We start from the raw sequence: 72,089 nt of genomic DNA, 5'->3' as shown, positions 1-72,089 counted from the left end.
GTTCAAGTTAGGCGTGATTTAAATATTATGAACTTGAGCTCAACCTAAGACCAGCCTTGAGCCTAAAATTGTAATCAAGCTCGAGCCCAAGAATTTTAATTGAGTTCGAGCTCGAACTCGAGCCCAAGAATTTTAACTGGGTTCGAGCTTGAGCTCGAGCCCAACATATATTTAAAACTTAGCATAACATACATATAAAATAAACTGTACATAAAATTATGTATAAATTTTAGAGAAAATTGGGCATCATCTTTGTACATAAACCCTACATAAAATTGTCTACATACTCTGCATAAAATTGTTCATAAGCACCCCATAATAATATGCATAAACTTTATTCAATAATCAAACACGAAATTTTAAATGAAATATCAATATCAAATTTACATTCTTGGACCTGTCAAATTTCCAAGCTCGTCTATCACACCTCCAACAAGGTCCAATAGATTGACTATTCTCTGCAACCATGATGATTCCCATATTTCCTTAAATAACAAAATGCATGAAAATCCATCTAAAAATGATAACAATGAATTAAATGTTCAAAAAACACAATCGACACTTGATGGGGTGGTGTTCAAGTTTCACTCGGGTTCTACATTCAAAAGAAAATGTTTAAATAACTCAATGGCTTCAATACATTTAGCCACAAAGCTTTATTACCTAAAGAATCTGAGAACTTGAATCTAGTTAACAGAAAACCTTGAGGATTCAAGTGATCTTTCTAATGTTCTTCCACTATAACATTGGATAACAATCATCTACTACTACACCACTGGAAATTCTTCTATAGGCAAGGAACAAGATTTCATTTCTTTCAAATGTTAGGATTTTATTTTGTTGTTAATACTATTTTTATGTTTTATTTAATTTTTTTGAAAGGTTGGATGGGGGGTGGATCCCCGGTGGGACAAACCAAAATAATTGCCATCCCTCAGGACTCAGTTGACGGCCAAATCCACATCCTAGAAAGATATCCAAGTCACAATACCATTTCCACAACCTTATTGTTCAGCAAGACTACTGAAAGAAATTATCATGCCACTAAAACAATGGTTTCACAGATCTCACCTTCTCAACATGGTGAAGGTGCTCTAAAGAAGTCTACAAGCTCTGAGCATCCATTGGGCTGACTGGATTCCAACGTGCACCAAACTGATTTGGCATCATTGTATTGCTTTATTAAACTAACCTGAAAACAAGATTTCAAAATAAAAATTAACACATAGAGAAAGGTGCATAGCTGAAATATTCGTAAATGTTACTGTTGCTCTTAAAAACATAATAGTTTAGCCATGTGGTGATCTAAGACATAGTTACAATGAGATTAATGGTGAATCTGAAAACACAAAAGTTAGAAAGAAATCAATAAAAAAAAGTTTAGAAGATGAACATATAATATGTTATTAAAAGATTATACATAGATCAATGAACTGAAGTAAAGTCACATAATACCATGACAGTGACAACCAACCATAAAATAAAATAAAACATTACAAAGAATTGCAGAAAGTGTAACATTAATTTTTTACTATATACCCATATGCGATAGTAAAGCTGAATCAGAGATCCAACTCTACTGTTATTATTGTATTTTAGAACTCAACTAATAAAGAGTAATGCAACAATCTTTATCCATAGATACAAAAATTCAAAAACTCACTAAAATATTTGTAACAGAAATTCAGTCATTCTATTGTCTTGAGAGAACCCCTTAATAGAAGAACGGAGAAGATGGGTAAAAGTGCCATTCTTCTCGTGCCCATACATGTACTCCACATTCAAGCTACCTTGTTTGTTTAGGCAGGGGATGAGAAATGTTATTAATGGGTCAGAAGTAAGAAGTCCTATAGGGCCGAATGATCCAGAGCATACTAGTTAGTTGTATTAAATAACACATCTCAGTATGATATAACCAAGTCACAATACCATTTCCACAAACTAACTGTTCAGCAAGTCTACTGAAAGAAATTATCATACCATTAGAACAATGGTTTCACAGATCTCACCTTCTCAACATGATGAAGGCGCTTTAGAGAAGTCTTCTAGCTCTGCCCATCCATTGGGCTGACTGGATTCCTATGTGCACCAAACTGATTTGACATCCCTGTATTGTTTTATAAAACTTCGCCTGAAAACAAGATTTCAAAATCAAAATTCATAAAAGCTAACACAAAGAAAGGTGCATATGAGAAATATTTATAAATGTTACTGTTGTTCTTCAAAACATAACACTTTAGTCATGTGGTGATCTGATACACTGTTACAAAGAGATTAATGGTGAATCTGAAAGCACAAAACTTGGAAATAAATCAATAAAAGAAAGTTTAGAAGATGAGCATATAATATGTTATTAAAAGATTATTCATAGATCAATATACTGAAGTACAGTCATATAATCCCATGACAATGACAACCAACCTGAAAATAAAATAGACCGTTACAAAGAATTGCAGAAAAGTTGACCATTGTTGAAAAAAATTAGGTGTAACTTTAATTTTTACTGTATAGTGACATACCCTTATGAGAACTCAGCTAATAAATAGTTATGCAACAATCTTTATCCATAGATACAAAAATGCAAAAACTCAAACGTATGTAATCGAAATTCATTCATTCTAATGTCTTGAGAGCACCTCTTGATAGAAGAATGAAGAAGATGGGTAAAAGTGCTAGTCTTCTCAGACCCATACATGTACTCCACATTCAAGCTACCATGCTTGTTTAGGCAGGGGATGCAAAATGTTATTAATGGGTCAGAAGTCAGAAGTCCTACAGATTAAGGGGCCGAATGATCAAAAGCATACTAGTTAGTTGTATTAAACTTTCTTTCTATACTAATAAAGCTTTTTTTTTCAAATGCATGCAAATAACACTTTCACCATTAAAACAATGGTACTGGATAGGAAAAGACCTCCTACATTTAATATGTCACGATAAGTCTAACTTCAACATGGTTTTAGAGCAAATCCAAACTCTTTCTTGTTTCTGTTATGTGGACCACAAGTAAGTCTTCTACATCTAGGTCTGCATGGTCTGTTTAGGCTTGGATATGAGGGAGTATAAGTTTGTTTTCATTTCCTCTTCAAACAAACTTGTTCAACTTCAAACTCTCCAAGATCAAAGGACTCTAGTTTTGGTATTGTTTGATTGAGAAATGCTAAGTAAAATGAACTCTGAGAAGCACCTCACGCTCTTGCTTCTGCATTCAGAAGTTATTCCAAGAGAAGAGATACATAAGTTATTTGTCATTTTACCCTGAATACATACTGGCATATTTGGTATTATTTTTCTCAATTTTAACAGTTAACTACTAACCTGTACCACCATTGATACTCTGTCCTATTTTCCAAGTCATGTGACTCTTCCAAAATCTGCACCAAAAAACAGAGAACAAGAAATCTGTATCAAAACAAGAAAAAAAAACTTTTTTTTCAGAAGAAAAATAAAAGACCTCTTGCAACATCAAAGAGAACAAGACGAGAATCCAGATATGTGTAAGCCATACAAATCTGACCAATACAATCCCACATAAAATACAAACTACTAAACAACGAACCCAAATTAATACTCAATTAAGCTGAAAGTATCTCACTTAGAAAAACGGGTTCAAACACTTAATAGGAGATGTTCGCCATCTTATGTTCTTGACACTGTGATACACCCCAATAACCAGAATAAAGAGTTTCAAGCCAAAAAGAAATAAATCACGAACCTTCACTTCTGAAATCAAAATAAATAACCTCCTCGAATAGACGGTGATTCCTCGATAGCTCGGCAAACCCAATCTCGCGTAGACGATAACCTTCCAATCACGCCAAACTACTCCGATAAGCGATAACCTCAAAACTGGAAACTCCAAAATTGAAATCCCAATCGAACTCCACTAAAATCAGCAAGATAACCGCTGGTATTCGAGAGACCAGGACTCTCCCTGAGCACAGCTCTGTAGATGAAACGACGCCCTTTCCTCTCCCTTCGCGCCCCCTAAATTCCCTTCCCGAAACCACTTAGCCTTCTCAAATTCCCAAAATGCCCCGGACCCATTAATAACCCTCTAATTATCCTTCTATTTACTCCTAGAGTAGGTAATACTAATGTGGGTCTATCATTACCCCCCGCCCAAACTTTCACCTTGTCCTCAAGGTGAAAAACAAGAAACTGGAGCTTCATTGCCTCAAATTCCTCCCAATTGGCTTCAAACTCGGGTAGGTCCTTCCATTGCACCAAAACCTCCATTCGTTGCGGCCCATTTTTGTCCACTCTGTGTATATTCAAAATTGCAGCAGGTTCAACCAACATCTCTAATTCAGCATTCAATTGTGGAGGATGAAACGAAGAAGAATGTGATATTCCTTTTGCTCAACGAAGTTGGAAGACATGAAACACCTGATGCACGGAGGACTCTGGTGGATGTTGCAGTTTGTAAGCAACGCTTGCAACACGTTACACCACCTCAAATGGTCCATAAAAATGTGTTGCCAACTTCTCACTGGGCCGAGTGGCCAAGGAACGTTGTCGATAGGGTCTGAGTTTTACAAACACGCAAACCCCCACGCGAAACTCTTCATCCCTCCTTTTAAGATCAGTTGTGGCCTTCATTCTCTGCTGAGCCCGCAGTAATTGCATCTTCAAATCATCTAGATACGCATCTCTTTCCTCAAAAATCTGCTCGACTTCAGAAACTGTAGTTGTCCCGGACTTGTAGTGCAATAAGGACGGAGGGTCACGTCAGTATAAGACTCGGAATGGAGTGGTACCCGTAGAAGAATGGAAGTTGGTGTTATACCAATATTCCGCCCAAGACAACCATTTCGCCAGTAACTTGAAGATGAAAGAGTTCCTGCCAGAAATGACTCATAAACACTTTGTCCCGATCCGAAATATAGACTTGGGGACCCCATGCAATCGAACCACCTGTTTCACAAATAAATCAGCCACAGTTTTGGCTGTAAATGGATGTCGTAGTACAAAAAAGTGAGCATACTTGCTCAAACTATCCACCACTTCCATAATAGTATCCACGCCCTCTGACTTGGGCAACCCTTCAATAAAGTCCATGGTCAAATCCTCCCAAACCCTCTCAGGCAAATCAATAGGCTGAAGAAGACCAGCTGGGGACCTTGCCAAGTGTTTGTTCTTTTGGCAGATCTCACAATTTTGCACGAATTCTGTCACTTTTTTCTTCATACCCGGCCAATATAAGTCCGTAGCCATTCTTCTATAGGTTTTAACCTCTCCTGAATGGCCCCCAAAAGGTGTGCAGTGGTATTCACGCAATAATGTTGGAATTAAAGAGGAAGTCGCAGACAAAACCAACTTGTCATTGTAAAAGAGCTGCCCATGGTCAGCTTGAAACCTGGCTACCTTGTCACCAGCTGCCAATCGGGTAATAACTTGTTGTAATTGATCAGTTAAGGGTCGCGCAATATCTCCATAATCCGAAACAAATTTCCGATAGTATCCTGTAAGACCAAGGAAACCCCGTAGATCCCTAAGTGTGGTCGGTGCGGGCCAATCAAGCATAGCCTGGATTTTACTCAGATCAACTGACACCCCCTCTAGAAATGATATGTCCCAAGTATTCTATCTGTTCTCTTCCATAAGAACACTTTGCAGAATTAGCATACAACCTGTGTTCTCTTAACTTCTCCAAAACGGCAACTAAATGATCACAGTGAGCACTCCAACTTGGACTATATATCAAAATATCATCGAAGAATACCAATACAAATCGCCGGAGAAAGGGTTTGAATACCTCATTCATAAGGGATTGAAATGTAGCCAGTGCATTGGTAAGTCCAAAAGGAATGACCAAGAATTCATAGTGGCCTTCATGAGTCCGGAAAGTTGTCTTGTGCACATCAACTGCTTTCATTCGGATTTGGTGGTATCCCGACTTGAAGTCTGGCTTCGAAAAAACTTGGGGGCTCCTTGAAGCTCATCTCACAACTCATCGATCACTGGAATAGGAAACTTATCCGAAATAATCTCCTTGTTAAGGGCTCGATAGTCCACACAAAATCTCCAACTTCCATTTTTCTTCTTGACTAATAGCACAGGGCTTGAAAAAGGGCTAGTGCTAGGCTGTATGATTCCAGCAGCCAACATTTCTCCCACCAACCTTTCTATTTCATCTTTTTGTATTTGGGGTTACCGATATGGGCGAACACTCGCCGGTGAAGCTCCCTCCTTCAAAGTTATGGTATGCTCCTTTGCCCTTTGTGGTGGTAACTCTTGGGACATGGCAAAAACATCCCCGAACTCTTGTCATAACTTTTTCACCATTGCTGTCGTATCCTCCCTCGGTGGTGACGCTGCCACTGTGGTACTACCCAACTCCACAAGAACCCCATGTCCCTCATGCTTGATAGTTCGCATCATCACCTTAAGTGAACCAAAGTTTTGTGCAAGGAGGGATCTCCCTGTAACACCACCATCTCATTACCCAATCTGAACTTCATAACATGTGTTCTCCAGTTCGTATATGTGCATCCCAAGGTTTCCAACCATTGTACCCCTAAAATCACATCGATGCTTCCCAATTCCAAAGGCAAAAAATCCTCCACTATCTCTATTCCTTGAAGAGTTAATCGAACCCCCTTACAAATTCCTTCCCTAGGCAGTGTCGCACCTGTACCCAATTGAACGCCATACTTTGCTATTGGAGATAAAGGCAAGTGTAGTTTCTTGACCACTGTGGTGGAAATAAAATTATGGGTCGCTCCTCCATCAATAAGTACGACGGCTGGTTGTTCTCCGATGCTTCCCGCAATCTTTATAGTCTTCGGAAGTGTTAATCCCACTACTGAATTCAACGACACCTCCACTATTTGAGCAGCCGCGCTAACCTCGTCTTCCTGCTGTTCACACTGGCCATCGTCGCTATCCTTCATAACTTCCTCCAGTTCTTGTAAAATCAGCACTTGTAGATCCTTGTTTTTACATCTGTGCCCAACTGAGAATTTTTCATCACAACAATTACACAAACTCCGCTCTCTCTGGTATTGGATTTCGGTTTCTGTGAGTTTCCTGAATGACGTCCTCTTCTCCACCCCATGTTTCGTCGATTCTGCCATGGACGTGGTCCTCCCATTACCCCCAACTATGGTTCCCGCTGGTTTTGGAGTACCCAGCCCAAACCGAGTCTGCTTAATAACTTTATTTTTTTCTTCCAAGTTTTGGGCCAACTCCATGGTCCGTCCCAACCCATTTGGCTCCAACACCCTCACCTCGGCCCGAACTTCGGGCTTAAACCCATTAACAAAGTTGGACTCCAACACCTTTTCTGGAATGTCTACCAATGTGTACGCCAAATCCTCAAATCGCCTTCTGTAATCTCTCACGGAGGTCTCCTGCTTCAACGACAAAAATTTCTCATAAGGAGATCCGTCTTCGGAACTTCGGAATCGTTTTAGCAATTAGGACTGAAATTCTTCCCAATTCATGATCTCTCTCCTGTTTTTTTGAAGAAGCGATCTCTCTCCTGTTATTTTCATACTTGAACCATTTTAATGCCTCCCCTTCAAGACATACTATTGCGGCTTCTAGTTTTTCATAGTGAGATACCCGGTTCAGCGAGAAATAGCGTTCAGCTCTGTAAATCCAGTCATCTGGGTCTTCTCCCTAAAAAATCGGCAACTCAACTTTTTGGGTTGCACTTCATATCGGCTCTGCCTATTCCGATCAGCCTCGCCACTGATTCTTCCATGTCCGATACCTCTCTGGATCGAGTTATCGCCCACTGCCGAGTCCAGCCCCTGTCTCGCCATCCTACTCTGCGCATTCAGATTTCGGTTGAGCTCCTCTTGGGTACGTAGGAGTTGCTCAACACGCCCAATCAGCGCCGTCAACCCTTGTTCCATGGCTGAAATCTTCCGGACTTCTTCCTTCATCGAGCTCACCTCCTCCCTTACTGCGCTAACAATTCCTTCCACCGAATCCACCCTCGAATCCATTCTGGTAGTAGCCATGAGGATATATTTTTTTACTCTTTTTCTTCTTCTCCAATCGTCGAAGTCGAAACTCCCCTCGACTCCCGGCAGACGACGCTTCCGATGTCCTTACTGCCAAAATCGTAACAGAACCCACCTTCTTCGAGCAGACGACGCTCCTGAAGCCTTTGATATCTTCCAATTCAGTAAGCCAAAGCCTTGAATGCAACCGAAATTGAAAAACGGAAATTCCTTTTCACTGCCGAGCTCCAGATGCAAACCCAGCCAATGCTCTGATACCAAATGATACACCCTGATAACCAGAATAAAGAGTTTCAAGCCAAAAAGAAATAAATCACGAACCTTTGCTGCTGAAATCAAAATAAATAACCCCCTCGAATAGACGGTGATTCCTCGATAACTCGGCAAACCCAGCCTCGCGCAGACGATAACCTTCCGACCACGCCAAACTACTCTGATAAGCGATAACCTCAAAAACGGAAACTCCGAAATCGAAATCCCAATCGAACTCCACTAAAATCAGCAAGATAACCACTGGTATTCGAGAGACCAGGACTCTCCCTGAGCACAACTTTGTAGACGAAACGATGCCCCTTGCTCTCCCTGGGCTCCCCCTCTAAATTCCCTCCCGAAACCACTTGGCCTTCTCAAATTCCCTAAATGCCCCTGACCCATTAATCTCACTCTAATTATCCTTCTGTTTACTCCTTCTAGAGTAGGTAATACTAATGTGGGGTCTACCACACTGGAATAATTGGCAATCATCAGTAAATTCAACAATTGACCAATAGTTGAACCGAACAATCATCGGTAAATGCTTACTTGAGAGAACAATGGTGGAATGAATGGAAGTGTGTGATATGCAGAGGCTGGAATAAAACAAAGATGTTTTGCAAAGGACGATTAAAGTTTTAATACAGAAAAGAGATGTGTTCAACTAAAATATCTATGAGATAAAAGAAAGTAGACTAAGGAGTTTTTCGACTCTCTCGATTTGTTATAGAAGACAGGTTAAGGAGTCGTGGAGAGTGGACGGGAGAGGAGGAGAGACCGAGAGGCGAGAGTGGCGATTATCCCGATTTCCCCAAAGCTGAAGAGTAAAGATCGAAGAGGCGAAGAGTGAAAACAACTCCGTAGGCCCGACGGTTCGCGAGCTAGCATTTGGTCGAGCTCTACTCGTGTAACTAAACAAACATAGCCCAGAACTTGAAGGGGATTATCTTCCATTGATTTTTTTTATTTTTTTTAGTTTATCTCCCTTTTCTACCCACTCATGTTTCCTACTTTCCATTGTTAGATTTGAGACTACAAGGTGCTACTCAAGCACAAAGAGGCAAACCGCTGAGAAGAAACAAGCCTGCATTGGTGTCTACCTGTCCTTCACCTTATTTTTCCCACTCCCCCTCCCCATCTATGAAGAGAAAGAGCAACAAGTGACAATGTCCATTGAGAATCCGCACCATCAGCTACAAGATTCTTCTTTTAGCTCACCCATGGAGGGTGTCTTCTTGCTTCTTGCTCTTTCCAAAACTCAAATATTCACAAACCACCCCCTTCTTGTCCTAAAGAATACATTGAGAATGTATATTGCTTCATCAATTTCGTTACTTCTTTCTTTTCCTGGATCCTTCATACATTACCACTTGGAAAACTACAACATCTGTGTTTTCGGATTCTTCTTACATTCTCATGTCAAGTAATTGTAAGCTCACGACAACATGACTCTAACATAGCGTTCTTTTTCCATTGATTCTACTTCTTCAATCTCATCATTCCTTTTGTTTCTTTTCTTTTTCTCTTGTATTTTTTTTTTCTTTGGCAGTTGTTGTTTTCAGATTTTCCATAAACAAACTGCTTGTTCTACTATGAAGTTGAGCTTCTTGTCCTCTTGAAGAAATATTAGTCTGGGACAAAGTTCCCAAGGTCCCATGGTTTCTAAATGCAACTATCCTTTTTTTTTTCTCTGAAATGGTAGGCAATGCTACCATAAGGTGTAATTTCTCTGTTTTGTTTCTGGTGATGAAAAAACCTGGTTTTATGTTGAATCTATCTGCTCATACTTAAATTTTAGGTCTACAATTCTGTTGCAGTTTCCATGGTGATAAGATTATAAGGGACAAAGTGGAGAAGAGAAGCAGGCCAGTAGTGGTGGTTCTTGGTAATATTACTTGGTAAAGTTCATTGAGGTTCATCTCTCCTGATCTAGCTATGCCTCATGAGGTGCAGCTTGTATGATTTTTTACAAGTTCATGATAGCAGAAGAACAATTGAAAAATTACCATCATCAATGAATCAAGGGAAAAAATAAGGATTGAACAAAAGTGAGAAACGCAAAGGCTCAAAACAGTGTTTAATTCCTCATTTCTTCTCCATATACAATTCAAATGTTCTATCCCTAGTGAATCTTCGAGAATAGGTAGTGCTAAGAATGTTCATCTGAGTTCATCTCTCCTGATCTAACTATGCCACATGAGGTGCAACACACACAACTTTTTACTAGTTCATACTACTTTAGAGAATTTCAAGCAAGAGGAAATAATGATCGAAACAGTAAACCAGAATTATAACTTAAGCTTCAAGATAGCACTTGCACTATTGAAAGATTACCGTCAGCAATGAATCGTAGGAAAAAATGGGGAACGAACAAAAATGAGACATGCAAAAGGTTTTAAATCATCTTCTGTATGCATAAATAATTGGCTAAAAAATGGCAAAATTGAGGGAAACTCAATGTCTTTTAAAAGGGAGGCAAATAGAACAAAACTTACTGACAATGTTCTCCAAATTTTCTTCTATCACATTACTTCGTCGTTCATCAAATTTTCCATCTTTGTATCCTTTTCTTTGAGAGCCTTTCTAATAGCTTTGGTTGGTCCATAAAGGTAGCAAAGAACGTTTTCTTGTTCTGTGATGTAACTTAAGCTTGTTCAATGTCTTCCTCGGGTTTCATTTTGTCCTTCTACACAAAGTATGTATACATAATGTCACATTCTTTATATTTGCCTCGAAACTCTGCAATCTCAGCATCCATAACAGTGAGATTTTAGAGTTCCGAGGAAAATGTAAAGAAATCTGCAAAAGTATGTATACATAATGTCAAGTTCTTTACATTTGCCTCGAAACTCTGCAATCCCAGCATCCATAACAGTGAGATTTTAGAGCTCCGAGGAAAATGTAAAGAAATCTGCAATGACACCTTCACTCTCTATCCTTGCTTTTTCCTTTCCCGATTCTTTACACCTCTAACGTTCTCAAAATCTTTTTCTGTGCCCCAGTATGTCCTTAGCTTTGGAATTCCATTCTTCCAACTTAAACAATTCCAATTGCAAAATCTCCTGAACACAATAACGTTTCTGGCTTTGACATGCACCGACAGAAAAAGTAGGACTGCAAGCAGAAATGTAATGCGCATTATTGTCATGTCTAACGTTGACAAAGCAATGAGAAAAAGAGAGACCTGCAAGAAGGAACACTAAAACCCCCATCAGAAATCGGAAGAGCATAAATGAACTTATAAAATACAAAACCTCAAAGGAGAAAAGATAGTCAATGTAAAACTGCAGACTTCTTGCATTTTCATCTAAAATAAAATGATTCCACATCCGACTGCACCTCACCTCAACCAATAGTACGAACAGAAAATCATAGATCCCAGAAAGAATAAGGGTACGAAAAAAAGAAAGAAGAACGTTGTCCTGGAGCGACGATTTTTATAATATTCTACAGAACATTCATATTTTCCATCAACTACAAAAGAACATCTCTCTCAACCACTGAACATTGTAGGTCCACATTTCCAGCGTCTTTTAAGGATATTATCTCACCACAAAAACTCTAATAACATAAATGACCCGTTCGAGAAAAAGAGTCCAGAACCATCTCAACAACGAAATCTCAGAAATCTCCCAGGCTCGCCGTAGACAAGCTAGAGAAATCGATAAATAAATAAAATTAAATAAAATAACCTCAATCTGCAAAATCGATTCACAAAACAAAATAAAAAGCACCTAATTCTATTAATGGCAACAAATGCAATACAAATGATTTAAAAGATTCTCCATACAAAGTTTCCACTGATTCTTGACGCGATTAAAAACAAAAAAAGAATGAAAACGAACGTCCCAATACCAAAGTAAATCAATATGTAGAGATTGAAGAAGTACCGGAGAAAATGGAGCTTGCCAGAAAGAGAGATGGAAGGGCAGAGCCAGACGGTATCTTTGTTAGACGGGCACAGCCGCAGAGTGTGCAATTTCCATTAAATAATGGTTCTGTCAGTGCATGTGTCAAAGCGAGAAACGTTGGGAGGGGTTAGTCATTGAAGTACACGTGAATTTGTCATTGAATTTATGGGGACTCAAACTCTTAACCCTTAAAATAAGTTTTAGTATAAATAAATAATCTAATATAAATAAAAGATTAATTAATAAAAATATCTTTAAACTGAAACTATGTAGGAGACTTGCTTTATATTAATTGTGGACTTCTTTTGCCACCTCATGTGATCACGGTGGGTCTCATATCTTATGGGATTGGGCCCATTTTCTAACACTCTTAGATATATGGGTTTTCCTTGGTTTTATGGGTTTGAACATCTTCTATCACACTTGGGTATGTGGGTCTTCCTTGGTTGTGTGAGTTTGGGCCCATCTTCTAACACTCCCCCAAGAGCTAGCGGTGAGAGAACATTATGAACTCTCAGCTTGCTGCAAATGATGTATACGAACTTCTCGTATAAAATGGCAGTCATTCATATCTTTCAACACTCCCTCTCATGCTGGTGCTCTTTTCCATGAGTCCTAGCTGGCATAAGATAAGTGAGAATAAAATCACTCCAAACCGTATGACATCTCTCCATACTCCAGTCATAACCCATGCTAAATGTGGGGCACACTCCTATCATTCTCAGGTAGTGGCACTCCTATCATTCTCAGGTAGTGGCACTCCTATCATTCTCAGGTAGTGGCACTTCTATCTTTCGTAGGTAGTGGGTCTACACATAGTGCTCAGAAGTATAGTAAAAACTCTTCCATCACCGTGTCTCTCCACAAGACAACGACTCTCAAGTTGTAGGAGTAATAAATGTCAATTAAGTGAGGTAACATATATGTAGTAATAAGGTCAACCCGAGCACCGACTCTCACAGGTAAAAATGGGTGATAAATGTCTGTCATTCACAAGACGATGATAAAAAACGTGATAAGTGGGTCATGCCTGTCATTCACAAGATAGCAATAAAAGACCCACGAGTACATAAAAAAAGTCTCAATGGACTTAAAACACCTAACCATGATGGAGTTAAACTCCCAACCGAAGCAACACGCAAAAAGTTGGCCCAAAGATGTATGTGAGAGTCAAATAAATGATGGTAAGAGTAAGGTTGTCAAATAACCAATAGGTAATAGGTAAACAAGAAGATAAAATGTTGAGGCCACCACTTCTTCAATAATAATATCTCATCTAAAGAGACACAATAGTTGTAGCTGAAATGGGTTGGGCCTATATAACACGAACCAAAATAATAAAAATCCATGTAAAAGGACCCATGAAATAATCCGATGCGAGTATTAGCACCAAATAATATGTTGACCAAGGAATATGTTGTGAATACTTCAAAATAATAATCCAGCTTGAGAAATAGAATCAAGTCGAGCCGAGTCAGGTATCACCAATAATTACCACAATTATTATTGCGAGTCAGGATTTTTGGTCTTCAATTTTCTTTCTTGCAAAAATTTCTTTATAGATGCAAAAGATCTTTGTGGCCCCCCTTTTCTTGAATATTTTTGTTACATTAAAATTACCACAACATATAAAATATCTTTTTCTTGTACTTCTTCTTCTACTTCTCCCCCTCAAGCTGGGAGGTAATGACAATGATCCCAGCTTGAACCAAATAACTTAGATGTAGTAATAACAATAACAATAACATGATAATGAGAATCAAAGGAAGATAAGATGATGGGTCTATAATGTTCTTTATTCAAATTTTCATCAGGATAACCAATGCTGACAATAGATAGCAATAGAGTAGTCCTTTCATAATAATATCTCAGTCAAAGTGATACAATAGCAGTAGCGAAAATGGGCCAATGCCCAAATAACATGTACCAAACTTGCAGTGGTATAGCAATAGATAACTGGTAAATAATAATAAATGTCCTTAAGAGTAATAAGGAGACATGAAATAATTCGGCTTAAATTCGGATTTTTCAATGCAACATGATACCAACATGACCTTTGACTCTTCGAATGCAAATGTATCCTTAAATATAGATCATATTAATATTAAACTTTCTCCTAAAAATAGACTTAAAACCTTTTATCTAATTATAACTTCTCTTCATAAAATATACTTCTATTGAGATATATTATCTGATAGATTTCGGTCTCTATAATATGGCTAAAGTAAGTACTCATTCTCCTTTTGCCTGCACGACCATTGACTTTTCCAAGACTAATATCTCCATATAAAAAACTCAGATCAAGAATTGGTTAAATATTGTGATATATAATTCTCCATATAAAGTCTCGTTCTCGATAGCATATAATATCTCAGAATTTGAAGCTTTTTGTTGTTGTTCGTACCTTTTTTGCAATCTGACCTTTGCTGGTTCAAATATTGATTTCTCTTTGTCGATAACTCCAATTGGAAAAAAAAAATTCATAGAAAGTAGGTTCGAATATCTTTTCGACAATATATAATTTTAAATATAAAAAACTCAGTATAGAGGTAAAAACGTAAAGCAAATAACAGGTATAGGGACAAAATAAATAAATACGAACCTAAACTACTAGAGATAATAAATCAAAAAATGATCACATTACCTCTGCGGGTTGAGCAAGTCAACTCATAGAACCTGCTCTGATACCATGTTGAATTTATGGAAAAGATATATACTTCATTTACTTCTTATAATCAGAGTACATGAACCTCTATTTATAATAAAGGAAAGTAGTAGAGTCCAATTACAATTAAACTACCTTTGTTCCAATTACACCCAAACTCTAACACTTAAAGGTAAGTCCTAGCATAATTAAATAACCCAATATAAATAGAAGATTAACATGACTAAAACATCTTTAAACTGAAACTCCTCTATGAGACCTGTTTCCATAATAATTGTGGTTCTATTAGACTTCTTATGCCACCTCACGTGATCATGGTGGGTCTCATATCTTATGGGTTTGGGCCCATCTTTCAATACTCTTGGATATATGGGCCTTCCTTGGTCTTATGAGTTTGGGCCCATCTTCCAACACACTTGGATATGTGGGTCTTCCTTGGTTGTGTTGGTTTGGGCTCATCTTCCAATAAATTAGGTCGTTAGTGGTGCACCAGCGCTAGCATCATCTGAAAAATGTAGGTAATCGTCTCAGGCTAAAATCGTAGAATCGTGATTCAGCCCAAATTTACGAATCATCCACTTGAAGCCTTGATCAGGGGCATCTTTTCCTCCCCCGACGAATTTTCTCTCTCTCTTCTTTCTCTTGTGTTCTCACTCCCTTCGACTTCTTCATATCTCTTCTCCCTTCATCGTCTGCACATCTCTCCCTGTCTCTCTCGGCCTCCATCTCCCTTCTCCCTCTCGCTCTTCTCTTTTCCCCTAAAATCCTCCAATTTCCTTTGATTCAACCCATTTCAATTTTGATTTTCCCATTTTAGTGTCAATTTCTTCGATTCTACTTCGATTTCCCTTGATTTCTCCATTTGGCTTCGATTTCCACATTAGGTTTCGGTTTTCCCAAAATTTCAGAAGGTAACCCTAAACCCTAATTTTTTTTAGTAATTTATTGTTGTATTTGATCTAATCTTAATTTTTGCGTGCGGTATTTGTATTTATATTTTAGTTTCTACATAATTTTGGGATATAGGGTTAGGGTTTATGGTATTTAGGGTTCAATTTTGTGTTTATGGTTTATGGTTTAGGGTATTTAAAGTTAGGGTTAAGGTAGGGTATAATTTTGGGTTTAGGGTTAGGGTTTAGGGTTTAGGGTATTTAGAGTATGGTTAAGGTAGGATTTATGGTATTTAGGGTTAGAGTTTTTCTTTTTAAAAAAAAGTATGGTCAAGGTAGGGTTAATAGAAGTTAGGGTTTAGGGGTTTAGAGTTTGGGGCTTTTAGGGGGTTTAGTGTAAAAAGTTTAGGGTTTAGGTTTTAGGGTTAAGGGTTTGGGGTTTAGGGGCTAATGGAGTTAGGGTTTAGGGTTAAGGGGCTAAGGTTTAGGGTTTAGGGTTCATGGGGCTATTGGGTGGGTTGAGTCCAGTTTAAACTAGGCTGAATCGCCTACACGGGCATCCATTAGCCAAAGAAACCCGACCCCCATCATTGAAGTGGTATGGTTCGTAGTGACTGTGTGTTCGGTGAATTTGGACTTGATGTGTGTGTTTTTGTATTGTTCTAGTCAGTTGTGATGGAATTAGTTTGATTAATTTGTAAATGTTATAAAATGTTGTTGAATAATTTTGTAGTGGTATGGAATGATCTTGCCATGTGGTGAGGATATTAGGATGGTTCATAAATATCCACCACGTGGTTTTTTTAAGTGGTTATTTGTGTTTCTATTTGTCCCTATTTACTATGACGGGTAAAGGTTGTCTGATAAAGTTTGACTATCTCGGATTTAGATTATAAATGGCTGGAAGAAGACATCAAACTCCTCGATCATATGACATTTGGACCTTTGAGGATGACAACAAAATGTTCGATCTCTTGGTTGAGCAGGTCAATATGGGGAACAAATTGCCCAATGGCATTTGGAAGCATGAGGTATATTTGGATGGTGTCAATAGGTTTAATGAAAACGCATTTAATAAAAAATTGTTGGGCAGCTCAAGAATCGAACAAGATCATGGAAGAAAACTTCCCAAACAGTAACGAGCTATTTCAACACTAGTGGGTTCGATTGGGATGCAACCACACAACAAGTTACTGCATGTTATTTTGAATCGCAAGACTTTATCAAGGTCAGTAAATCATACTGAACTGCAAAACATTTTGAATTTTTTTCGCATTACTAGAACTCTATTGCAAGAGGTCTAAAAGATGTTTCTTTCTAGTAGGAGCATAAAAATGCTAAGAAGTATAAACGTGAAGGGCACCCACTTTACGACAAATTGGTTTTGGTAGTGGGAAACTCAATAGACATGGGGCAGTAAGTCAAACTAGCATAGACATGTGCAATGATGTCAAGTGTGAGTTAGAATATTCAACCTTGGACCCACTCGAGGATGTCGATTTAGGTAGAGATACTCCATCACCATTCCTTCACAGGAATGAGTCGGCACTTGATTAGTCTCGAAGTGGTAACCCGTCAACTTCGACTCTTTGTAGAAAGAGAACTGAAATGTCTGCTGATGAGACTTGCATATTATTTAATGCAATGAAGGAAATCACTGCAGTGTTTAGTGATGCTATCAAACCTAAAGATTGTAATATTGGAAAAAAATTGGTTCGAAACCCTCATGGAAATCTCGGACCTGCTGATACAGTTGAAGTTTCGCGCTCCTGAATGGTTGGATACACAAATTAAGAGGGACATGTTTATGAAGCTAACAGTGGAAGAACAACTCCAGTGGCTTAAATATTGTTCTGGTGAAATATAGTAATGAATTTTAAGTACACTATCTACTTTGGGATGAGTGTTTTGTATTTTAATGATATTTTTTTTAATTATGACTTTGCAAGACTTATCATTGATAAATTATGAATGTCATTATGGTTAAGATTTGGGTTTTCATTATAATCCACAAGATCCGCACAATTTTGAGATGACATAGCGACTTGCATGTGGAATGATCATCGATGGTTGTATCTTATTGCTTTTGAACATGTATTTTACTTTTATGATGTAAATTGTAGATTATTACGGGTAACTCGGTTCATTTTCAAGCAATTTTTTTTAAGTTTTAATTACATATATATATGTTATTAATAATCTATCCTAGGTGATTAATAAAAAATATATTTATTTATTATATTCATTAATTTTATTACTATATTAAATTAGAAATTTAAGACTAGTAATTAAAATATTGTTAAAGAAAGCATTTGATCAATTATTTTGGTTTAGTTATCCCATTTTTATAATTAATCAAACTAATCATTTTTAATTTTGTGAAAATATATTTTTAATTAATGCTACGCAAAAAATCCATCTTTTGTATTTAAAAAATAATTGTTTTTATTTATTCATTATATTTATTTTTTAATTAATTTATTAAATTAGTGTTTTAATAGTCGTAATTATAATATTGTTAAAGTAAACATTTGATCAATTATTTTGGTTTAATTATTTTATTGTTTTAGTAAATTAAAATTATTAATTAATAATACATAAAAAATTATATTGTGTTATTGATAAAATAATATATTTATTTATTTATTATATTTTTATTATTATATTAAATTAGTGATTTTTAATGTTTTAATATTTATTTTTGTTCTTTAAAAATTAATTAATTTATTTATTATATTCACTTATGTTATTTTTTACTTTATTTATTTTTTTAATTTATTATATTCACGAGTTATTACATTATTTCAAAATAAACTGTAATCATTAATTAATATAATATAGTATTTCATTAATTAATTTATTAATATATTTTAATACTACATTAAATCACTTTTTAGTGTAGTAACCATGTTTATTTTGGTTAATTATCCATTTAAGTATAAGTTCAATTTAAGTATAATATAAAAAGTTACTCATTCTCTTGTTTACATCATATTTTTCATTTTGGGGTACTGACACTAGAATCTATTTTCTAGTGCACTTGAACTCATCTACACTAACACCCAAGGAAGAGTTAGTTGAATCAAATCATTGCCTTGAGGGGGGCTTAATCAACTTGAAACAAGAGATGAACTTTAGCCTCAGAATTTCGAGATGACATAGAGACTTGCATGTGGAATGATAAATGATGGTTGTATCTTATTGCTTTTGAACACGTGTCGTTCTTATATACTAAACTTTTAACTTGATGATTTTAATATTGAAGGCACGAACTCGTTATTAGAATAATCTTTCTTAGGTTATTAATAAAGTTGTATTTATTTATTTATTATTTTTATTAAATTTTATTATTATATTAAACTAGATATTTAAGTCTAGTAAATAAAATATAGTTACAATATGCATTTGGTCAATTAATTATTTTTAATTTTGTGAAAATATGTATCCAAAGGAACTTGAATTAATATTAACCGAAAGAGAACTACTTCATTTAGAAGAAGACTTGATAAAAAAACAAAACAATAAAAAAAGAGGAATATCTTTACTATGATCAAGATAGGAATATTAGAATTGGGACTATGCCCTTAGAACCTGAAGAACCTAACCCAAAACACTTTAGGGAAGAAACCACAAGCCTAAAAGACTTTTGGATGCAGAAAGCTCTGTGAGAATGCCCAATAGTAGCTACATAAGGACTCCAACACAAACATGCCGAGATTTCCTTACACTCAACCTGTAGACTTTCCCTATAAAGTAAAACCAAAAGGATAAAGAAGAGAATTAGAAAAACCCATCAAATTTCAAGAGATGGGAAAAGGAAAAATTCTCAATCTATCAGCTCATGATCCTCAAGAATGGACCACAACATTAGATGTCTGGAAAAACCAAGTAGTTTCAGACTATATCTAAAATTTCCAAGCCCATGATCCTGAAGAAATGTATAGATATTTAGAAACCTTTCTAGGTGATAGTATAAAAGCCTTATGGGAAAGTTATAAAAGAGAAAATCAAGAAGAATTTGGAAATCTAATTATGTTAGGATCAAACCCTTATAATTTTGTAAATAAGATTTACCATTTAGTAACAGGAGATAATCCTAATTCAGAATTTATGACTCTCCATAAAGATGCAGTTGTTTACCTAGAACAACTCAGTCTTTAAAATTATAAATATGTTAAAAAATTCTTACATGACTATTTCTACTACACCTATGTTTCAAGTAATGCTTTTAATAAAGACTTAGGCACAAAATTATTTCGTAAACTTCCAGGAGCATTAGGAAATGAAATCCATGGAAAATGACAGATTTTAGAAGGAGATAACCTTGGTCATATATATTCCATTGGACAAAGAACCAAATTCATAATGACAATCTTACAAGAAAAATGTACTCACATCCAAATACAAAGACAACTTAAAGGAAATGATTTTGGTTTTTGAAAAAGATATATACTACTCAAGCCTATGGCCTTAAAGATTCAAATGATAAACCTAGAAAACATAAAAAGACTTTATAAAAAAGGATATTTTATCCGAAGATCAAAAAGTAGAAACCATATTTAAATAGGGATAGACTTGTACGAAGATTTAATCCAAAAAGAACTTACAAAAATAAACTTTCTTGCTATATATGTGGACAACCAGAGCATCTAGCAAATACCTGCCCAAAAAGGCAAATATTTATTCTAGAAGGTCATCTTTAGTAAAAAATGTTCAACAAGACCAAATAGAAGTAGACGAATATATGTCAGATACAGAATCAATCTATAGTATTGTAAGTATAGAAAATGTGCTACAAGAAAAATCATATTCAGATGAGGATTTAATTCAAGATCTTACTATTGAATCCTTATTTGACTTCATGGATGTTAATCTAGAATGCCAACATACTTGGTCCTGGCAAACAGGCCTTGACAGTAACCCTTGCTTAAAATGCAATTGGTACCCTAGTAAAAAGAATAGAGCAAAATGTCACCAATGTTTTATCGAAGCCTGTATTCCATGCTTAAAGATCTTAGGATTCCAACCAGATGATTCTACTATACAAAACAGAATCAATACCACTAAATCAGAAATTCTATCTAGAAATATAGATAACTGTGAAGCTGAAATTAGTCTATTAAAACATAGACTAGATACTTTAGAGCAAGAATCTTATGAAGGCATTACTATAGGCTTAGATGAACCAGAGACCTCCTATGTACATAATCTGTCCGAACCAAACCCCGAAACATCTTATGTCTGTAATCAGAATAAAACCTTTTCTAGCATTATAGTCAGAGCCCAACTTATATTTCCAGATAAATACACTATTACTCTAGATGCCCTAATAGATTCTGGATGTACAAAATGTATAATTCATTAGAGATTAGTCCCTTCTAGATATCATAAGAAAACCACCAAACAAGTCATGAGCCAGCAGGTTGACGGTATCTATAATCCTTATACTACCTACATCGATACCGCCAAAATCCAATTCCTTGTCAACTGCTCTTCTTACTCCAGGCCTTATACTCTTCCTCTCACCTGGATTAGAGATCTTAAGTAAAAAGTAGATTTTATCTTAGGCCTCAATTTCATCCTCCATAACAATGGTTCCCTTACTATCTCTAGAGACTTTCTCCATTTTTCCAAAAATTGCCACACTATTCCTGTTTATACCAGCTATTCCCCTACTGTTATCTCTACTTCTACAACGGAGCGTGGTAGTACCCTTAGCACCTCATGTCCATGCGAAATCCCCAGCAGCTGTAAAAAACTAACCAGCCAGTCCTTAGCACAAGAAGGAAGCCATCTTTATCCTATACTAATAGACATAGAAAACCAAATAGGAAGTACCATTACCAAACTAGATAATCAACTACTTTGTTATGAAGACAACACTGCTCTCTCCATAGATCCTCACCTAAATTTAGCATACCCTACAAACCCAATAGAAGATGATTTAGTAAACGTCCCTATCCAACAAGGACAAGCTTATCAGAATCCCTCCATTACAAACCTTGAAGAAATGTAGGAAGATCTAAAGATTGAAGATGAAGATTTTGAGGATTGGTTAGAACAGGTCTTAGAAGAAGAATTCTCATACTTAGATACGGAGAAATTATACCTAGAAATTATTAATGTAACCCACAAAGATAAAATACATCTTCAACAAATCATAGACAAGCTAGATAAGATAGAATATTTCGGAGAAAACCCTTTGAAACATTGGGACAATAACCATATTCAATTTAGACTAGAATTACTAAATCCCAATTATATACTAAAAACAGCTAATATTGAAGCTACAAATATAGAAAAAGAAGATTTTAAAGAACATATTATAGAACTCTTAAATTTAGGGATAATTAGAAAATCAATCAGCCCACACAGGTCAGCAGCTTTTATTGTAAGAAAGCATAGTGAACAAGTTAGGGGAAAATCCAAAATGGTAATTAACTATAAAAGACTTATTGACAACACAGTAACTGAGAGTTGTAATATTCCTGATAAGTCACAATTAATTAATAAGATTCAAGATAAGAAAATATTTAGTAAGTTTGATTGTAAGTCAGGATTCTGGCAGGTAAAAATGCACCCATATAGTATAGAATAGACTGCTTTCACTTGACCATAAGGACATTTTGAATGGTTAGTAATGCCTTTCGGTTTAAAAAATGCTCCTGCCATTTACAGAGAAAAATGGATAGCATATTCAAAAAATATGATACTTTCGTATTAGTATATATAGACGACATCTTAGTCTTTAGCAAAACAATAGAAGAACACATAGGTCACCTTCAATTAGTCTTAGGAGAATTCATGAAAGAAGGAATTATAATTAATAAAAAGAAAATAGAACTATTCAAAGAATACATAAAATTTCCCGGAGTTAACATTAGCAATGACCAAATAAAACTATAAGACCATATATCCAAGAAAATCTTAGAAATGCCCGATGACTTATCAGACACAAAACAATTACAAAGGTTTTTAGGATTAGTAAATTATGCTAGACCCATTATAAAAGACATTGGTCGTATTATATGACCCTTGTATGCCAAAACTTCTCCTACTGGCCAAAAATTCTTTAACCAAGAGGAAAAAAATTTGGTAAAAAAAGTAAATGAGAAAGTCAATAGTCTATCAAAATTACAAATGCAGCTTGACTCAGATTACCTTATCATAGAAACTGGCGGCAGTAATATTGGATGGGGTGAAGTTCTCATAGCCAAACCACACAAATATAGTGATAGAGAAGAAGAAATGATTTGTAGTTATGCTAGTAGTAAAATCAAAGAAAAAGGTAATATGAGTAGTATTGACTAAGAAATTTTAGCCATTATATATTCCCTAGAAGCTTTTCGCCTTTTTATTATCCATAAACAAGAATTTACTCTAAGGACTGATTGTGTGGTGATTGTAAAATATTTCCAAAGAAGTAAAGAAAATAAAATCAGCAGAAGAAGGTGGTTAAATTTAGTAGACATAATTACAGGAAATGGTTATAAAATAGAATTTGAGCATATAAAAGGTAAAAATAATGGTCTTGTGTCTATTTGAAGTAGAAGATTCTTTGTTACCCCTCTTTCTAATCCTTGAACAAATGGATCCTCCAGATCAGAATTCATCCTGACCATCCTCTTCTAGAGTCAATAATTACGGACAAGAATTTTTACAATTTGGTAATCAGAAATTAGTAGTTTTCCCCAGATCAAATATTACTTTCAAGACTTTACCAAGTATTACAGTTACTAAAGAAGAACAATGCTTATTAGATAGTCTTTGGTTATCTTACCAAAGAATTCCTAAAGATCAAAAGTATTAATAGTCTTTTAGAATATTTTGTTCAAAAGAAGAAAAACTTTAATTTTTATGTAGTTTTTAAAGGTAATACTCTGGGAGTTTTCCATTCCTTGACCTAAGTAGTAAAAAGTATTCAGGATTTTTAAAGACCTATTTATAAAGGATTTAATAATTTACAAGAAGCCTTAGAAGCTGCTAAGCTAACTATAGGAACAAATTATTACATAGCTCCTTCCTTGAGATTCATGAGAGAAGACCAAGTTTCTTATGGAGTTGCCAAAGACACTAGAAGAATTATTTTTTGTGATCACTGTGAGACTTTATCCAATACCATACAAAGACTTAATGAAAAAAGACGGTTACATCAAGAAAAGAATGACTTTCAAAAAGAATATATTGGGGAAATAGAAGAAGAAAACCGACAACTCAAGGCAAGGTTAATAGGTACTTTCTCTACTCAGATACCTACTAGTGAGGTTCATTCGCTAACTAGTCCAGCTCAAACGGTAGCTGGTAAAGACAAATCAAATCCGTTTAAGGCTGGACATTTGCCAAAAATGTTAGAAAAAAAGAACAAAGACAAAAAAACAGACAGACCCAGAAGAAATAAAAAAGATGATGATGAAAGAATATTTTGAAGAATATTTGAAAGACAGACCCAGAAGAAATAAAAAAGATGACGAAAGAATATTTTGAAGAATATCGTAAAGACCCAGGATATATAAGACAAGATTCAAAAATCTCTACCAAATCTGAATCCACGGGTACTCAAACACTTCAATGTTTTTCCCAAGAAGAAGACAAAGATTATGACTTCAATTCAGAAGCAAAACTCTCTCTCTCTCTCTCTCTCTCCATCTCGGCCTCTCGCTGGCTTCTCCCTCTCGACCTCCCTTTCTTCTCCCTCTCGGCCTCCCACTCCCTTCTCCCTGTCACTACTCTCTTTTCCCCCAAAATACCTCCCGATTTTGTTCGATTTCCCAAATGTATTCTCAGTCTCTCTCTCTCTCTCTCTCTCTCTCTCTCTCTCTCTCTCTCTCTCTCTCTCTCTCTCTCTCTCTCTCTCTCTCTCTCTCTCTCTCTCTCTCTCTCTCTCTCTCTCTCTCCCACTCGGCCTCTCGCTCGCTGCTCCCTCTCGACCTCCCTTTCTTCTCCCTCTCAGCCTCCCACTCCCTTCTCCCTGTCGCTCGATTTCCCTCATTTTGGTTTTGATTTTCTTCAATTTTTTACATTTCGGCGTCGATTTCTTCTATTCTACTTTGATTCGGCTTCAATTTCGTGCTTCAGCTTCGGTTTTCCCCCAAATTTCAAAAGGTAAGCCTAAACAGTAATTTTTTTAATTAATTTAGTGTTGTATTTAATTTAAGTTTAATTTTTGTGCATAATTTGTATTGATTGTTGCATAATTGTGGGATTTAGGGTTAGGGTTTATGGTATTTATGGTTCAATTTCGTCTTTATAGGGTTTAATTTCGGAATTAGGGTTAGGGTTTAGTGTATTTTAGGGTTTGGTGCTTGGTATTTAAGGGTTTAGGGTTTAGGGTATTTGTAGGGTTGATGGTTTAATTTTAGGATTTAGAGTTTTTTTAAAAAAATTAGGGTTTTCTGTTTTTGGGGTGATAGAATGTTATAGAATGTTGTTGAAATTTGTTGAAGTGTTATGGAATGATTTTTCCATGTGGTGAGGAGATTCAAGTGTTATAAATATTCCCCATATGGTATTTTATTTTTTGTGGTTTGTGTTCCCGTGACGGGTAATGGTTGTCTGATAAAGTTCTTTTCCATGTAGACCATCTCGGATTTAGATTATAAATGGTTGTAAGAAGACAACTAATTGCTCGATCATAAGACATTTGGACTTTCGAAGAAGACTGCAAACTGCTCGATCTCTTGGTCGAGCAAGTCAATATATGGAACAAGTTGCCCAATGGAGTTTGGAAGCATGAGGTATATATGGATAGTGTCAATAAGTACAATGAAGACACAATCAGTTCAAGAATCGAACAAGATCATAGAAGAAAACATACCAAATGGTAACAAGGTGTTTCAACACAAGTGGGTTTGTTTGGGATGCAACCACACAACGAGTTATTACGTGTCATTCTGTATGGCAAGACTACTTAAAGGTCAGTAAATCATGATGTACTATAAAACATTTTGTCTGTTTTTCGCTTTACTAGAACTCTATTCCAAGATGTCTAAAGGATGTTTTATTCTTGTAGGAGCATAGAGATACAGAAAAGTATAGACGTGAAGGCTGCCCCCTTTATGACAAATTGGCTTTGGTAGTGGGAAACTCAATAGCTATGGGGATAGCAAGTATAACTCCTATAGATCTTGGCAATGAACTCCTCCGTGAGTCTATTCCTATCCCGTTGGACGAGCTCGAGGATGTCAATGTAGTTAGGGAAACTCCATCGCCATTCATTAGTGGAAATGAGTCAACAGTTGAGCAATCTCAAAGAAGTAACCTGTCATCTTCAAGTCGTCGTAGACCGAGAAGCGCATTGTCCACTGATGACATTGGTAGATATATTGATGTAGTTAAGGAAATCGCTCGGGCATTGAAGGATGTTATCAAGCCTAAAGAGGGCGATGTCGAAAGAGATTGGGTAAAAGCCCTCAGGGCAATCCTGGACCTGTCAGACAACGTGAAGTATTGCGCTTCTGAATGGTTGGATATGCCAAGTAAGAAGGTCATGTTTACGTAGATGACAATGGAAGAGCGGGTCGGGTGGCTTAAATATTGTGCAAGCAAATTTTTGTAATGCTTTTTAAGTACACTATCTTCTTTGGGAAGATTGTTATGTATTAATGATGATATTTGAATTATGATGTTGCAAGACTTATCAGTATGGTTAATATTTTTATTATATATGATTGTTGTGTTAATATATTATGTGGATGAATATGGTGGATGAGTATGGATGTGGTCAATTAAATAGATATGGTAGTGTAGGGTTGTGATTGAAGGTAGGATGTGTGAGCAAAGGTATGAATATGTGGGAATGTGGATGAATATGGTTATGTACATGTGTGATTGAAAATAGGTTATGATTGAAGATTGATGTTTATTTGTGTTTATGACTTTTAGGAAGAAACATGACTTTTAGGCGGTTGAATTTGCAGATTTCCATGGATATTATGACAGACGAAGAAAATTTTGCATCTAATATTGGGTTCACATGTATTCTTGTCATCATAGGAAGATACTATCTCTGCTATTGCAATAGACGTGTACCATGTTCTTGTGGGATTAATGGTTTGTTATATTTGCAAAATGCACTAGACAAATCACCTGTTAAATTTTGAAAAGTTTACAGGATGAATCAAATTATATTTCGCAAATTGGTAAAGATACTTAATAGTAGAGGGTTTTTATCAACCACAAAGACCATCTTAGTGGAAGAACAATTTGCCTATTTCCTCCTAACTATTGATCAACAACAATCCTATAGTGTCACAACAGAGATGTTTGATAGATCGAACTGGACCATAAGTAGGTATTTCTATAAGGTGTTGGGTGTTATTCTCAAACTTCACTTTGATTATGTAAAACGGCCTTTGGAACGCACTCACTTGAAGATTTTAAACAGTTCAACGTTTTATCCATACTTCAAGGTAACATCACTTGCCATCTAACTAAACAATTTTAGATCAATATACAAAGTTGTCAATATTAATTGAAATGGTATAATTAGGATTGTATTGGGGCTATTGATGGAACTCATATCAAAGTAAACATCCCACTTGAAGAACAACAAAGTTTTTGGAACAGAAAGAGCTATCTCTTACAAAATGTGATGGCAACATATACATTTGACATGCAATTCACTTATGTACTTGTTGGATGGTAGGGATCAACAGCTGATTCCCGTGAAGGACACATTGACTCACTGAGATAGACTATTTGTACCTGAAGGTAAATAATATATTTTTATGCAATAATTTTTTATCTATTTTATCTTCAATTATTTTATGTAGAATATAATTTTCTATTGTCGGTAAATATTATCTAGTTGATGTTGGTTATGTAAATCTTCCAGGATTTTTGGCTCCATATCGAGGAACTCGGCATCATCTGCAAGAATTTGGAGATAACATTCCTAGAAATGAAAAAGAATTATTCAACCGAAGGCACTCATGTTTGTGGTATACTATTGAGGGAACTTTTGGTGCTTTAAAAGTTCGATTTCAAATGTTGAAAGGTGCTTATCCATTTTCTTTTAAGATCCAAAAAAAAATTGTAATTGCATGTTGCATATTGCACAATTATATACGTGAAGATGATTACAATGACAGATTTGAATTGGAAGATGATGATTCAGGTGACGAGCTCGGTGGAGGAAGTGATGGGGTCCAATTAGGTGCAATGGATGATGTAGACAATATTGATAGCGATGGTCTTGTGAAGAGGATAGCCAATTAACAAGCTTTTGGATGCAGCGTGCATTAGAATCCACAAGAGCCACAAAATTTTGAGATGACATAGTGACTTGCATGTGGAATGATAAATGATGGTTGTATCTTATTGCTTTTGAACATGTGTCGTTCTTATGTACTAAATTTGTAACTTGATGATTTTAATATTAAAGGCTCGAAATCTTTATTAGAATAATCTTTCTTAGGTTATTAATAAAGTTGAATATTTATTTATTTATTATTTTTATTAAATTCTCTTTCTATATTAAACTAGATATTTAAGTCTGGTAAATAAAATATAGTTACAGTATGCATTTGATCAATTAATTATTTATAATTTTGTAGAAATATATTATTAATTAATACCACGTAAAAAATTCATCTTGTGTAATTAATAAAATATTTATTTATTTATTACTATATTATATTAGTGATTTAATAGTGGAAATTAAAATATCATTAAATCAAGCATTTGAACAATTATTTTGGTTTAATTAACCTAATTTTTAATTAATAAAATCAATGATTTTAAATTTAATGAAAACTTATTGTTAATTAATAATACGTGAAAATATATAGTGTGTTAAAGTTATGATTTGATCATTTTTTTCTATTTAATCATTCATTTTTAGGTTAAAGTATCTCATATATTATTAATAAATTAATAACTGAATGAATTCGTTTATTATATTTTTAACATTATTTATTTATTTTTTATAATTAATCATGTGGACAGTTGATTGGCTCACATAATTATTGTATTAATGTACAATAAATTTTAATTAGTAAATAATATAATATATAATTAAATAATTAGTATATTAATATATTTTATTTATACATTAAATTATTTATTTGTATAGTAATCATGTTTGTTTTACCTAATTTGGGATTTAAGAATCATTTTTTATTTAAGTATACTGTTCCAATGTACTAATTTTCTTTTCTTTTTTTATATTTTTCTCATGTTGGGCCACTAACACTGGAAACTGTTTTCCAGTGCACATGAACTCGTCTACACTAACACCAAGTTTGTAGGTGAAGTTTATTTAGATGAATGAAATAAATTTGAAACAAGAGATGAAGATGAACTTCAAATTTTCATTTTGTTGACTAACCCCCTCGTTATTGTGTTCAGGCTACTGCAAGACTTCAAGACCATCCTGTGTGAGGACGAAACAAAACAAAAGGGAATAAATCGAGTCAACAAAAATACGCAATGAACTATATAATATATGTTCACCACCTTTGGATTTTGATTCTTTTAGGGTTAGACGTGGTTAAGATAGGTATAAATTATATTTAGGGGTGGCACCAATATGACCCCTTATTTGGATTCAAATAGAAAGGTTCTATAAACGCAAAAAACACGTATCCTATTTTGTTTACCATTCTATTTCACCCGGTTATTTATATTGTATTTTATATTCTCTTTATTTACCTCTTTAATCAATTCAATAAAAGTCCAATAACATTGTCATTCTAATATATAATAAAATTACTAAAGAAATTATCTATTTACACATAATATATTAACATGCATCACATTCTCTCAAACAAATAAAATTACCTGAATACTTATTACGAGTAAGAACTTTTATTAATTCTTAGTCTATTTAAAATATTAAAAAAAATTGACATCCTTAAAAATTAGGAGCATTCGATGTACATAGTAATAAACACTGACCCAATCGGAGAACTGAGATGCCCTTAAAATAAGAAAGCATATGAGATATAGCAATTTTATGGTGTTAGGGTTTGATTGAATTGGGGTATGGTCTCTTAGGAAAAGAAAATTAGACATACACGAAAATTTTACTTTATTTTAATTAAATTATAACACCAATGAAAATTTACTTTAAATACTTTTCCTAACAAAATAATTTATGTCCAATATTAATCAAGTAGATTAATTTACTTGATATTTAGCACATACCATGTATAATAATAAATATATCTATTTACAACCATGGACGGATGCCTTGCCACATCTGATTTCTCATTGCCCGTTCTCCTCTGAAGGGTGATGGACGATGACTTGGGATGGGATCGAGTTAAGCTGAGCTCGAACCTGCATATGTTCGAGTTAGGCGTGATTTAAATATTATGAACTCGAGCTCAACCTAAGACCAACCTTGAGCCTAAAATTGTAGTCAAGCTCGAGCCCAAGAATCTTAATCGAGCTCGAGCCCAAGAATTTTCACTGGGTTCAAGTCGGGTTTGAGCTCCAACATATATTTAAAACTTTGCATAACATACATATCAAATAAACTGTACATAAAATTATGCATAAATTTTAGAAAAATTTGGGCATCATCTTCGTACATATACCCTACATAAAATTGTCTATATACTCAACATAAAATTGTTCATAAGCACCGCATAATAGTATGCATAAACTTTATTCAATAATCAAACACGGAATTTTAAAGGAAATATCAATATCAAATTTACATTCTTGGACCTGTCAAATTTCCAAGCTCGTCCATCACACCTCCAACAAGGTCCAATAGATTGACTATTCTTTGCAACCATGATGATTCCCATAATTCCTTAAATAACAGAATGCATGAAAATCCATCTAAAAATGATAACAATGAATTAAATGTTCAAAAAACACAATCGACACTTAATGGGGTGGTGTTCAAGTTTCACTCAGGTTCTACATTCAAAAGCAAATGTTTAAATAGCTCAATGGCTTCACACAAAGCTTTATTACCTAAAGAATCTGAGAACTTGAATTTAGTTAACAGAAAACCTTAGAGGATTCAAGTGATCTTTCTAATGTTCTTCTTGGATAACAATCATCTACTACACCACCACTGGGAATTCTTTTATATGTAAGGATCAAGATTTCATTTGTTTCAAATGTTAGGATTTTATTTTGTTGTTATTACTATTTTTATGTTTTATTTAATTTTTTTGAAAGGTTGGATGGGGGGTGGATCCCCAGTGGGACAAACCAAAATAATTGTCATCCCTCAGGACTTGACGGCCAAAACCACATCCTAGAAAGATATCCAAGTCACAATACCATTTCCACAACCTTATTGTTCAGCAAAACTACTGAAAGAAATTATCATGCCACTAAAACAATGGTTTCACAGATCTCACCTTCTCAACATGGTGAAGGTGCTCTAAAGAAGTCTTCAAGCTCTGAGCATCCATTGGGCTGACTGGATTCCTACGTGCACTAAACTGACTTGACATCATTGTATTGCTTTATTAAACTAGCCTGAAAACAAGATTTCAAAATAAAAATTCATAAAAGCTAACACATAGAGAAAGGTGCATAGCTGAAATATTCATAAATGTTACTGTTGTTCTTAAAAACATAATAGTTTAGCCATGTGGTGATCTAAGACATAGTTACAATGAGATTAATGGTGAATCTGAAAACACAAAAGTTAGAAAGAAATCAATAAAAAAAAGTTGAGAAGTTGAACATATAATATGTTATTAAAAGATTATACATAGATCAATGAACTGAAGTACAGTCACATAATCCCATGACAGTGACAACCAACCATAAAATAAAATAAAACATTACAAAGAATTGCAGAAAGTGTAACATTAATTTTTACTATATACCCATATGCGATAGTAAAGCTGAATCAGAGATCCAACTCTACTGTTATTATTGTATTTTAGAACTCAACTAATAAAGAGTTATGCAACAATCTTTATCCATAGATACAAAAATTCAAAAACTCACTAAAATATTTGTAACAGAAATTCAGTCATTCTGTTGTCTTGAGAACACCCCTTAATAGAAGAACGGAGAAGATGGGTAAAAGTGCCACTCTTCTCATGCCCATACATGTACTCCACATTCAAGCTACCTTGCTTGTTTAGGCAGGGGATGAGAAATGTTATTAATGGGTCAGAAGTAGGAAGTCCTATAGATTTAGGGGCCAAATGATCCAAAGCATACTAGTTAGTTGTATTAAATAACACATCTCAGCATGATATAACCAAGTCACAATACCATTTCCACAACCTAACTGTTCAGCAAGTCTACTGAAAGAAATTATCATACCATTAGAACAATGGTTTCACAGATCTCACCATCTCAACATGATGAAGGCGCTTTAGAGAAGTCTTCTAGCTCTGACCATCCATTGGGCTGACTGGAATCCTATGTGCACCAAACTGATTTGACATTCCTGTATTGTTTTATAAAACTTTGCCTGTATTAATTTATAAAAATTAATAAAAGCTAACACAAAGAAAGGTGCATAGGAGAAATATTTATAAATATTACTGTTGTTCTTCAAAACATAATAGTTTAGTCATTTGGTGACCTGATACACTGTTACAATGAGATTAATGATGAATCTGAAAGCAAAGAACTTGGAAATAAATCAATAAAAGAAAGTTTAGAAGATGAGCATATAATATGTTATTAAAAGATTATTCATAGATCAATATACTGAAGTACAGTCATATAATTCCATGACAATGACAACCAACCTGAAAATAAAATAAACCGTTACAAAGAATCGCAGAAAAGTTGAGCATTGTTGAGAAAAATTAGGTGTAACTTTAATTTTTACTGTCTTTCAGAACTCAGCTAATAAAGAGTTATGCAACAATCTTTATCCATAGATACAAAAATGCAAAAACTCAAACGTATGTAATCGAAATTCATTCATTCTAATGTCTTGAGAGCACCTCTTGATAGAAGAATGAAGAAGATGGGTAAAAGTGCTAGTCTTCTCAGACCCATATATGTACTCCACATTCGAGCTACCATGCTTGTTTAGGCAGGGGATGCAAAATGTTATTAATGGGTCAGAAGTCAAAAGTCCTACAGATTAAGGGGACAAATGATCCAAAGCATACTAGTTAGTTGTATTAAACTTTCTTTTTATACTAATAAAGCTTTTTTTAAAATGCATGCAAATAACGCTTTCACCGTTAATAAAATGGTACTGGATAGGAAAAGATCTCCTACATTTAATATGTCAATTTAGGATACGCTAAGTCTAACTTCAACATGGTATTAGAGTAAATCCAAACTCTTTCTTGTTTCTGTTATGTGGACCACAAGTAAGTCTTCTACATCTAGGTCTGCATGGTTTGTTTAGGCTTAGATATAAGGGAGTATGGGTTTGTTTTCATTTCCTCTTCAAACAAACTAGTTCAACTTCAATCTCTCCAAGATCAAGGGACTTTAGTTTTGGTATTGTTTGATTGAGAAATGCTAAGTAAAATGAACCTCTGAGAAGCACCTCACTCCCTTGCTTCTGCATTCAGAAGTTATTCAAAGAGAAGAAATGACATATTTGGTTTTATTTTTCTCAATTTTAACAGTTAACCACTAATCTGTACCACCATTGATACCCTGTCCTATTTCCCAAGTCATGTGACTCTTCCAAAATCTGTACCAAAAAACAGAGAACAAGAAATCTGTATCAAAACAAGATAAAAAAACTTTTTTTTTCCAGACGAAAAATAAAGGACCTCTTGCAACATCAAAGAGAACAAGACGAGAATCCAGATATGTCTAAGCCATAGAAATCTGACCAATCCAATCCCACATAAAATACAAACTACTAAACAACCAACCCAAATTAATACTCAATTAAGCTGAAAATATCTCACTTAGAAAAACGGGTTCAAACACTTAATAGGAGATGTTCGCTATCTGATGTTCTTGACACTGTCATACACCCCGATAACCAGAATAAAGAGTTTCAAGCCCCAAAAAGAAATAAATCACGAACCTTCGCTGCTGAAATCAAAATAAATAACCTCCTTGAATAGACGGTGATTCCTCGATAGCTCGGCAAACCCAACCTCGCGCAGACGATAACCTTCCGATCAAGCCAAACTACTCCGATAAGCGATAACCTCAAAAACGGAAACTCCGAAATCGAAATCCCAATCGAACTTCACTAAAATCAGCAAGATAACCACTAGTATTCGAGAGACAAGGACTCTCCCTGAGCACAACTTTGTAGAAGAAACGACGCCCCTTCCTCTCCCTCCGCTCCCCCTCTAAATTCCCTCCCGAAACCACTTAGCCTTCTCAAATTCCCAAAATGTCCCTGACCCATTAATCCTCTAATTATCCTTCTGTTTACTCCTAGAGTAGGTAATACTAATGTGGGGTCTATCATTACCCCCCGCCCAAACTTTCACCTTGTCCTCAAGGTGAAAAGCAGGAAACTAGAGCCTCATTGCTTCAAAATCCTCCCAAGTGGCTTCAAACTCGGGTAGGTCCTTCCATTGCACCAAAACTTCCATCCGTTGCTGCCCATTTTTGTCCACTCTGTGTAAATTCAAAATTGCAGCAGGTTCAACCAACATCACTAATTCAGTATTCAATTGTGGAGGAAGAAGCGAAAATGAATGTGATATTCCTTTTGCTCGACGAAGTTGGGAGACATGAAACACTGGATGCACGGAGGACTCTGGTGGAAGTTGCAGTTTGTAAACAACACTTCCAACACGTGACACCACCTCAAAAGGTCCATAAAAACGTGCCGCCAACTTCTCACTGCGCCGAGTGGCCAAGGAACGTTGTCGATAGGGTCTGAGATTTACAAACATGCGAACCCCCACCCGAAACTCTTCTTCCCTCCTTTTAAGATTAGTCGTGGCCTTCATTCTCTGCTAAGCCCGCAGTAATTGCATCTTCAAATCGTCGAGATACGCATCCCGTTCCTCTAAAATCTGCTCGACTTCAGAAACTGTAGGTGTCCTGAACTTATAGTGCAATAAGGACGGAGGGTCACGTCTGTATAAGACTCGGATTGGAGTGGTACCCGTAGAAGAATGGAAGCTGGTGTTATACCAATATTCCGCCCATGACAACCATTTCGCCCAAGTTTTTGGTCTATCAGAAGCAAAACATCGAAGATAGGTCTCCAAACACCTGTTAACCACTTCAGATTGACCATCTGTTTGAGGGTGGTAGGTGGTGTTGTGCCGCAAATCAGTCCCTTGAAGATGAAAGAGTTCCTGCCAGAAATGACTCATAAACACCTTGTCCCGATCCAAAATAATAGACTTGGGAACCCCATGCAATTGAACCACTTGTTTCACAAATAAATCAGCCACAGTTTTGGCTATAAATGTGTGTTGCAGCACCAAAAAGTGAGCATACTTGCTCAACCTATCCACCACCACCATAATAGTATCCACGCCCTCTGACTTGGGCAACCCTTCAATAAAGTCCATGGTCAAATCCTCCCAAACCCACTCAGGTAAATCAATAGGCTGAAGAAGACTAGCTAGGGACCTTGCCAAGTGTTTGTTCTTTTGGCAGATCTCATAATTTTGCACGAATTCTGTCACTTTTTTCTTCATACCTGGCCAATATAAGTCTGTAGCCATTCTTTTATAGGTTTTAACCTCTCCCGAATGGCCCCCAATAGGTGTGCAGTGGTATTCACGTAATAATGTTGGAATTAAAGAGGAAGTCGCAGACAAAACCAACCTGCCATTGTAAAAGAGTTGTCCATGGTCAACTTGAAACCCGGCTACCTTGTCACCAGCTACCAATCGGGTAATAACTTATTGTAAGAATGAGTCATCTGCCACTTCTTGTTGTAACACATCCATATCCAGCCATTGCACCCCAAAAACTGCAGCTATATTCATCATGTCCATTGTGTGAGAGAGTGCATCCGCCACTCGATTACTTGCCCCCGGTCGGTATTGAATGTCAAAGTCATAGCCTATCAATTTCACTAACCAGCGCTGGTATTCCACACTTACGAGACGTTGTTCCAGCAAGAATTTTAAATTTTGCTGGTCAGTTCGCACCAAAAACCTCCTGCCCAGCAGGTACGGACGCCATTTCTAAATGGCCAACACAATGGCCATGAGCTCTTTTTCATAAATAGACTTCAATTTGGCTCGTTCGCTCAATACTTGGCTAAAAAATGCAATCGGCCGTTGCTCTTGCAGCAGAACAGCCCCTAGCCCATATCCAGAAGCATCGGTCTCCACAACAAATAGTTTTGAAAAATCGGGTAGAGCCAAAACTGGTACCGTAGTCATGGCTTCCTTCAAACACTCAAACGCCCCGGTGGCTTCATCCGACCACCCAAACCTATCTCTTTTTAATTGATCAGTCAAGGGTCGCAAAATATCTCCATAACCCGAAACAAATTTCTGATAGTATCTTGTAAGATCAAGGAAACCAGGTAGGTCCCTAAGTGTGGTCGGTGTGGGCCAATCAAGCATAGCTTGGATTTTACTCGGATGAACTGACACCACCTCTCTAGAAATGATATGTCCCAAGCCCAAGTATTCTATCTGTTCTCTTCCAAAAGAACACTTTGCAAAATTAGCATACAACCTGTGTTCTCTTAACTTCTCCAAAACAGCAACTAAATGATCACAGTGAGCACTCCAACTTGGACTATATATCAAAATATCATCGAAGAATAGCAATACAAATCGTCAGAGAAAGGGCTTGAATACCTCATTCATAAGGGATTGAAATGTAATCGATGCATTGGCAAGTCTAAAAGGCATGACTAAGAATTCGTAGTGGCCTTTGTGAGTCCGGAAAGCTGTCGTGTGCACATCAGCTGTTGTCATTCGGATTTGGTGGTATCCCGACTTCAAGTCCAGCTTCGAAAAAACTTGGGGGCTCCTTGAAGCTCATCTAACAACTCATCGATCATTGGAATGGGAAACTTATCCGGAATAGTCTCCTTGTTAAGGGCTCGATAGTCCACACAAAGTCTTCAGCTTCCATCTTTCTTCTTGACTAATAGCACGGGGCTTGAAAAAGGGCTAGTGCTAGGTTGTATGATTCCAGCAGCCAACATTTCTCCCACCAACCTTTCTATTTCATCTTTTTGTATTTGGGGGTACCGATATGGGCGAACACTCATCGGTGAAGCTCCCTCCAAAGTTATGGCATGCTCCTTTGCCCTTTGTGGTGGTAACTCTTGGGACATGGCAAAAACATCCCTGAACTCTGTCAAAACTTTCTTCACCATTGCTGTCGTATCCTCCCTCGGTGGTGACGCTGCCATTGTGGTACTGCCCAACTCCACAAGAACCCTATGTCCCTCATGCTTGATAGTTCGCATCATCACCTTAAGTGAAACCAAAGTTTTGTGCAAGGAGGGATCTCTCTGTAACACCACCATCTCATTACCCAATCTGAACTTCATAACATGTGTTCTCCAGTTCGTATATGTGCCTCCCAAGGTTTCCAACCATTGTACCCCTAAAATCACATCAATGTTTCCCAATTCCAAAGGCAAAAAATCCTCCACTATCTCTATTCCTTGAAGAGTTAATCGAACCCCCTTACAAATTCCTTCCCTGGGCAGTGCCGCACCTGTACCCAATTGAATGCCATACTTTATTGTTGGAGATAAAAGCAAGTGCAGTTTCTTGACCACTGTGGTGGAAATAAAATTATGAGTTGCTCCTCCATCAATAAGTACGACGACTAGTTGTTCTCCGATGCTTCCCGCAATCTTGATAGTCTTCGGAAGTGTTAATCCCACTACCGAATTCAACGACACCTCCACTATTTGAGCAACCGCGCTAACCTTGTCCTCCTGCTATTCGCACTGGCCATCATCGCTATCCTCCATAACTTCTTCTTCCAGTTCTTGTAAAATGAGCACTTGTAGGTCCTTGTTTTTACATCTATGCCCAGCTGAGAATTTTTCATCACAACAGTAGCACAAACCCCGCTCTCTCCGGTATTGGATTTCGGCTTCTGTGAGTTTCCTGAATGGTGTCCTCTTCTTTGCCCCATGTTTCGTCGATTCTGCCATGGACGTGGTCCTCCCATTACCCCCAACTATGGTTCCCACTGGTTTTGGAGTACCCAACCCAAACTGAGTCTGCTTAATAACTTAATTTTTTTCTTCCAACTTTTGGGCCAACTCCATGGTCCATCCCAACACATTTGGCTCCAACACCCTCAACTCGGCCCGAATTTCGGGCTTAAGCCCATTAACAATGTTGGACTCCAACACCTTTTCTGGAATGTTTTCCAATGTGGACGCCAAATCCTCAAATCGCCTTCTGTAATCTCTCATGGTGGTCTCCTACTTCAACGCAAGAAATTTCTCATACGAAGAGCCGTCTTCGGAACTTCGGAACCGTTTTAGCAATAAAAATTCTTCCCAATTCATGATCTCTCTCCTATTATTTTCATACTTGAACCATTTTAATGCCTCCCCTTCAAGACATACTACTGCGGCTTCTAGTTTTTCACAATGAGATACCCGGTTCAGCGAGAAATAGCATTCAGCTCTGTAAATCCAGTCATCTGGGTCTTTTCCCTAAAAAATTGGCAACTCTAACTTTCTGGGTCGCACTTCATATCGGCTCTGCCTATTCCGATCAGCCTCGCCAGTGTCTCTTCCATGTCCGATACCTCTCTAGATCGAGTTATCGCCCACTACCGATTCCAGCCCCTGTCTCACCGTCCTACACTGCGCATTCAGATTTCGGTTGAGCTCCTCTTGGGTACGCAGGAGTTGCTCAACACGCCCTATCAACGCCGTCAACCCTTGTTCCATGACTGGAATCTTCCGGACTTCTTCCTTCATTGAGATCACCTCTTTCCTTACTGCGTTAACAATTTCTTCCACCGAATCCACCCTCGACTCCATTCTGGTAGTAGCCATGATGATATATTTTTTTTACTTTCTTCTTCTTCTCCAATTGTCAAAGTCGAAACTCCCCTCGACTCACCCTCAACTCCCGACAGACGACGCTTCCGATATCCTTACTGCCAAAATTGTAACAGAACCCACCTTCTTCGAGCAGACGACTGTTCTGAAGCCTCTGATATCTTCCAATTCAGTAAGCCAAAGCCTTGAATGCAACCAAAATCGAAAAACGGAAATTCCTTCACTGCCGAGCTCCAGATGCGAACCCAGCCAATGCTCTAATACCAAATGATACACCCCAATAACTAGAATAAAGAGTTTCAAGCCAAAAAGAAATAAATCACGAACCTTTGCTGCTGAAATCAAAATAAATAACCTCCTCGAATAGACGGTGATTCCTCCATAACTCGGCAAACCCAACCTCGCACAAACGATAACCTTCCGATCACGCCAAACTACTCCGATAAGCGATAACCTCAAAAACGGAAACTCCGAAATCGAAATCTACTAAAATCAGCAAGATAACCACTGGTATTCGAGATACTAGGACTTTCACTGAGCACAACTCTGTAGACAAAACAATGCCCCTTCCTCTCCCTCGGCTCCCCCTCTAAATTCCCTCCCGAAACCACTTAGCTTTCTCAAATTCCCAAAATGCCCCCGACCCATTAATCACCCTCTAATTATCCTTCTGTTTACTCCTTCTAAAGTAGGTAATACTAATGTGGGGTCATTCACACTGGAATAATTGGCAATCATCAGTAAATTCAACAATTGACCAATAGTTGAACCGAACAATCATCGGTAAATGCTTACTTGAGAGAACAATGGCGGAATGAATAAAAGTGCGTGATATGCAGAAGTTGGAATAAAAGAAAGATGTTTTGCAAAGGACGATTAAAGTTTTAATACAGAAAAGAGATGTGTTCAACTAAAATATCTATGAGATAAAAGAAAGTAGACTAAGGAGTTTTTCGACTCCCTCGATTTGTTATAGAAGACAGGTTAAAGAGTCGAGGAGAGTAGGGGTGGCATCGAGCCGAGCCGAGCCCGAACCTATGTTCGAGCCGAGCTTCGAGCCGAACCTCGTCTCAAGCATAAAATTGTTATCGAGCTCGAGCCCAAAAATTTTAACCGAGTTCGAGCCGAGCTCGAGCTTCAACATACATTTAAAACTTTTCAAAAATTATATATAAAATAAATTGTATATAAAATTATGCATATATTTTACATAAAATTGGGTATGACCTCTACATAAAATTGGGCATAACCTATATATATAATACATGTATAAGATTGGGTATAACATCTACTTAAAATTGAGCATAATCTATGTATATAATACTTATATAAAATTCGGCATGACCTCTACTTAAAATTGGGCATAATCTATACACATAATACCTGCATAAACACTCCATAAAATTGTCTATACATTCCATAAACACTCCATACACTACATAAAATAGTCTAAACACTCCATACAATGCATAACATTATGAATAAACTCCATACAATAATTAAACACAACAAAATTAAATGAAATATCACTATCAATTTATAATCACCCAAATAAAAACTATAAATCCTTTAAATAAAATCCTATTACTATTAGAGACTTACAAGAAAATTACAAGAAATATTTTAAATTTTTCTTAGGAAAGTTAAATGGACCTCTTATTACCTTTTCTAAGGAAATAAATAAAAAATAATAATTAATCTAATATATTATTATACTTATCGATAAATTTTTAATCAAATAAAAGGTCAAACACAAAATTGCTATGAAAATTACCTCATGCTAAAAGGATTATATCATCAACTGTTAAATACTTATTCAAAAATTTTCAATACGGTTTTCTAGCCCATCTTGGCAAGAAAATTTTACTTAGATAATTATATGATTTTTTAACAAGAATTTCTAATTAGAAAAATATTTTCAAAAAACATGAGGCACTAATGGTCCCTATATTTCTACTAAAAAAGTCTTTTCAAAATTTATTGAAAAAAACAACTAATAGTCTCTAGAAACGTATTTCTACTAAAATATCTTTCAATTTCTTCAAGAGCCATGAGGAAGGGACAAAGATTTTTTTTTCCTTGTTTATGATCTTGCACGTAGGGATGACTTCGAGTAAATTATATATAAAATTGTGCATACATTTTAAAAAATAATGATAGGGGAAGTTCAGAATTGAATTTCAATAATGGATTAAAATGCACTAATATTAATCTTTTTTACTCCAATTGTTGTCTAGCTTGTTTGTAATTTTTGAATCTGGCCATAAATTTACTATGGTCGCCTTAATGCCCATAGATGAAAATTTATTTTCTAGGAAAAACTAGTTAAAATTTTCTTAGGGAAAGTTAAATGGACCTTTTATTGCCTATTCTAGGGAAATAAATAAAAATTAATAATCAATCTAATATATTATTATACTTATCGATAATTTTTTAATCAAATAAAATGTCAAACACAAAATTGCAATGAAAATTGCTTCATGCTAAAAGTATTACAGCATCAACTGTTAAATACTTATTCAAAAAATTTCTATACAGTTTTCTACCCCACCTTGGTAGGAAAATCTTACTTAGAAAATTATATGAGACACTAATAGTTCATAGAAATTTATTTCAATAAAATGTATTTTTAATTTTTTTTAATTTTTTCAAGAGCAATGAGGAAGGAGAGTTTAAGGAAAAAGTTTTTTTTTTTTTACTTTATGATCTCTCACATGCAAAATCATGTTCGCACGGGGGAGGGAGGAGATTATTTCTCCCTTAATTTCTCCCATGAACTTACTGGTCCAGGTTTTCCGTCGAGACGACGCGGAGGGAAGGGGGTTACGACGCCGGGGAGGACTTGTCGTCGGGGATGACGGTTGCGACGGAAGCGGCGACGACGGAAACAGAGGCAACGACGAGGAGAGGAAGAAATCGGAGAAAGAAATTGAACGGACGGCCACAGAGGCGGCCGGCGAGCAGCTGTCGACGGCGGTAGAGGCGACGACAACAGCCGACGGAGGGGCTCGGGGGTGACGAGGGCAGGAAAAAACTTCCCCCCCCCCCTCGCTCTCGCTCCCCCACACCCGACCCGATACCGATCCCGACTCACCTCGAGCCGGCTTGCGAGCCAACGAACCGAACCTGGCTTCAGTCGAGCTCGGCTCGTTAAGGTAAACAAACCGAGCTCGGCTCGAGCTCTATAGATAACGAATCGAACCGAGCCTGCACTGAGCCGAACTCGAGCCGCTCGCGAGCCGGCTCGGTTCAAAGCCACCCCTAGTGGAGAGTGGACGGGAGAGGAGGAGAGACCGAGAGGCGAGAGTGACGATTATCCCGATTTCCCCAAAGCTGAAGAGTGAAGACCGAAGAGGCGAAGAGTGAAAACAACTCCGTAGGCCCGACGACATTTAAACTACCGGGCCGGTTCGCGAGCTAGCGCTTGGTCGAGCTCTGCTCGTGTAACTAAACAAACACAACCCAGAACTTGGAAGGGGATTATCTTCCATTGATTTTTTTTTTTTTTTTAGTTTATCTCCCTTTTTTACCCACTCATGTTTCCTACTTTCCAGTGTTAGATTTGAGACTACAAGGTGCTACTCATGCACAAAGAGGCAAACCGTTGAGAAGAAACAAGCCTGCATTGTTGTCTACCTGTCCTTCACCGTATTTTCCCCACTCCCCCTCCCCATCTATGAAGAGAAAGAGCAACAAGTGACAATGTCCATTGAGAATCCGCACCATCTGCTACAAGATTCTTCTTTTAGCTCGCCCATGGAGGGTGTCTTCTTGCTTCTTGCTCTTTTCAAAACTCAAATATCACAAACCACCCCCTTCTTCTCCTAAAGAATACATTGAGAATGTATATTGCTTCATCAATTTCGTCACTTCTTTCTATTCCTGGATCCTTCATACATTACCACTTGGAAAACTACAACATCTGTGCTTACGGATTCTTCTTACATTCTCATGTCAAGTAATTGTAAGCTCACGACAACATGACTCTAACATAGCGTTCTTTTTCCATTGATTCTGCTTCTTCAATCCCATCATTCCTTTTGTTTCTTTTCTTTCTCTTGTATTTTTTTTCTTTGGCAGTTGCTGTTTTCAAATTTTCCATAAACAAACTGCTTGTTCTTCTATGAAGTTGAGCTTCTTGTCCTATTGGAGAAATATTAGTCTGAGACAAAGTTCCCGAGGTCCCATGGTTTCTAAATGCAACTATCCTTTTTTTTTCTGAAATGGTAGCCAATGCTACCATAAGGTGTAATTTCTCTGTTTTGTTTCTGGTGATGAAAAAGCCTGGTTTTATGTTGAATCTATCTGCTCATACTTAAATTTTAGGTCTACAATTCTGTTGCAGTTTCCATGGTGATAAGATTATAAGGGACGAAGTGGAGAAGACAAGCAGGCCAGTAGTGGTGGTTCTTGGTAATATTACTTGGTAAAGTTCATTTAGGTTCATCTCTCCTGATCTAGCTATGACTCATGAGGTGCAGCTTGTATGGTTTTTTACAAGTTCATGATAGCAGAAGAACAATTGAAGATTTACCATCATCAATGAATCAAGGGAAAAAATAAGGATTGAACAAAAGTGAGAAACGCAAAAGGATCAAAACAGTGTTTAATTCCTCATTTCTTCTCCATATACAATCCAAATGTTCTATCCCTATTGAATCTTCTAGAATAGGCAGTGCTAAGAATGTTCATCTGAGTTCATCTCACCTGATCTAACTATGCCACATCAGGTACAACACACACAACTTTTTACTAGTTCATAATACTATAGAGAATTTCAAGCAAGAGGAAATAATGATCGAAACAGTAAACCAGAATTATAACTTAAGCTTCAAGATAGCACTAGCAGTATTGAAATATTACCGTCAGCAATGAATCATAGGAAAAAATGGGGAACGAACAAAACTGAGAAAAGCAAAAGGTTCAAAACCGTGTTTAATTCCCCGTGTCTTCTCCATATATCCTTCAATTGTTCTATCACAATTGAATCTACTAGAATAGGCAGTGCTAAGAATGCTCATCAGGGTTCAACTCTCCTGATCTAACTATGACTCATCAGGTGCAGCCCGCATAGATTTTTACAAGTTCATACAACTACAAAGAATTTCAAGTAAGAGGCAACAATGACCAAAACAATAGAGTAGAATTATTACTTGTGCTTCAAGATAGCACTAGGACAATTCAAAGATTACCATCATCAATGAAACGATGGGAAAGATGGGGGAAGCAACAAAAATGAGAAAAACAAAAGGTTCAAAAGCATGTTTAATTTCCCATCTCTTCTCCATATACTCTTCAATTGCTCTATACTACCGAATCTTCCAGAATCAACAGTGCAAAGAAAACTCATGTGGGTTCATCTCTACTGATCAAGCTATGCCTCATAAGGTGCATCTTGTATATTTTTTTGCAAGTTCCTACTACAGAGAATTCGAAGTAAGAGGCAACAATTACCGAAACAATAGACTAGAATTATTACTTGTGCTTCAAGATAACACTAGCATATTTGAAAGATTACCATCATCAATGAATCAAGGGCAAAAGGGGCAACGAACAAAAATGAGAAAAGCAAAAGGTTCAAAACCGTTTTCAATTCACCATGTCTACTCCGTATACTCTGAAATTGTTCTATCACTAAAGAATCTTCTAAAATCGACAACACTAAGAAAGTTCATCTGGGATCATCTCTCTTGATCTAACTGTACCTCATCAGGTGAAGTTTGCATTAGTTTTTTACAAGTTCATACTAGTAATGACAATTTCAAGAAGGAGGCAGCAATGACTGAAACAGTAGACTAGAATTATTACTTGTGCTTCAAGATAGCACTAGCACAATTGAAAGATCACCATCACCAATGAATCGAAGGGGAAGACGGGGAACTAAATAAACGAGAAAAGTAAAAGTTTTAAAACAATGTTTAGTTCCCCATGTCTTCTCCATATACCCTTCACTTGTTCTATCACTATTTAATTTTAGAATCGACAGTGCTAAGAATGCTCATTTGGGTTCATCTCTCTTGATCTAACTATGCCACATCAGGTGCAACACCCACGGTATTTTAAAACTTCATACAACTACAAGCAAGAGACAACTATGATCGAAACAATACAGTAGAATTACTACTTGTGGTTCGAGGTAGTACTAGCACAATTTAGAGATTACCATCATCAGTTAATCACGGGAAAAAAGGAGATCAAACAAAAGTGAAAAAAAAAAAAAATATTCAAAACCGTGTTTAACTCCCCATATCTTCTCCATATACCCTTCAACTGTTTTATCACTACTAAATCTTCCAGAAAAAGCACTGCTAACAATGGTCATCTAGATTCATCTCTCTTGATCCAACTGTGCCTCATCAGGTGCAAATTGCATAATTTTTTTACAAATTGCTACTACCGAGAATTTCAACCAAGAGGAAACAATTACTGAAACAGTAGACTACAATTATTATTTGTGATTCAAGATAGCAGTAGCACAATTGAAAGATTACCATCATATATGAATCAAGGAAAAAAATGAGGAACGTACAAAAGAGAGAAAAGCACAAGGTTCAAAACCGTGTTTAACTCCCCATGTGTTCTCCATATACCGTTCAATTGTTCTATCACTACTCAATCTTCCAGAATCAGCATGGCTAACAATGCTCATATGGTTCATCTCTCTTGATCCAACTATGCATCATCAGGTGCAAATTGCATAGTTTATTTTACAAATTTATACTACTACAGAGAATTTCAACCAGGAGGAAGCAATTAACGAAGCAGTAGACTAGAATCATTATTTTTTATTCAAGATAGCACTAGCACAGTTGAAACATTACCATCATATATGAATTGAGAGAAAAAATGGGGAACGAGCAAAAGCGAGAAAAGCAAAAGCGAGAAACTGTGTTTAACTCCCCATGTCTTCTCTGTATACCCTCCAACTATTCTATCACTACTAAATCTTCCAGAATCAGCACTGCTAAAAATGCTCATCTGGGTTCATCTCTCTTGATCCAACTATGCCTCATCAGGTGCTAATTGCATAGTTTTTTTACAAGTTCATATTGCTACAGATAATTTCAAGCAGGAGGCAGCAATGACCGAAGCAGTAGATTAGAATTATTATTTTTGATTCAAGATAGCACTCGCACAATTGAAAGATTACCATCATATATGACTTGAGGGAAAAAATGGGGAACGAACAAAAGTGAAAAATGCAAAAGGTTCAAAACCATATTTAATTTCCCATGTCTTTTGCAATACCCTTCAATTGTTCTATCAATATAGAATCTTCAAGCAGAAGTAACAATGACCGAAACAGTAGATTAAAATTATCTTGTGCTTAAAGATAGCACTAACACAATTGAAAGATTACCATCATCAATGAATCAAAGGAAAAAAAAGTGAACGAACAAAAATGCGAAAAGCAAAAGGTTCTAAACCATCTTATGTATGCGTAAACAATTGGCTAAAAAATGGTAAAATCGAGGGAAACTCAATGTCTTTTAAAAGGGACGCAAATAGAACAAAACTTACTGACAATGTTCTCCAAATTTTCTTCTATCACATTACTTCGTCGTTCATCAAATTTTCCATCTTTGTATCCTTTTCTTTGAGAGCCTTTCTAAGAGCTTTGGTTGTTCCATAAACGAGCAAAGAACATTTTCTTGTTCTGTGACGTAACTTGAGCTTGTTCAATGACTTCCTCGGGTTTCATTTTGTCCTCCTACACAAAGTACGTATACATAATGTCACGTTCTTTACATTTGCCTCGAAACTCTGCAACCCCAGCATCCATAACAGTGAGATTTTAGAGCTCCGAGGAAAATGTAAAGAAATCTGCAAAAGTATGTATACATAATGTCACATTCTTTACATTTGCCTCGAAACTCTGCAATCTCAGCATCCATAACAGTGAGATTTTAGAGTTCCGAGGAAAATGTAAAGAAATCTGCAAAAGTATGTATACATAATGTCACGTTCTTTACATTTGCCTCGAAACTCTGCAATCCCAGCATCCATAACAGTGAGATTTTAGAGCTCCGAGGAAAATGTAAAGAAATCTGCAATGACACCTTCTCTCTCTATCCTTGCTTTTTCCTTTCCCGACTCTTTACACCTCTAACGTTCTCAAAATCTTTTTCTGTGCCCCAGTATGTCCTTAGCTTTGGAATTCCTTTCTTCCAATTTAAACAATTCCAATTGCAAAATCTCCTGAACACAATAACGTTTCTGGCTTTGACATGCACCGACAGAAAAAGTAGGACTGCAAGCAGATAGGTAATGCGCATTGTTGTCATGTCTAACGTTGACAAAGCAATGAGAAAAAGAGAGACCTGCAAGAAGGAACACTAAAACCCCCATCAGAAATCGGAAGACCATAAATGAACTTATAAAATGCAAAACCTCAAAGGAGAAAAGATAGTCAATGTAAAACTGTAGACTTCTTGCATTTTCATCTAAAATAAAATGATTCCACATCCGACTGCACCTCACCTCAACAAATAGTACAAACAGAAAATCATAGATCCCAGAAAGAATAAGGGTACGAAAAAAAGAAAGAAGAACGTTGTCCTGGAGCGACGATTTTTATAATATTCTACAGAACATTCATATTTTCCATCAACTACAAAAGAACATCTCTCTCAACCACTCGACATTGTAGGTCCACATTTCCAGCGTCTTTTAAGGATATTATCTCACCACAAAAACCCTAATAACATAATTGACCCGTTCGAGAAAAAGAGTCCAGAACCATCTCAACAACGAAATCTCAGACATCTCCCAGGCTCGCCGTAGACAAGCTAGAGAAATCGATAAATAAATAAAATAACCTCAATCTGCAAAATCGATTCACAAAACAAAATAAAAAGCACCTAATTCTATTAATGGCAACAAATGCAATACAAATGATTTAAAAGATTCTCCATACAAAATTTCCACTGATTCTTGACGCGATTAAAAACAAAAAAGAATGAAAACGAACGTCCCAATACCAAAGTAAATCAATATGTAGAGATTGAAGAAGTACCGGAGAAAATGGAGCTTGCCAGAAAGAGAGATGGGAGGGCAGAGCCAGACGGTATCTTTGTTAGACGGGCACAGCCGCGGAGTGTGCAATTTCCATTAAATAATGGTTCTGTCAGTGCATGTGTCAAAGCGAGAAACCTAATTGAGGGGTTATTCATTGAAGTAAAAAAACGTCCTAATATAATTAAATAATCTAATATAAATACTGTATTTATAATAGAGGAAAATAAAAAAAGTCCCATTAGACTCAAACTCTAACACTAAGTCTTAGTATAATTAAATAATCTAATATAAATAAAAGATTAATATGACTAAAATATATTTAAACTGAAACTCCTCTATGAGACTTCTTTTATATTAATTGTGGCTCTATTGGACTTTTTATGCTACCTCGTGTGATCATGGTGGGTCTCATATCTTATGGGTTTGGGCCTATCTTCTAGCACTCTAAGATATATGGGTCTTCCTTGGTTTTATGGGCTTGGGCCCATCTTCTATCACACTTGGATATGTGGGTCTTCCTTGGTTGTGGGTTTGGGCCCATCTTCTAACACTCCCCCTCAAGCTTGCGGTAAGAGAACATTATGAACTCTCGGCTTGCTGCAAATGATGTATACGATCTTCTCGTATAAAATGGTAGTCATCCATATCTTCCAATACTTCCCCTCACATTGGTGCTCTTTTCCATGAGTCCCAACTGGCATAAGATAAGTGAGAATAAAATCACTCCAAGTCGTATGACATCGCTCCATACTCCTGCAATAACCCATGCTAAATGTGGGGCACACTCCTATCATTCTCAGGTAGTGGCACTCCTATCTTTCGCTGGTAGTGGATCTATACGTAGTGCTCAGAAGTATAGTAAAAACTCTTCCATCACCTTGTCTCTCCACAAGACAACGACTCTCAAGTGGTAGGAGTAATAAATGTCAATTAAGGGGGTAACATATATGTAGTAATAAGCGCAACCTGGGCACTGACTCTCACAGGTAGAAATGGGTGATAAATGTCTGTCATTCACAAGACGTGATAAGTGGGTCATGCCTATCATTCACAAGACGGCTATAAAAGACCCACGAGTACATAAAAAAAGTCTCAATGGACTTAAAACACCTAACCATGATGGACTTAAACTCCCAACCGAAGCAACACGCAAAAAGTTGGCCCAAAGATGTATGTGAGAGTCAAATAAATGATGGTAAAAGTAAGGTTGTCAAATAACCAATAGGTAATGGATAAACAGAAAGATAGAATGTTGAGGCCACCACTTCTTCAATAATAATGTCTCATCTAAATAGAGACAATAGTGTTAGCTGAAATGGGTTGGGCCCATATAACACAAACCAAAATAATAAAAATCATTGTAAAAGGACCCATGAAACAATTCAATGCGAGTATCTGCACCAAATAATATGTTGACCAAGGAATATGTTGCGAATACTTCAAAACAATAATCCAGCCTGAGAAATAAAATCAAGTTGAGCCGAGTCAGGCATCACCAATAATTGCCACAATTATTATTGTGAGTTAGGATTTTTGGTCTTCGATTTTCTTTCTTGCAAAAATTTCTTCACAGATGCAAAAGCTTCATCTTTGTGTTTCTCCTTTTCTTGAATATTTTTGTTACATTAAAATTACCACAACATATAAAATATCTCTTTCTTGTACTTCTTCGTGTACTTCTCCCTCTCAAGCTGGGAGGTAATGGCAGTGATCCTAGCTTGAACCAAATACCTTAGATGTAGTAATAACAATAATAATAACATGATAATGAGAATCAAAGGAAGATAAGATGATGGGTCCATAATGTTCTTTATTCAAATTTTCATCAGGATAACCAAAGCTGACAATAGATAGCAATAGAGGAGTTCTTTCATAATAATATCTCAGTCAAAGAGGTATAATAGCAATAGCGAGAATGGGCCAATGCCCAAATAACATGTACCAAACTTGCAGTAGTATAGCAGTAGATAACAGGTAAATAATAAATGTCCTTAAGAGTAATAAAGATACATGAAATAATTCGGCTTATATTTGGATTTTTCAATGCAACATGATACCAACATGACCTTTGACTCTTCCAAAGTAAATGTATCCTCAAATATAGATCATATTGATATGAAACTTTCTCCTAAAAATAGACTTAAAACCTTTTATCTCAGTATAATTTCTCTTCTTAAAATATACTTCTAATGAGATATATAATCTGATAGATTTCGGTCTCTATAATATGTCGAAACTAAGTACTCATTCTCTTTTTGCCAGCACGACCATTGACTCTTCCAAGATTAATATCTCCATATAAAGAACTCAGATCGAGAATTGGTTCAATAGGTAAGAAAACAGATTTACATATCTTTCTTGTGATATATAATTCTCCATATAATGTCTCGTTCTTGATAGCATAAAATAGCTCAGAAGTTGAAGTTTTTTGCTGTTGCTCGTACCTCTTTTGCAATCTGACATTTGCTGCTTCAAATATTGATTTCTCTTTGTTGATAACTCCAATTGGAAAAAAAAATCCTTAGAAAGTAGACTCAAATATCTTTCCGTCAATATATAATTTGAAATATAAAAAGCTCACTATAGAGGTAAAAACTTAAAGCAAATAAACAGTTATAGGGACTAAAAATAATTAAATACGAACCTAAACTACTAGAGATAATAAATAAAAAAATGATCACATTACCTCTGCGGGTTGACCAAGTCAACTCATAGAACCTGCTCTAATACCATGTTGAATTTATGGAAAAGATATATACTTCATTGACTTCTAATTACACCCCAAACTACCTTTGTTCCAATTACACCCAAACTCTAACACTTAAAGATAAGTCCTAGCATAATTAAATAACCCAATATAAATAGAAGATTAACATGACTAAAACATCTTTAAACTGAAACTCCTCTATGAGACTTATTTCCATAATAATTGTGGTTATGTTAGACTTCTTATGCCACCTCACGTGATCATGGTGGGTCCCATATCTTCTGGGTTTGGACCCATTTTTCAACACTCTTGGATATGTGGGCCTTCCTTGGTCTTATGAGTTTGGGCCCATCATCCAACACACTTGGATATGTGGGCCTTCCTTGGTTATGTGGGTTTGGGCCCATCTTCCAATAAATTAGGCCGTTAGTGGTGCACCGGCGCTAGCATCATCTGAAAAAAGAAGGTAATCGTCTTAGGCTAAAATTGTGGAATCGTGCTTCAGCCCAAATTTATGAAACATCCACTTGAAGCCTCGTTTTGGACGCATCTTTTCCTCCCCTGACAAAATTATTTTTTCTCATTCGCGCTCTCTTCTCCCTCTCAGCCTTCCTCTCCCGAATTTTTTCTCTCTCTCTTCTTTCTCTCGTGATCTTACTCCCTTCGGCTTCTTTATATCTCTTCTCCCTTCTCATCTTCTTCTCATCTCTTCTCCCTTCATCGTCTTCACATCTCCTCTCCCTGCCTCTCTTGACCATCATCTCCCTTCTCCCTCTCGCTCTTCTCCTTTCCCCTAAAATCCTCCAATTTCCTTTGATTCAACCCATTTTGATTTTGATTTCCCCATTTTAGCGTCAATTTATTCGATTCTACTTCGATTTCCCTTGTTTTCTCCATTTGGCTTCGATTTCCACATTGGGTTTCGATTTTCCAAAAATTTCAGAAGGTAACCCTAAACCCTAATTTTTTTTATTAATTTATTGTTGTATTTGATTTATTCTTAATTTCTGTGTGCCGTATTTGTATTTATATTTTACTTTCTGCATAATTTTGGGATATAGGGTTAGGGTTTATGGTATTTTGGGTTCGATTTTGTCTTTATGGTTTATGGTTTAGGGTATTTAGAGTTAGGGTTTAGGTAGGGAATAATTTCGGGTTTAGGGTATTTAGAGTATGGTTAAGGTAGGGTTTATGGTATTTAGGGTTAAAGTTTTTTTTTTTAAACAAGCGTTGTCAAGGTTGGGTTAATAGGGGGTTTAGTGTAAAAAGTTTAGGGTTTAGGTTTTGGAATTAGGGTTAGGGTTAAGGGTTTAGGGTTTAGGGGCTAATGGAGTTAGGATTTAGGGCTAAGGGGTTAAGGTTTAGGGCTTATGGTTTATGGGGTATTGGGTGGGTTGAGTCCAGTTCAAACTAGGCTGAATCACCTGCACGGGCGTCTATTAGCCAAAGAAACCCGACCAACATCATTGACTTGATGAGTGTGTTTGTGCATTGTTCTAGTCATTTGTGATGGCATTAGTTTCATTAATTTGTAAATGTTATAAAATGTTGTTGAATAATTTTGAAGTGGTATGGAATGATCTTGCCATGTGGTGAGGAGATTCGAATGGCTCATAAATATCCACCATGTGGTTTTTTTAAGTGATTATTTGTGTTTCCATGTGCCCCTATTTACTATGACGGGTAAAGGTTGTTTGATAAAGTTTGACCATCTCGGATTTAGATTATAAATGGCTGGAAGAAGACATCAAACTCCTCAATCATATGACATTTGGACCTTTGAGGATGACAGCAAAATGTTCAATCTCTTGGTTGAGTAGGTCAATATGGGGAACATGTTGCCCTATGGCGTTTGGAAGCATGAAGTTTAATGAAGACACATTTAATAAAAAAATTGTTGAGCAGCTCAAGAATCGAACAAGATCATGGAAGAAAACTTACCAAAGAGCAATAAGCTATCTCAACATTAGTGGGTTCGACTGGGATGTGACCACACAGCAAGTTACTGCATGTTATTTTGTATAGCAAAACTATATCAAGGTCATTAAATCATGTTGAACTACAAAACATTTTTGAATATTTTTCGCATTACTAGAACTCTATTGCAAGAGGTCTAAAAGATGTTTCTTTCTTGTAGGAGCATAAAAATGCTGAGAAGTATAGACATGAAGGGCACCCACTTTACGACAAATTGGTTTTGGTAGTGGGAAACTCAATAGCCATGGGGCAGTAAGTCAAACTAGCATAGACATGTGCAATGATGTCCAGTGTGAGTTAGAACATTCACGCTTGGACCCATTCGAAGATGTCGATTAGGTAGGCATACTCCATCACCATTCCTTCACAGGAATGAGTCGGCACCTGATTAGTCTCGAAGTGGTAACCCGTAAACTTCGGCTCCTCGTAGAAAGAGAACTGAAATTTCCACTGATGAAACTTGCATATTCTTTAGTGCAATGAAGGAAATCACTATGGTGTTTAGTGATGCTATCAAACCTAAAGATTGTGATATTGGAAAAAATTGGTTCAAAGCCTTCGTGGAAATCCTGAACTTGCTGATACAGTTGAAGTTTCGCACTCCTGAATGGTTAGATACACAAATTAAGAGAGACATGTTTATGAAGCTAACGGTGGAAGAGCGACTCTGGTAGCTTAAATATTGTTTTGGTGAAATATAGTAATGAGTTTTAAGTACACTATCTACTTTGGGATGAGTGTTTTGTATTTTAATGATATTTGTTTTAATTATGACTTTGCAAGACTTATCATTGGTAAATTATGAATGTCATTATGGTTAAGATTTGGGTTTTCATTTGAATCCACAAGATCTATACAATTTTGAGATGACATAGCGACTTGCATGTGGAATGATCATCGATGGTTGTATCTTATTGCTTTTGAACATGTGTTTTACTTTTATGATGTAAATTGTGGACTATTACGGGTAACTCGGTTCATTTTCAAGCATGCTTTTTTTTAAGTTTAAATTACATATATATATGTTATTAATAATCTATCCTAGGTTATTAATAAAATAATATATTTATTTATTTATTATATTCATTAATTTTATTAATATATTAAATTAGAAATTTAAGAGTATTAATTAAAATATTGTTAAAGAAAGCATATGATCAATTATTTTTGTTTAATTATCCCATTTTTATAATTAATCAAACTAATCATTTTTAATTTTTTAAAAATATATTATTAATTAATGCTACTTAAAAAACCCATCTTCTGTTATTAATAAAATAATTTTATGTATTTATTAATATTATTTAATTTTTAATTACTTTATTAAATTAGTGATTTAATAGTCGTAATTAAAATATTATTAAAGTAAACATTTGATCAATTATTTTGGTTTAATTATCCCATTGTTATAGTTAATTAAACTTATTAATTAATAATACATAAAAATATATATTGTGTTATTGATAAAATAATATATTTATTTTTTTATTATATTTTTAATTATTTTATTAAATTAGTGATTTTAATGTTAAAATATTTTTTTCCTTAAAATTTTATTTATTTATTTATTATATTCACTTATGTTATTTTTTACTTTATTTATTTTTTATAATTTATTATATTCTCGCGTTATTACATTATTTCAAAATAAACTGTAATCATTAATTAATGTAATATAGTATTTCATTAATTAGTTTATTAATATATTTTAATTCTACATTAAATCCCTTATTAGTGTAGTAACCATGTTTATTTTGGTTAATTATCTATTTAGGTATAAGTTCAATTTAAGTATAATATAAAAAGTTACTCATTCTCTTATTTACATCATATTTTTATTTTGGGGTAATAATACTAGAATCTATTTTCCGGTGCACTTGAACTCGTCTACACTAACACCTAAGGAAGAGTTAGTTGAATCAAATCATTGCCACGAGGGGGGGGGGGGGGGGGGGTGGTTAATCAACTTGACACAAGAGATGAACTTTAGCCGCACAATTTCGAGATGACTTAGAGATTTGCATGTGAATGATAAATGATGGTTGAATCTTATTGCTTTTGAACATGTGTCATTCTTATGTACTAAACTTGTAACTTGATGATTTTAATATTGAAGGCACGAACTCGTTATTAGAATAATCTTTCTTAGGTTATTAATAAAGTTGTATATATTTATTTATTATTTTTATTAAATTTTATTACTATATTAAACTAGATATTTAAGTCTGGTAAATAAAATATAATTACAGAATGCATTTGGTCAATTAATTATTTTTAATTTTGTGAAAATATATTATTAATTAATACCAAGTAAAAAATCTATCTTGTGTTATTACTAAAATAATTATTTATTTATTTTTAACTATTTTATTATATTAGTGATTTAATAGTGGTAATTAAAATATTATTAAATCAAGCATTTGATCAATTTTTTTGGTTTAATTAACCCATTTTTTAATTAATAAAATCAATTGTTTTAAATTTAATGGAAACATATAATTAATTAATAATACATAAAAATATATAGTGTGTTAAAGTTATGATTTAATCAATTTTTCTTGTTCAATCATTCCTTTTTAGGTTAAATTATGTCACATGTTATTAATAAATTAATAAGTGAACTTATTACATTCGTTTATGTTATTTTTAACGTTATTTATTTATTTTTTATAATTAATCATGTGCAAAGTTAATTGGCTCACGTAATTACTGCATTAATGTACAATAAACTGCAATCATTAAATAATATATTATCTAATTTAATTAATTAGTATATGAATATATTTTAATTATACATTAAATTACTTATTCGTGGAGTAATTATATTTGTTTTACCTAATTTGGGGTTTAAGTATGATGTTTTAATTATAAGTATACTGTTACAATATACTAATTCTCTTGTTTTTTATATTTTTCTCATGTTGGGGCAATAACACTGAAAATTGTTTTTCAATGGACATGAACTTGTCCACACTAACACCAAGTTTGAAGATAAAGTTAATGTAGATGAATGAAATGAATTTGAAACAGAAAATGAAGTTGAACTTCAAATTTCATTTTATTGACTAATCTCCCTTGATGTGGGTTAGTCAACTTGACGAGGAGATGGACTTTAGTCACAATACTCACCAACGTCCGATTGATGTTGATGAATAAGATGAATTCGAAAATCATCTCCACGATTTTATTTTGGGAATCAGGATTTTGCAGTATATTGCGAATCTTCCGGATGAAGTAGGCGCGACACTTCGAACCCTCGTCAATTTTTTTTTTTTTTGGGACTCTCTCTCGCATCCACCTCTCTCGGCGCTTCGAACCCTCATCGAATTTTTTTCGGTCTCTCTCCCGCACCCTTCCTCTCTCGGTCTCTTTCTTCTCTCGTCTCTTCTTCCTTCAAATTTTTTTTCTTCTCACTCTCGGCCTCCATTTCTCTTCTCCCTTCTCCCTCTCATTGAGAACGTATTCTCGTTGAAGGGTGAAATCGAAGCCGAATCAAAGTAGAATAGAAGAAATCGATGCCGAAATGTCAAAAATTGAAGAAAATTGATATCAAAATGGGGGAAATCGAAAAAAAATGGGGATGTATTTTGGGGGAAAAGAGAGTAGAGATAGGGAGAAGGGAGTGGGAGGCCAAGAGGGAGAAGAAAGGGAGGTTGAGAGGGAGAAGCGAGCAAGAGGCCGAGAGAGAGAGAGAGAGAGAGAGAGAGAGAGAGAGAGAGAGAGAGAGAGAGAGAGAGAGAGAGAGAGAGAGAGAGAGAGAGAGAGAGAGAGAGAGAGAGAGAGAGAGAGAGAGAGAGAGAGAGAGAGAGAGGTCAGTGAGAAAATTATGATAGAAAAGACATAAAGATTTATTCAGACAAAAGTTGAAGAGACAAGAATACCAGCCCATGGTTTTAGCACATGGTTTGAGAAGACAAGAATACCAGCCCACGGTTTTAACACATGGTTTGAGATGATAAGAATTCCGGCCCACGGTTTAGCACATGGTTGAAAGAAGCCCATGGTTTTTAACTTTGTAAAAAGTTGTAATTTTTTGTTTTGAGTTTCAATCTCAGCTGCACACATGTAAAGACTATGAGATAAGTCATTGACGATGGGGCCCAATGAGCACCCAGATGATAATCTATGCGTCTATCATGTGGCGGCAAAGGTTTATCTATAAATACTCAGTTGTAAGTTATAGATGTCGTGAATGAAAAAACTCAGAAATCTCTCTCTCTCTCTCTCTCTTTTGTTTGATTTCCCAAATGTATTATTGTCCTCTCTCTCTCTCTCTCTCTCTCCCTCTCGGCCTCTCGCTTGCTTCTCCCTCTCGGCCTCCCACTCCCTTCTCCCTGTCGTTACTCTCTTTTTCCCCAAAATACCTCCCGATTTTGTTCGATTTCCCAAATGTATTCTCGGCCTCTCTCTCTCTCTCTCTCTCTCTCTCTCTCGGCCTCTCACTTGCTTCTCCCTTTCGACCTCCCTTTCTTCTCCCTCTAGGCGTCCCACTTCCTTCTCCTTGTCGCTACTCTCTTTTCTCCCAAAATACCTCCAGATTTTGTTCAATTTCTCCCATTTCGATTTTGACTTCAATTTTTGACATTTCAGCGTCGATTTCTTCTATTGTACTTTGATTCGGCTTCGATTTCCCCATTCAGCTTAGATTTCACCCTTCAACTTTTGTTTTCCGCAAATTTTAGAAGGTAAGCCTAAACCGTAATTTTTTTATTAATTTAGTGTTGTATTTAATTTAATTGTAATTTTTTTGCATAATTTGTATTGATTGTTGCATAATTGTGGGATTTAGGGTTAGGGTTTATGATATTTATGGTTCAATTTCGTCTTTATAGGGTTTAATTTCGGGATTAAGGTTAGGGTTTAGTGTATTTTAGGGTTTGGTGCTTGGTATTTAAGGGTTTAGGGTTTAGGGTATTTGTAGGGTTGATGGTTTAATTTTAGGATTTAGAGTTTTTTTTAAAAAATTAGGGTTTAGGGTTTAGGGTTTGGGGCTTTTAGGGGTTTTAAGGTCTAAGCTTTACAGTCTAGGGTTCTTTTTAATTTTTTTATGGTTCTTGGTTAGGGTTTAGAGTTTAGGGTGTTTAGTCCAGTTCAAACAAGGTTGAGCCGCCTACATGGGCTTCCATTAGCCAACGAAACCTGACCCCCATCACTAATGAGGTACAATTCGTAGTGACAACAAAGTCATATGGGGCTTTACTAGGGGTGTTCAGATAATTTGGACTTGATGTAGGTGTTTTTGCATTGTTTAGTGCATCTGCAATGGAAATAGTTTGATTAATTTTGAAATGTTTTAGAATGTGGTTGAAATTTTTTGAAGTGCTATGGAATGATTTTGCCATACGGTGAGGAGATTCAAGTATTATAAATATCCACCACATAGTATTTTATTTTTTGTGGTTTGTGTTCCCGTGACGGGTAATGGTTGTCTGATAAAGTTTTTTCCATGAAGACCATCTCAGATTTAGATTATAAATGGTTGTAAGAAGACAACCAACTGCTCGATCATATGACATTCGGACCTTCGAAGAAGACAGCAAACTGCTTGATCTCTTGGTCTAGCAGGTCAATATAGGGAACAAGTTGCCCAATGGGGTTTGGAAGCATGAGGTATATATGGATTGTGTCAACAAGTTCAATGAAGACACAGTCAGTACAAGAATCAAACAAGATCATGGAAGAAAACATACCAAACGGTAACGAGGTGTTTCCACACAAGTGGGTTTGTTTGGGATGCAACCACACAACGAATTATTACATGTCCTTCTGTATGGCAAAACTACATAAAGGTCAGTAAATCATGATGTACTGTAAAACATTTTGTATGTTTTTCACATTACTAGAACTCTATTCCAAGATGTCTAAAGGATATTTTATTCTTGTAGGAGCATAGAGATGCAGAAAAGTATAGACGTGAAGGCTGCCCCCTTTATGACAAATTGGCCTTGGTAGTGGGAAACTCAATAGCCATGGGGATAACAAGTATAACTCCTGTAGATCTGGGCAATGAACTCCTCCGTGAGTCTGATCCTATCCTGATGGACGAGCTCGAGGATGTCGATGTAGTTAGGGAAACTCCATCACCATTCATTAGCGGAAATGAGTCAACAGTTGAGCAATCTCGAAGAAGTAACCTGTCATCTTCAAGTCGCCATAGAAAGAGAAGTGAATTATCCACTGATGACACTGGTAGATATATTGATGTAGTTAAGGAAATCGCTCAGGCATTGAAGGAAGTTATTAAGCCTAAAGAGGGTGATGTCGAAAGAGATTGGGTCAAAGCCCTCAGGGAAATCCCAGACCTATCGGACGACGTGAAGTATTGTGCTCCTGAATGGTTGGATATGCCAAGTAAGAAGGTCATGTTTATGTGGATGACAGTGGAAGAGTGGGTCGGGTGGCTTAAATATTGTGCAAGAAATTTTTTGTAATGCTTTTTAAGTACACTATCTTCTTTGGGAAGATTGTTATGTATTAATGATGATGTTTGTATTAATAACTTTTTAAGTACACTATCTTCTTTGGGTTCACATGTATTCTTGTCGTCATAGGAAGATACTATCTCTGCTATTGCGATAGACGTGTACCACGTTCTTGTGGGATTAATGGTTTGTTGTATTTGCAAAATGCACTAGACAAATCACCTGTTAAATTTTGAAAAGTTCACAGGATGAATCAAATTATATTTCGCAAATTGGCAAAGATACTTAATAGTAGAGGGTTTTTATCAACCACAAAGACCATCTCATTGGAAGAAAAATTTGCTTATTTCCTCCTTACTACTGGTCAACAACAATCCTATAGTGTCACAACAGAGATGTTTGATAGATCGAACTGGACCATAAGTAGGTATTTCTATAAGGTGTTGGGTGTTATTCTCAAACTTCACTCTGATTATGTAAAACGGCCTATGGAACGCACACACTCAAAAATTTTAAACAGTTCAACGTTTTATCCATACTTCAAGGTAACATCACTTGCCATCTAACTAAACAATTTTAGATCAATATACAAAGTTGTCAATTTTAATTGAAATGGTATAATTAAGATTGTATTGGGACTATTGATGGAACTCATATCAAAGTAAACATCCCACTTGAAGAATAACAAAGTTTTTGGAACAGAAAGAGCTATCTCTCACAAAATGTGATGGCAATATGTACATTTGACATGCAATTCACTTATGTACTTGTTGAATGGGAGGGATCAACAGCTGATTCCCGTGAAGGACACATTGACCCACCGAGATAGACTATTTGTACCTGAAGGTAAATAATATATTTTTATGAAATAATTTTTTATCTATTTTATCTTCAGTTATTTTTTGTTGAATATAATTTTCTATTGTAGGTAAATATTATCTAGTTTATGTTGGTTATGTAAATCTTCTAGGATTTTTGGCTCCATATCGAGGACCTTGCATCATCTGCAAGAATTTGGAGATAATATTCCTTGAAATGAAAAATAATTATTCAACTGAAGACACTCATGTTTGTGGAATACTATTGAGCGAACTTTTGGTGCTTTAAAAGCTCGATTTCAAATGTTGAAAGGCGCTCATCCATTTTCTTTTAAGATCCAGATAAAAATTGTAATTGCTATTGCATATTGCACAATTATATATGTGGAGATGATTACAATGACAGATTTGAATTGGAAGATGATGATTCGGGTGACGAGCTCGGTGGAGGAGGTGATGGGGTCCAATTAGGTGCAATGGATGAGGCAGACAACGATGATAGCAATAGTCTTGTGGAAGAGGATAGCCAATCAACAAGCTTTCGGATGCAACGTGCATTAGAATCCACAAGAGCCGCAAAATTTTGAGATGATATAGCAACTTGCATGTGGAATGATAAATGATGGTTGTATCTTATTGCTTTTGAACATGTGTCGTTCTTATGTATTAAATTTGTAACTTGATGATTTCAATATTAATGGCACGAAATCTTTATTAGAATAATCTTTCTTAGGTTATTAATAAAGTTTAATATTTATTTATTTATTATTTTTATTAAATTTTATTACTATATTAAACTAGATATTTAAGTCTGGTAAATATAATATAGTTACAGTCTGCATTTGATCAATTAATTATTTTTTATTTTTTAAAATATATTATTAATTAATACCATGTAAAAAATCCATCTTGTGTAATTAATAAATATTTATTTATTTATTACTATATTATATTAATGATTTAATAGTGGTAATTAAAATATCATTAAATCAAGCATTTGATCAGTTAATTATGTTTAATTAACCTAATTTTTAATTAATAAAATCAATGATTTTAAATTTAACGAAAACATAATATTAATTAATAATACATAAAAATATATAATGTGTTAAAGTTATGATTTGATCAATTTTTCCTATTTAATCATTCCTTTTTAGGTTAAAATATGTCATATGTTATTAATAAATTAATAATTGAATACATTCTTTTATTATATTTTTAATATTATTTAGTTATTTTTTTATATTTAATCATGTGCACAGTTAATTGGCTCACGAATTATTTTATTAATGTACAATAAATTGTAATCATTAAATAATATAATATCTAATTAAATAATTAGTATATTAATATTTTTTAATTATACATTAAATTACTTATTTGTGTAGCAATCATGTTTGTTTTACCTAATTTGGGATTTAAGAATTATTTTTTAATTAAGTATACTATTACAATGTACTAATTCTCTTGTTTTTTATATTTTTCTCATGTTGGGCCACTAACACTTGAAACTGTTTTCCAGTGCACATGAACTCATCCACACTAACACCAAGTTTGTAGGTGAAGTTCATGTAAAATGAAATAAATTTGAAGCAAAAGGGGAAGATGAACTTCAAATTTTCCCACCCCCCACCCCCCCTTAAGAAAGCATATGAGATATACCAATTTTATGGTGTTAGGGTTTGATTGAATTGGGGGAAAACATAGGAAAAGAAAATTAGACATACACGAAAACTGTACTTTATTTTAATTAAATTATAACACCAAAGAAAAATTACTTTAAATACTTTTCCTAACAAAATAATTTATGCAATATTAATCAGGTAGATTAATTTAATATTTAGCACATATCATGTAAAATAATAAATATATGTAAATAGTATAATATTAATCTATTTACAACCATGGGCTGATGCCTTGCCACTCTGATTTCTCATTGCCAGTTCTCCTCTGAAGGGTGATGGATGACGACTTGGGATGGGATCGAGTTAAGCTGAGCTCGAATCTGCATACGTTCGAGCTGGGTGTTATTTAAATATTTTGAACTCGAGTTCAACCTAAGACCAGCCTTGAGCCTAAAGTTGTAATCAAGCTTGAGCCCAAAAATCTTAACTGAGTTCGAGTTCGAGCTCGAGCCCAAGAATTTTAACTGGGTTCGAGTCGAGTTCAAGCTCCAACATATATTTAAAATTTTGCATAACATACATATAAAATAAACTGTACATAAAATTATGCATAAATTTTAGAGAAAATTGGGCATCATCTTTGTACATAAACCCTACATAAAATTGTATATATACTCTGCATAAAATTGTTCATAAGCACCGCATAATAATATACATAAACTTTATTCAATAATCAAACACGGAATTTTAAAGGAAATATCAATATCAAATTTACATTCTTGGACCTGTCAAATTTCCAAGCTCGTCCATCACACCTCCAACAAGGTTCAATAGATTGACTATTCTCTGCAACCATGATGATTCCCATATTTCCTTAAATAGAAAAATGCATGAAAATCCATCTGAAAATGATAACAATGAATTAAATGTTCAAACAACACAATCGACACTTGATGGGTGGTGTTCAAGTTTCACTCAGGTTCTACATTCAAAAGAAAATGTTTAAATAGCTCAATGACTTCAATACATTTAGCCACAAAGCTTTATTACCTAAAGAATCTGAGAACTAGAATCTAGTTAATAGAAAACCTTAAGAGGATTCAAGTGATCTTTCTAATGTTGTTCCACTATAACATTGGATAACAATCATCTACTACTACACCACTAGGAATTCTTCTATGGGTAAGGAGCTAGATTTCATTTGTTTCAAATGTTAGGATTTTATTTTGTTGTCATTACTATTTTTATGTTTTATTTAATTTTTTTGAAAGGTAGGATGGAGGGTGGATCCCCAGTGGGATAAACCAAAATAATTGTCATCCCTCAAGACTCAATTGACGGCCCAAACCACATCCTAGAAAGATATCCAAGTCACAACACCATTTCCACAACCTTATTGTTCAGCAAGACTACTGAAAGAAATTATCATGCCACTAAAACAATGGTTTCACAGATCTCACCTTCTCAACATGGTGAAGGTGCTCTAAAGATGTCTTCAAGCTCTAAGCATCCATTGGGCTGACTGGATTCCTACGTGCACCAAACTGATTTGATATCATTGTATTGCTTTATTAAACTAGCCTGAAAACAAGATTTCAAAAAAAAATTCATAAAATCTAACACATAGAGAAAGGTGCATAGCTGAAATATTCATAAATGTTACTGTTGTTCTTAAAAACATAATAGATTAGTCATGTGGTGATCTATGACATAGTTACAATGAGATCAATGGTGAATCTGAAAACACAAAAGTTAGAAAGAAATCAATAAAAAAAAGTTTAGAAGATGAACATATAATATGTTATTAAAAGATTATACATAGATCAATGAACTGAAGTACAGTCACATAATCTCATGACAGTGACAACCAACCATAAAACAAAATAAAACATTACAAAGAATTGCAGAAAGTGTAACATTAATTTTTACTATATACCCATATGCGATAGTAAAGCTAAATCAGAGATCCAACTCTACTGTTATTATTGTATTATAGAACTCAACTAAAAAAGAGTTATGCGGCAATCTTTATCCATAGATACAAAAATTCAAAAACTCACTAAAATATTTGTAACAAAAATTCAGTCATTCTATTGTCTTGAGATCACCCCTTAATAGAAGAGCGGATAAGATGGGTAAAAGTGCCACTCTTCTCATGCCCATACATGTACTCCACATTCAAGCTACCTCGCTTGTATAGGCAGGGGATGAGAAATGTTATTAATGGGTCAGAAGTAAGAAGTCCTATAGATTAAGGGGCCGCCTGATCCAAAGCATACTAGTTAGTTGTATTAAATAACCGCCACCCCCCAGGACTCAATTGACGACCAAATCCACATCTCAGCATGATATAACCAAGTCACAATACCATTTCCACAACCTAATTGTTCAGTAAGTCTACTGAAAGAAATTATCATACCATTAGAACAATGGTTTCACAGATCTCACCTTCTCAACATGATGAAGGCACTTTAGAGAAGTCTTCTAGCTCTGACCATCCATTGGGCTGACTGGATTCCTATGTGCACCAAACTGATTTGACATCCCTGTATTGTTTTATAAAACTTCGCCTGAAAACAAGATTTCAAAATCAAAATTCATAAAAGCTAACACAAAGAAAGGTGCATAGGAGAAATATTTATAAATGTTACTGTTGTTCTTCAAAACATAATAGTTTAGTCATGTGGTGATCTAATACACTGTTACAATGAGATTAATGGTGAATCTGAACGCACTAAACTCTAAAATAAATCAATAAAAGAAAGTTTAGAAGATGAGCATATAATATGTTATTAAAAGATTATTTTTTAGAAGAGGTGTGAATGTTACTGAAGAAAAAAATTACATACCTTGAAGCTAAAAAGACATTTCCTCCACAACAAGATGTTGGAGGGTAATGCCTTTTTTCGCTTGAGCATCAGCTAAGTGATTAGCAGATCTTGGAACATGTTTCCAAGTTCATTGTAAAACAGAACTTAACTTACAAATTTCATCAAAAAGCTCCCAATGACGCCAAGGAGGTTTTGATGGCTTCGAGCACCTGTTAATAATGACTTGAGAATCCCCTTCAACCAAGAAAGAAAACCTCCCTTTTTTGCTTGAAAAGTTTCAGTCCGTTGAACAGCCCATGCAATTCCGTGCAAGTAGAGTCAGATACTCCAATTGGACCCGCGTATGTGAAGAGAAAACTCGCTTGATCATCGTGAATTACTCCGCCAAACCCAGCTGGCCCCGGACACCCGAGAGTACTTCCATCTAAATTTAGTTTAAAATATCCAGGAGGAGGTTTGGACCATTCAACCATTGCAGGGGCCTTCGATGGAACAGACATACCCGCAACATTTCGCCAATTTTCACGTATGTTTGTCGCTTTTAAGTTACAGAATTCTTCGCGAAGAAGAACCCAAGAGCTAACTTGACCAATGTTCTGCTCACAAAGAATATTTCGAGGGAGAGCTTTCAGATTGAATTTATGATTGATTCTTTCTTTCCATAAATTCCACGCAATGTGCCCAAACAACAAGAGATCAAAATTTTCCCCAACTTTGGAAGATGTGAGCTAACCAAAGTTAAGATAGTGTTATGTAAATCTTGCGATGGGCAATATAATAAACTTATTTTGTCCATTAATTCGGTCCAAATTTTATGAGCATATTCGCAATGTAGAAGCGTGTGATCTGCTGTTTCAGGGGATGTTGGCAAAATGGGCCTTCTGGATTAGGAATATTAGTGCCATGTCTTTTCAAAGAGTCAGAAGTTAAGATTTTCTTACGACATACCGTCCAGATGAAGAACTTAACTCGGGGAGGAATCGGGAGCGACCATCCAAAGGCAACAGGATGTTCTACGTGGGGAGGCGGATACGAAATCATATGATGGTACACAGAAGCTATAGAGAACATACCTCGTTTGTTCGGCATCCGGATGAGTGTATCAGTAGAGCTTTTTAAATTCACATCAGAGAGCAAGTTGACCAGGCAAGTGGCTTCAACAGCTTCAGAGTCATTCAAGGCTCGCCTGAGATGAAGATTCCAGTCGGCCGAAGACTGCCAATGGTCAGAAACCATTGTGCTACGAGATCTTGACAATTGATATAAACGTTGATGACTTTCCTTTAAACAACTTGACCATATCCACCAATCCGTCCAGAATAGTGTATCTGTACCGCTCCCAATGTAGCATTTGACGGCAGATTTGAAGGTAGGTAAGAGTTTGGCAATTTTCTTCCAAAAAGGGGGATAACTTGTAAAATCTTCCCCCGTCCGTCCACTAGCCATTGTCTGTTCTGGATTTTATTGCAACCATTCGGTGCCACAGCAGATTGGGTTGCATGTTGAACTTCCAAATCCACTTTAAGAGCAAAGCCTTGTTTGTGGTAGCAGTGTCCCGAATCCCGAATCCCCCCATTACAAGTGGTTTACAAACATCTACCCATTTTACAAGATTAAACTTTTTTTCCCCATTTGGCCCATCCCATAGGAATCTTCTTTTCAAAAATTCAATTCTATCCCGAATAGATGCTGGACAATGGTACAGAGACAAAAAATAATATGGGATACCATGAAGGCAAGATTTGATAAGAACCAACTTACCAGCTTTGGATAAAAATTTCCCTTTCCAAGAAGCCAGATGCTTCTCAAGCCGCTCAACAACCGGAAACCATGAGTTTTTTGTAGGCAGGAGCGGAGTCAAAGGTAAGCCCAAATATGTGCTCGGAACAGACACCACCTTATAACCCAAATAGTTCACCATTGAGTTGAGAATAGAGGCGTCAATATTAAATCCAAAAATTGATGTTTTGTCCCAGCTTATCTTTTGACCCGAGGTCAATTTAAAGATGTTCAAAATTGCTTTCATGTGTTTGATTTGTCTCATGGACCCTTCTCCAAAAAAGATAGAGTCATCAGCATACTATAGAATGGGAACGTCTTGGTTTGGATCAGAAAAAACAGGACTTAGCCAACCCGAACATTTTGTAAACCGGATCATAGAGGTAAGGTATTCTCCAACAAGAGTAAAAATAAATGGAGTTAGAAGGGCCTTGTCTTATCCCCCTAGAAGCTTTAAAATAACCGCGAGGTTTCCCATTTATCAAGACAGAATAAGAAGGAGAGGAAATACAGCTCCTCATCCAAAATTTCCATCTTGTGCCAAAACCCATATAGTCAAAAAGATAGTCCACCAGTTTCCAATCAACCCGATCAAAAGCTTTCTCAAAATCAATTTTCAGAACAAACCTTGGAAGGGAAGATTTTTTGAGAGAATCAAGGAGTTCATTAGCTGTTAAAGAAGAGTCCAGGATGTTTCTATCTCGGATAAAAGCACTTGGACAAGGATTAATTACCTTGTACAGGACTGCTTTCAGTTGATTAGCCAATAGACGCCCAATAATTTTATATGAACTGAAAGTGAGGCTAATAGGGCGAAAAATCTTTGGGTAACTCTGAATTAGTTTTTTTAGGAATAAGTGCAATAAAAGATGCACCGATTCCAGAGTGAGTTATTCCCACTTGGTGAAAATTGTGAACGAGGGCACAAACATCATTTTTTAACAGGTCCCAAAAATAGTGATAAAACTCACCATTAAAGCCATCTGGTCCGGGGGCTTTATCTTTAGGAAGGTCAAGGACAGCCCGTTCAATTTCTTTTGAGGAAAATGGTTTTTCAAGATCAGCAGTGTCTTCAACTGAAATGCGCTTGAAGTCGAGCTGATGGAGCTTTGGTCTTCTGAAACAGACTTCTGAATATAGCTCTGCGAAGTACTTCACCAAAAGGTTAGATATGGAGGCACTATCTGTAACCACTTGGTCTTCGTTACAGAGAGCAGTGATACGGTTAGTCCTCCTCCTGGCCGAGGCGATGGAATGGAAAAACTTTGTATTCCCATCACCCTCAACCATCCAACGCAATCTTGAACGTTGTTTCCAACGGACAGATTTAGAACGAAGAAACGTAAGATATTCAGAATTTAAATTATTTCTAACCAGTAAATCAGTAGGATAGATTAACCTCTGTTTCTCCAATAGATCCAGCTCAGAAATGCAGTGGCGAATCAAATCTTTTTGGGAAGCAGCAAAAACTTGGTGATTTTTATCCCACAGTCTGATCTTTGTCTTGAGGGCTTTGAGTTTCTGAGGGAGGGCCCAGCCCGGGTTCAGATGATTTTCCAACTCGAGCCACCACGTTTTCAAAGAAGGGATGAAAGCCTCGGTTAATAACCAGGCATTCTCAAGCCGAAAGGGAGATCTTTCCCACGTAACTGGCCAAGTGTTGAGTTGGATGGGCCAATGGTCAGATCCTATTTTGTTTAGGACTTGGCCAGAGGCGTTGGGGTAGAGGAGGTTCCATTCTATATTGACAAAAAATCTATCCAATTTAGACAAAATAGGGGGATTCTGACAATTTGTCCAGGTGAATTATTTCCCCGAGAAAGGAGCCTCAGATAGAGCAAGACTATTGATAAAATCAGAAAAAGATCTCATGGTTGATGAGGTTCGGGAGGCAAGAGGACTTTTGTCAGAGCAAAGTAGAGTCGCATTGAAGTCTCCTCCAAGGAGCCAAGGGAGGTCCCATAATTGGACAAGCTGAAAGATTTCCTCCCAGAAAGATGCTCGGTCACGGTAATGAGTTGGCCAATGCCGGCTAGCGCCCAAGAAGTACCGAGGTTGTGATCTAGGAGTTGGAGACCGATTGAGTATTGTCCCGGAATGACGAAAATAACATCAAAAGCAGTTGGATCCCAGATGACAATTATGCCACCGGAATGGCCAATTGCATCCACATTTGCCCACGCTGGTTGGTGTCATACCATAAATTACAAACAATTGAGTAATCAAAAGATTGCATCTTAGTTTCAAGAAGAATAGCAATTTTTGGTTTAACATAAAAAACGCCGCTCTGATGAGGGCTCACTTGGCGAGAGAATCGAGTCCTCTAACATTCCATGATAGAACGATCATGGAGAACGGTGGGTGTTGATATTCCGCGCCACAACGCCAGCTTCAAGGTAACCCACACAGAAGATGTTGGCGAGCTCCGTCATTTCTGAAAATTCCTCCCGCAGAAAGTTTTGTTCCTGTTCCAGCAGAAACAGGAGGAGCTCATCCCGCGGATTGGGAGTGAAGGTCATGGTTGGGGTAGATTCAGAGGTTATAATTGGGGGGAGGTCAGACCAAATTGGGGGGATTCCAGAGGGGAATGCAGGGGGGAGATTGTACCAATCAAGGGGAAATTCCAATAGAGGGACAGGAGGGGGATTTGGAGGGGGGTGGGGTAGTGTCTTTGTCTTTATCTTTTTTAGTGTTTTTTTCGGAAGGTGCGGGGGTGCTGTTTTTGGCTTTATTTTTTCCTTTTTTTTTCCCTGGAATAGTTATACCGGTAAGGGGTGTTGGCATTATGTTTTCCAGTATTGGTGTGCAGGGGAGGGGTGATTGTTTTGGGGGTTAAGGTTTCCATGGTGTCCGAGTGGGGGAGGATAATACGAAGGGGGGTGTGGCAGAGGATAGTGGGAGAGTGAATATAAAAGGGAGGAGGAGAGTAAAAAGGTGGGTCGAAATCCCAGGTGGATTCATTGGAGAGGAGGGAAGGGCTTAGCGGGGCTCGAGGGGGGGCGTATATAGGGAGATTTGTGTCAGAGAGGGAGGGTCTGAAGGGACGGTGAGAGGAAAAGTACAGTCATAGATCAATATACTGAAGTACAGTCATATAATCCCATGACAATGACAACCAACCTGAAAATAAAATAAACCGTTACAAAGAATCACAGAAAAGTTGACCATTGTTGGGAAAAATTAGGTGTAACTTTAATTTTTACTGTATAGTGACATACCCTTATGAGACAGTAAAGATGAATCAGAGATCCAGCTCGACTATTATTACTGTATTTCAGAACTACTCTAATAAAGAGTTATGCAACAATCTTTATCCATAGATACAAAAATGCAAAAACTCAAATGTATGTAATCGAAATTCATTCATTCTAATGTCTTGAGAGCACCTCTTCGTAGAAGAATGAAGAAGATGGGTAAAAGTGCTAGTCTTCTCAGACCCATACATGTACTCCACATTCGAGCTACCATGCTTGTTTAGGCAGGGGATGCAAAATGTTATTAATGGGTCAAAAGTCAGAAGTCCTAAAGATTAAGGGGACGAATGATCCAAAGCATACTAGTTAGTTGTATTAAACTTTCTTTTTATACTAATAAAGATTTTTTAAAATGCATGCAAATAACGCTTTCAGCGTTAAAAAAAATGGTACTGGATAGGAAAAGATCTCCTACATTTAATATGTCAATTTAGGATACCCTAAGTCTAACTTCAACATGGTATTAGAGCAAATCCAAACTCTTTCTTTTTTCTGTTATGTGGACCACAAATAAGTCTTCTACATCTAGGTCTGCATGGTCTGTTTAGGCTTGGATATGAGGGAGTATGAGTTTGTTTTCATTTCCTCTTCAAACTGCACCCAGATAAGAAAATATTTAGTAAGTTTGATTGTAACTCAGGATTCTGGCAAGTAATATTGCACCCAGATAGTATAGAATGGATTGCTTTCACTTGTCCATAAGGACATTTTGAATGGTTAGTAATGCCTTTCAATTTAAAAAATGCTTCTGCCATTTCCAAAGAAAAATGAATAACATGTTCAAAAAATATGATACTTTCGTATTAGTATATATAGACGACATCTTAGTCTTTAGCAAAATAATAGAAGAACACATAGGTCACCTTCAATTAGTCTTAGCAGAATTCATGAAAGAAGGAATTATAATTAGTAAAAAGAAAGTAGAACTATTCAAAGAATACATAAAATTTCTCGGAGTTAACATTGGCAACGGCCAAATAGAACTACAAGATCATATATCCAAGAAAATCTTAGAAATGCCCGATGACTTATCAAACACAAAATAATAACAAAGGATTTTAGGATTAGTAAATTATGCTAGGCCCTTTATAAAATACATTGGATGTATTATAGGACCCTTGTATGCCAAAACTTCTCCTACTGGCAAAAAAATCTTTAACCAAGAGGATACAAATTTGGTCAAAAAAGAAAAAAAGAAAGTCAATAGTCTATCAAAATTACAAATGCCCCTTGACTCAGATTACCTTATCATAGAAACTGACGGCAGTAATATAGGATAGGGTGGAGTTCTCATAGCCAAACCACACAAATATAGTGATAGAGAAGAAGAAAGGATTTGTAGTTATGCTAGTGGCAAAATGAAAGAAAAAGGTAATATGAGTAGTATTGATTCAGAAATTTTAGCCATTATATATTCCTTAGAAGCTTTTCGCCTTTTTGTTATCCATAAACAAGAATTTACTCTAAGGACTAATTGCAAGGCGATTGTAAAATATTTCCAAAGAAGTAAAGAAAATAAAATCAGCAAAAGAAGGTGGTTAAGTTTAGTAGACATAATTACAGGAAATGGTTATAAAATAGAATTTGAGCATATAAAAGGTAAAAATAATGGTCTTGAATATATTTTAAGTAGAAGATTCTTTGATACCCCTCTTGCTAATCCTTGAACAGATGGATCTTCCAGATCAAAATTCATCCAGACCATCCTCTTCCAGATTCAATAATTACGGACAATAATTTTTACAATTTGGTAATAAAAAATTATAAGTTTTCCCCAGATCAAATATTACTTTCAAGACTTTACCAAGTATTACAGTTACTAAAGAAGAACAATGCTTATTAAACAATCTTTGGTTATCCTACCAAAGAATTTCTAAAGATCAAAAGTATTTCTTAGCAAGTACTAATAGTCTTTCAGAATATTTTTGTCAAAAGAAGAAAAACTTTAATTTTTATGTAGTTTTTAAAGGTAAAACTCTGGGAGTTTTGCATTCCTGGACAGAAGTAGTAGAAAGTATTCAAGATTTAATAATTTACAACAAACCTTCGAATCTGCTAAGCTAACTATAGGAGCAAATTATTACATAGCTCCTTCCTTGAGATTCAAGAGAGAAGACCCAGTGTCTTATGGAGTTGCCAAAGACACTAGAAGAATTATTTTTTGTGATCACTGTGAGACTTTATCCAAGACCATACAAAGACTTAATGAAAAAAGATGGTTACTCCAAGAAAAGAATGACTTTCAGAAAGAATATATTGGGGAAATAGAAGAAGAAAATCGACAACTCAAGGCAAGGTTAACAGGTACTTTCTCAACTCAGATACCTATTAGTGAGGGTTATTCACTAGCTAGTCCAACTCAAACGGTAGCTGGTAAAGACAAATCAAATCCGTTTAAGGCTGGACATTTGTCAAAAATGTTAGAAGAAAAGAACAAAGACTAACAGATAGACCCGTAAGAAATCAAAAAGATGTTGAAAGAATATTTTGAAGAATATATGAAAGACCAAGGATATATAAGACAAGATTCAAAAATCTCTAGCAAATCTGGATCCACGGGTACTCAGACACTTCAATGTTTTTCCCATGAAGAAGACAATGATTATGACTTCGATTCAGAAGCAATTCTCTCTCTCTCTCTCTCTCTCTCTCTCTCTCTTGGCCTCTCGCTCGCTTCTCCCTCTCTCTTCTCCCTCTCGACCTCCCTTTCTTCTCCCTCTTGGCCTACCACTCCCTTCTCCCTGTCGCTACTCTCTGTTCCCCCAAAATACCTCCCGATTTTGTTCGATTTCCCAAATGTATTCTCGGCCTCTCTCTCTCTCTCTCTCTCTCTCTCTCTCTCCCCCTCTCCCTCTCGGCCTCTCGCTCTCTTCTCCCTCTCGACCTCCCTTTCTTCTCCCTCTTGGCCTCCCACTCCCTTCTCCCTGTCGCTACTCTCTTTTCCCCCAAAATACCTCCCAATTTTGTTCAATTTCCCAAATGTATTCTCGGCCTCTCTCTCTCTCTCTCTCTCTCTCTCTCTCTCGGCCTCCCACTCCCTTCTCCCTGTCGCTACTCTCTTTTCCCCCAAAATACCTCCCGATTTTGTTCGATTTCCCCCATTTCGATTTCAATTTTCTTCAATTTT

General features: G+C 36.0%; 4 protein-coding genes and 1 long non-coding RNA gene across 5 annotated transcripts; 1 reads left to right on the top strand and 4 right to left on the bottom strand.

The window, feature by feature from the left end:
• Positions 1-25,511: 25,511 nt before the first annotated feature.
• Positions 25,512-27,910, top strand: LOC137959351 (uncharacterized). The gene is made up of 7 exons (XM_068806753.1): positions 25,512-25,607; positions 25,704-26,177; positions 26,687-26,743; positions 26,839-27,102; positions 27,183-27,218; positions 27,339-27,357; positions 27,528-27,910. Exons 1-7 carry the CDS (start codon positions 25,512-25,514, stop codon positions 27,908-27,910), a joined length of 1,329 nt encoding a protein of 442 aa, XP_068662854.1.
• Positions 27,911-29,760: 1,850 nt separating this feature from the next.
• On the bottom strand, positions 29,761-32,086 carry LOC137960579 (uncharacterized). The gene is made up of 3 exons (XR_011114186.1): positions 31,972-32,086; positions 31,018-31,138; positions 29,761-29,974 (listed from the first exon to the last, which is right to left on the bottom strand). It is a non-coding gene; the product is annotated as an uncharacterized lncRNA (long non-coding RNA).
• A 1,991-nt stretch (positions 32,087-34,077) lies between these two features.
• On the bottom strand, positions 34,078-34,518 carry LOC137959350 (uncharacterized). Its single transcript, XM_068806752.1, has one exon. The coding sequence runs from the start codon at positions 34,516-34,518 to the stop codon at positions 34,078-34,080; it is 441 nt and encodes a 146-aa protein (XP_068662853.1).
• Positions 34,519-35,715: 1,197 nt separating this feature from the next.
• On the bottom strand, positions 35,716-36,462 carry LOC137959349 (uncharacterized mitochondrial protein AtMg00860-like). Its single transcript, XM_068806750.1, has 2 exons — positions 36,343-36,462; positions 35,716-36,231 (listed from the first exon to the last, which is right to left on the bottom strand). The coding sequence occupies exons 1-2, from the start codon at positions 36,460-36,462 to the stop codon at positions 35,716-35,718; spliced, it is 636 nt and encodes a 211-aa protein (XP_068662851.1).
• Positions 36,463-36,611: 149 nt separating this feature from the next.
• Positions 36,612-37,681, bottom strand: LOC137959348 (uncharacterized). The gene is made up of 2 exons (XM_068806749.1): positions 37,532-37,681; positions 36,612-37,442 (listed from the first exon to the last, which is right to left on the bottom strand). The coding sequence occupies exons 1-2, from the start codon at positions 37,679-37,681 to the stop codon at positions 36,612-36,614; spliced, it is 981 nt and encodes a 326-aa protein (XP_068662850.1).
• Between the last annotated feature and the right edge of the window lie 34,408 nt (positions 37,682-72,089).

This window comes from Aristolochia californica, unplaced genomic scaffold (assembly GCF_029961685.1).
Source record: "Aristolochia californica isolate CCGP_79_NKW_82.1479 unplaced genomic scaffold, dmAriCali1.0.hap1 SCAF_3, whole genome shotgun sequence".
In the NCBI taxonomy this organism is placed as follows: Eukaryota; Viridiplantae; Streptophyta; class Magnoliopsida; order Piperales; family Aristolochiaceae; genus Aristolochia; species Aristolochia californica.
The sequence above is the reverse complement of the archived record's forward strand: the minus strand, read 5'-3'. Positions and strand labels throughout refer to the sequence as shown.

Bases quoted from the DNA above. Each gene is read 5' to 3' on its own strand.
- LOC137959351 (XM_068806753.1), top strand. From the start codon at position 25,512: ATGGTAACAAGGTGTTTCAACACAAGTGGGTTTGTTTGGGATGCAACC. The intron at 26,178-26,686 runs GTCATGTTTACG...TTGTCATCATAG, and splicing joins TGGATATGCCAAGTAAGAAG to GAAGATACTATCTCTGCTAT. The intron at 27,103-27,182 runs GTAACATCACTT...TGGTATAATTAG, and splicing joins CGTTTTATCCATACTTCAAG to GATTGTATTGGGGCTATTGA.
- LOC137959350 (XM_068806752.1), bottom strand. From the start codon at position 34,518: ATGAAGGCCACGACTAATCTTAAAAGGAGGGAAGAAGAGTTTCGGGTG.
- LOC137959348 (XM_068806749.1), bottom strand. From the start codon at position 37,681: ATGGGAGGACCACGTCCATGGCAGAATCGACGAAACATGGGGCAAAGA. The intron at 37,443-37,531 runs GTAAAAACAAGG...TGCGAATAGCAG, and splicing joins ATTCTCAGCTGGGCATAGAT to GAGGACAAGGTTAGCGCGGT.
- LOC137959349 (XM_068806750.1), bottom strand. From the start codon at position 36,462: ATGACAACAGCTGATGTGCACACGACAGCTTTCCGGACTCACAAAGGC. The intron at 36,232-36,342 runs GTATTCAAGCCC...GTTTTGGAGAAG, and splicing joins TTCAATCCCTTATGAATGAG to TTAAGAGAACACAGGTTGTA.